The sequence below is a fragment of the Staurois parvus genome, unplaced genomic scaffold, assembly GCF_062004578.1.
Source record: "Staurois parvus isolate SC_StPar_1 unplaced genomic scaffold, SC_StPar_1.0 ptg000365l, whole genome shotgun sequence".
Taxonomy (NCBI): Eukaryota; Metazoa; Chordata; class Amphibia; order Anura; family Ranidae; genus Staurois; species Staurois parvus.
The window spans coordinates 4,951,182-5,012,129 of record NW_028318161.1 but is presented as its reverse complement, the minus strand read 5'-3'; the positions used below and the strand labels follow the sequence as shown (position 1 = coordinate 5,012,129).

Here is a 60,948-nt window from a genome sequence, read left to right as displayed (position 1 = left end):
AATTATGCCTGGTGACGCAGAATGCAGGAAAATGAGCAAAAGTGATTTGAGTACGGAATGTACCTCACGAGGAATTGACGTTGGTCGCAAATCTCGTGAAGATTTGATTTGGGACCTACAGGAGCATGATAGCCGAGCAGACCAGAACTCGGGGGAACTTGACCATGAAGGGGTTCCCAGTGGCTCAGAGACGGCCTCGCAGGATGGGCATACAGAGACTGACACTGGAGTATCACCGAATGTTATCTTCACACCACCGCTCGAGCGGGCCAGCACCGGAGTGCCTGTAACCAGCAGAGACTCTCTTCAGATGCATGAAGCTTTGAAACGCATCATGGAGACAGATCCTATGGCATACTTCCAGTTCCTTGACCGCCAGGCTGAGAAAGCGGCTGACAGAGAGGCAGCGGAACGCCAAGCAGCGGCTGACAGAGCAGCTGCGGAACACCAGGCTGAGAGAGAGGCGGTGCAGAGGGAAGCTGATTGTCAGCACGAACTGGAGATGGCGAGGCTCCAGCAGCAGCGACAGCTTCAGAACCTCGGGTCCCTAGAGCATAGGGACGCCTCTTTGACCGTGGGCACAGCAGCCAAGTTTCCAGTGATGGAAAAATAAGTGACATTGACATGTATTTACTGTCATTTGAAAAAACGTGCCGTCAGTACCATCTGCCCCAAGCACAATGGGCTCGGTACCTGACACCAGGGCTATGACGCAAGGCCCTGGATGCATTTGTTGAATTGCCAGAGGGGCAGGACGATGATTATGAATCTCTAAAAGATGCCATCGTCAGGAAGTACCAGATGACCCCAGAAGTGTACCACAAGCGGTTTAAGTCCTTGCAAAAGGGACCTGGGGACTCTTACACGTATGTGGCGAGTCGCTTATGCACCACATTCCGGCAGTGGACTAAAGGACTGAAAGCTGACTCCTACGAGTCTCTAGAGGATCTCATGATACGACATAAGCCCCTGCATATCTGCCCGGCAGACGTCAGACAGTTTGTCTTGGAGAGAGAGCCAGCATCTGCCAAAGTTGCAGCCGATCTGGCAGATACCTATGTCCACACGTGGGTGTCTGACCATCGCAAGGCTCCTCCAAATGGCTGGAAAGGAGGAAAATCACCCATAGCAACCGCTCCTATGCCGGTGAGTCAAGCTCCCCCTCACCCAACACCTGCAGTACTTGGAGCCAAGCCATTCCTGACAACCGCAGATGTTACACCTGTGGGAAATCCGGACATCTCAGGACGCAGTGTCCTGAGCAGAAGCAGATGACGTCACCTGACCAGCCGGCCAGCAACTCTTCATCAGTGCTGTTTGTCTGCAGGAAGATGCAGGTAACCACCACCAACTTGCAGCCAGTCACTGTGGGCAACCGGTCTGTAACTGGTTTCCGTGACACCGGGGCAGAAGTTACCTTAATCCGACCAGAGGTGATTGAGCAAAGGAACCTCATCCCAGGAAAGTTCTTTACCCTCATGGGAGTTGGGGGGACCCATTCACGCATACCCTGTGCAAAGGTATTCATCGATTGGGGTGCGGGAAGGGGGATGAGGCAGGTGGGGGTCTCGGATGAAATTCCCACACCTGTTTTGTTGGGTGCCGATTTGGGTACTCTTGTGTCCTATTATGCCCCTGCCGAGAATACCCTGAAGGCCCCCCTGGAACTCTCTGGACTTGCCAAGGTACTGTGTGCAAATGTTGGGGTAATGTCTGGGCAACCTGTGGATGGACAGAGGGAAGGGGCTGGGAATAGAGTGGGATTACAGGATTCTCCATTAGCTGGGGAAGGAGAGGCAATCCCCTTGCATGGGGAGGTAATGAACTCATGTGTCATTGATATTATAAACGTAACTGTTGAGAATGATGATGATATTGATAATGATGATAATGTTGATACTGTCGATGATAATGATGATGGTCATGATGATAATAATGATGCATTTTTATTGTTGGGGGTCACCCACAGTGCTGTGAAGTGGGCAGAGGTACAATTTCTGGGTGCTGAGCCAAGGGATGGTCAGGATAGGCCTTTTCCTTGCCCAGGCACAGAGGATTCTACCTTGATAATCGCCCAGCCGTTGTCCTTCCATGGTACACAACAGCCGGCTGGTACTTGTAGTCCCACGGGCAAGGCAGCACTGAAAGGTGATCAAAACTTGGACTTCAGCAGGAAGCTGGCTGTGTGGTTCCCTGCTGAGAAAGGTAAACAATGGGATAGTGAAATGAATGGTCTACCAGCAGGGGGCTTGGGGACTGAAAGAGTGTCACTTGATCTGGCCTGTCAAAGTGTGTGGGGAAAACATTTGTTGAGAAAAAACGATCCCGCTGGGTAATCAGTGTACATTGCAGGAATTTTAACAAACTTTCTTGCAGAGTCCTATGTGTTTCTGCTCTGAAGAAAACGTTGTCTGTAGAGTGATTCTGAATGGGAGTGACAATTTAATTATTAATCAACAGATGCACTTTCTGTGTTCTAATGGGGAAATGCAAGGTCTGGATCCTATTAGAAGTAATTAACCCTTTGAGAGTATCTCACCAAAAATGATATTTTTCTGCAGAGGATGACTCAAATCTGACTTGTATTTTAGTGCAGACTTCAGGATATATTAATGAGCCAATCAAACAAGTAGGAAATTACATTTCTGTGGGTGTTCTGTACATCAATGTTGTACAGAACTCCTCCAAGTTGCCATACTGCAGCGCTGCAGATTGAAAATGAAAGGTAATTTCTAATAATATTTCATTGCAATATAGCTTTTGTAGCAATTGTATATGCTGTATTATTTTGCTAAACCTACATTCCTTATGCAGCTTTGGAGGTAAAAAAAACTATGCAAAGCAGAGCTTCACCCAAAAGGGGAAGTTCAGATTTAAGTCCCCCCCCCCACCATATTTGGCATGCATTTTTTTTTTTTGGGGGGGGGGGGGGAGTGGGTACCTAGTTTTGACAGGTTTCCACTATCTATATGCATCTGAGGGGGGGGGGGGGGGTGATACCATGCTGGTTATGGCCTCTCTTATATTACTGAGGCCCATCTGAATAGTTGAGTGTACACCTGAGACACACAAGGGTGAAAGGGAGTGACGCACAGGCAGTTTATTTTTTTGTGACCCTGGAAGATTGAAGTTTTTTGCACATTTCACTTAATGTGGATTACGTTGGAACTGTTCTTTACTGAGCGAGCTCTTGTCCAGCATGGATGCTCAAATGGCTGGAGGTCCACACTAAAAAGGTTGTCCTCATCCACCCTGGACCCCAGCAAATCTGACATCATATGGTCAAGGCGCTGCCTGTGACTGCTGCCAGGAGCCAGGGCTAACTCATGCATTTTAAGGAGTGACTAAAACCTCACTGAGGCAGCCACTACTAATACTTCTTTTTCACCTTGATAATCCAAGGCACTAAAAAAGAGGATCCTGGCAAACCGGTTAGGGCACCTTTCCTTCATGGACTGAATTTTGGGGTTCTAGCACAGGCATTGCAGCACAAATGTTCCCATTCATTGCAAATTTCTAGCAGCAGAAAAACCCTAGTTCTCAGTGTCGCTGAGGACAATAGTGTCCTCAATTATCTCGCCCCACCCAAGTTATGCCAACTCATCATCCCCACTCTCCCCATTGCTCGAGTCCACTTGGCAGTAAGCTGCAGCTTCAGGAACAGCAATGGCAAATGCTTCTCCCTGCCTGTTGTTCTCTCCCTCTGTGCCCACTCTCTTCCGTAACATCACGTAAAATGAAATAATTTAGGTAAGTCTCCCATGCTAGTTTTTGGGGTAATTGCAGGATTAGCTGCAGAGAGGAAAATGAAGGGGCATCTCAGCTGCTGAAGCACTGCTCTGGGAGCATAAAACAGTTATCCACTCTACTACCTACTTCCTGTGTGCAGGTTGTGTAGGAAGGTCACTTCCAGAACGAAAAGGTAGACCACTGCTTTGTCCTGCAGATGTAGAGCCTACTTGCTGCCCATGAAGATTCTCTGCCTCAACCTTTATGCTTCCCAGACATGATAAAAACAGGGGATTGTCTAGCTTTATTAACAGATATGACAATAGGGGGGTTGAGAATGTGTTTTGATGCACTTCACAATATGGTGATTTGGTGCACTAAACTGTATTGCAGTAGTATTCAGTGATGTGATGCAAACAAAGGGCAGATTTGCCTGTCAGCAACCAATTCACACTGCTGACCCCAGAAAAAAAATGTAAAGACCCTAACAAATTACAGTGCATTCATAATTATTCAGACCCCTTCACTTTATTCACTTTTGTTATATTGCAGCGTGATACTACAGTTGTTTAAATTATTTTTATCTCATTAATCTACACTCAATAACCTATAATGACAAAGTGTACACATAATTTCAGGAAGGTTTCAGGAAATGGCAGTTTCCCAGCCAATCTCTTGGTTTTTTTTTTAAAGTCTGGAATCAACTTGTTTTCAATTCCTCTGGTCATTCTTTGGTAAAATGAAGCCAAAAGGGGTTAAAAAACAAAACATTTTGGGGGGTGTGCCCCTTTAAATGTTCATGCTTCTGAAAAAAGGCTCAGAGGGGCATTAAAAGGTGTCACAATTGGCTCAAAAGACCATAAAATAGATGCAACTATGCCTAAAATGCAAACAAAAGGGTCTGGAATCAACTCATGAAATCCCTCTGATCATACCATGTAAAATAGAACCAAAAAGGGGAAAAATAGGGGTAGAGCCCCTTTAAACAGTTGAGCCAAAGATCTAATAATAGATTTAGGTAATTGTTGAGCCAAGAATCTAAAAATAGTTTGAACAGTTGAGCCCAGGATCTAAACATGGATTAAAATGATGAGCCTGGGATTTAAAAATTTATTGATCTATTTTTAAATCCTGGGTACAATTGTTTAAACAGTTGAGCCCATGATTTATAAATAGATCGAACAGTTGAGCCCAGGATTTAAAAAGTAGATGAAACAGTTGAGCCCAGGATTTAAAAAGTAGATCAAATTGAGCCCAGGATCTAAAAATAGATTGAACAGTTTTGCACAGGATTTAAAAAGTAGATCAAATAATTGAGGCCAGGATCTAAGAATAGATTTAACAGTTGTGCACATGATTTAAAAATAGTTTAAATCCTGGGCACAACTGTGTGACCTATTTTTAGATTCTGGGCACAACTGTTCAGTTTATGTTTAGATCCTGAGCACAACTGTTCGATCTATTTTTAGATCCTGGGCACAACTGTTTGATATATTTTTAGATCCTGGGCACAACTGTTTGATCTGTTTTTAGATCCTGGGCACAACTGTTTGATCTGTTTTTAGATCCTGGGCACAACTGTTCGATCTGTTTTTAGATTCTGGGCACAACTGTTCGATCTGTTTTTAGATCCTGGGCACAACTGTGTGACCTATTTTTAGATCCTGGGCACAACTGTTCAGTTTATGTTTAGATCCTGAGCACAACTGTTCGATCTATTTTTAGATCCTGGGCACAACTGTTTGATCTATTTTTAGATCCTGGGCACAACTGTTTGATCTATTTTTAGATCCTGGGCACAACTGTTTGATCTATTTTTAGATCCTGGGCACAACTGTTTGATCTATTTTTAGATCCTGGGCACAACTGTTCGATCTATTTTTAGATCCTGGGCACAACTGTTCGATCTGTTTTTAGATTCTGGGCACAACTGTTCGATCTGTTTTTAGATTCTGGGCACAACTGTTCGATCTGTTTTTAGATCCTGGGCACAACTGTTCGGTCTATTTTTAGATCCTGGGCACAACTGTTCGGTCTATTTTTAGATCTTGGGCACAACTGTTCGGTCTATTTTTAGATCTTGGGCACAACTGTTCGGTCCATTTTTAGATCTTGGGCACAACTGTTCGGTCCATTTTTAGATCTTGGGCACAACTGCTCGGTCCATTTTTTAGATCCTGGGCACAACTGCTCGGTCTATTTTTTAGATCCTGGGCACAACTGCTCGGTCTATTTTTTAGATCCTGGGCACAACTGCTCGGTCTATTTTTTAGATCCTGGGCACAACTGCTCGGTCTATTTTTAGATCCTGGGCACAACTGTTCTATTTATTTTTAAATCCTCGGCTCAACAGTTCAACTATGGCAGCAGTGTAAAGGAGCCATGGATACATGCCTCAGACCCTCTACACAGGTCCTGTTGATCAGAAACCGGTTGCTGGCTGTCATCCTCCAGTACGCAGACCCAGAACGAGGCTTGAAGATCATGGACATGAAGCCTCCTAATCTGCATATTAGTCCACATTCTCAGTACTGAACCAAAGGACAGGGATGACAGCCAAGAACTACTGCCAGCCGTATATTTCCAGATAGACATCGCCTACAGAACCCGCTCTGACGTCTACTGATCCAGCCTGAGTCTGGGACAGGCACGTCACTACATTGCGGAGGGTGGAGGTAGCGGGGCGCTGAACACACAAGGACAGCACTTCCCGGTCGGATCGGCGCTCCGATAGTCGGGTCTGGCTGTCCACGTGCGGCGCACAGAGGGGAAACCGGAAGTGGGTGCACAGAGCAGGCGATGAGGGCTGGAAGTAGCTGTTTGCCAGCTTCTCCTGTCGTGTGTGTGGGGTGGTGATTCCCCATAGATATCTATAGGAGGGGGCTGTGTGCTGTCATCGTCGTCTGTCACACGGTATGATGTTCCTCGTAGATCGGGGTTTGTGTGTACCTGTATTACATGGGGGGGCTGTGTGATTTAATTCATGGTATACGGCTTGTTTTATGGGGAACCTTATTCCATCTACTTCACAGAAAGGAGAAAGGGCCCCATACCCTGGGTTCAGTGGGATCAAATAAGTGCCACAGAATAAAGCAGTATTAAAACCAAAAGCAAAAATGTAACTCATTGCACCTTGCCAATCATTAGAGCGCTTGTATTCTCGGCCATTTGAAGGCACAAGGTTACATCCACATGGCTGTAAACATTTTATGAGCAATTTGTTGTAGCACAAATGTTCCCGAGCAATGATCAGTAAATACTTGGATAAAACTGACTTTTTTCCCCCCAATCCGTGCATTTGGCATACAGTGAAGGAAATAAGTATTTGATCCCCTGCTGATTTTGAATGTTTGCCCACTCACAAAGAAATGATCAGTCTAAAAATGGAATGGTAGGTGTATTATAACACTGAGAGACAAAATAGCAACAAAAAATTCAAAAGAAATGCATGTCTAACAAATTATGCACTGATTTGCATGTTCATGAGGGAAATAAGTATTTGATCCCCTTCACAAAACATGACTTAGTGTTTGGTGGCAAATCCCTTGTTGGTAATCACAGAGGTCAGACGTTTCCTGTAGTTGGCCACCAGGTTTGCACACATCTCAGGAGGGATTTTAGCCCACTCCTCTTGGCAGATCCTCTCCAAGTCATTAAGGTTTGGTGGCTGACGTTTGGCAACTCGAACTTTCAGCTCCCTCCACAGATTTTCAATCGGATTAAGGTCTGGAGACTGGCTAGGCCACTCCAGGACCTTAATGTGATTCTTCTTGAGCCACTCCTTTGTTGCCTTGCCCATGTGTTTTGGGTCACTGTCATGCTGGAACACCCATCCACGACACCTGAGAGCACAAGCAGATGTGACACATTCCCGGCATGTAAGTAATGTAGCTGCTTTTTGAAAACGTTAAAGCGGGGTTCCACCTGAAAGGGGATGTTTTGCTTTAATGCTTTGACCCCACTCCCCATTAAGGATTGGCACCTATGGGAAGTGGGTACCCGACTTTGACAGGTACCCGCTCCCGCTTCGATCGCCTAGGCGATCGGAAGTTGTCCTCCCTCCCTCCCCATAGTCTTCTGGGACAGGTCCCAGAAGGCTACAGGGCCATTCACGAAGTGCAGCACTTCTCGTGCATGCGCAGTGGGCACCCGGCTCTGAAGCTGCAAGCTGTCACAGCCGGGTGACCACACTAAAGATGCCAGGGAGAGAAGACAGCCGGTCAAACCAGTGGTGGTGAGGACACCGCTGGACCGAGGGACAGGTAAGTGGCTGTATTTTAAAAGTCAGCAGCTACAGATTTTTTTTTTCAGCTGAAACTCCGCTTTAAGGTCCAATTCACACAAGTGCGTTGATCTGCATTTTACCACAGCTGTAAAATGCAGCTCAATGGAAGGATATCTGAAAAACAATCATTTCCAATGTGTCCTATTGACATCCTACGCTATGTTGATGTTTGTTGTGCTAAAATGCAACATGTAAGCATTTTAGTGCAACGGATATAAGTATATGTCAACACAGTGCACAGGATATCTTGTGAAAATGCAGTATGCTTTAACACGCGTTAAAATGCATGTCAACTGCTGTCAACGTAACACTAAAATGGATGGAAAAGTACATCCATTTTCCATACATTTTAGTGCAATTCAGTGAATTGGCCCTAAATGGACAGGTTTAGTTCTGCTTTACCGTTAAATTTACCGTTAAACCGTTAAATTCAAGGCACAATGTTAATAACAGTCACAGTTGCTTTTTCCTCACCTGCACTGTCAAGCCATCAGATGGCTGGCGTCATAACTGTTCACATGTTCAGTATCATGGTAACTGCAGACCAAACAGACGTACTATCCTTTACAGCTTTCTTTACTTCTACTTTACGGATGAATTCCAGGTAAAATTATTATTTTCCCATGCAGTGGGATTGTGCCCGGACTGCATGGGTTAAATGCTGCTTTTGTCTAGGGGCTCAGAAAGCAAAGATATACTTACGTAATCCACATATCCTCCGAGTGCAAGGCTGGTCTTTGCTGCTCCTGTCCCCACATGCTAGCGGTCTTATGAATGGGCTGTTCCTGACGTCATCACACCCATACACCAGCTCCGTACGAGAGGACAGCAGGAACAGTCCTGCATGTGGAAGGAGTGGGGTTTTCCGGAGAATCGGTTAAGTACAGCTTTTTCCTGAGCCCCTGGACAAAACGAGCACTTAACCCATGCAGTGCAGGCACAGCCCCGCTGCATGGGAAAATAACATTTTGACCAGACTTATGCTTTAAATCAACAGGTTTAACTCCACTATAAAGCAAGATACATTTGACCACTACATAGGGAATTTACTATATACTCAGTATAAATGATTGTCGTTCCTATTCTATCCTTATAACGCATAGATGCATCATCCAGTCATTCCCATATTGTATTGTTATTGCTCCTGGCTTAAATGATGATATTGTACAGATCATCCGTATCATATCATGACAACACTTGCTTTATTTTCAGATGGCAATGGCTTCTCTAGCCAGTAAGGATTCCTACCTGCAAAGTCTGGGCAGAAAGGTTTGTGCAAAAGAAGTTACAGAGCATCGCAAACGCAAAATAGGTGAGTCATTCCACCAAACATGAGTTCACATTGTCTGGGCCATTGTGAGCTCCCAACTACTGTGTCGGACATGGAACCCATTACAGTGGACAAGAGACTTTTCTTCATGTCAGTGCTGATACCTCAATGGTGGTGGAGATGGTTTAATTTTAAGGGGAATTATAGTTTATATCATGTGACGTTCAGGTAATACAGAACACTGGAACTCCCTATTTGTAATGTATATATTGTCATACAGTGGAATGTAAAGATAATGGCGGAGAAATCCTCACCTGAGCAGCCCATACATTACTCACTTCATTTATTAATTTAACCAACGAGTTGAATAGAAAAAAAAAAGACCTGATTTTTTTCCCCCGATCTATCTCTAGTGTGTGCTCCTACTGAACTTTTGTGTTCCTGTTTATCTGCACTCTTCTCTACAGCTCTTCAGAGTACAGAATTTACACATCATTTCTGAACTTTCAGAAAACAGTGGGCAGGGAGCTGCTTGGAGGGAAGGGACACACCCATCCCCTTTTTACCTCTTGGTATCAGGAAAAACATGTCAGAAGTGACTCACATGGATAGTAGAGGAGCCAGGTAGCAGATTTAGTGCTGTGGATAGAGACAAGTACACACTATAGAGGGATATGCTTTGTTTATATTTCATGTCTGAAGTTTACAACCACTTTAATATCAAACAGGACTGCTGCTAACCATTAACATACCAACATGCTTAGTCACAAAACTCAAGCAGTAATATCATACACCAGCCAAATAACCATTTCCCAACCAGTCCCCCCAGTGACAGGAGAGGATACACTCATACAAGGTTACACTCATTGGCCAGATGTTTTCTGCCAAAAGATTTGTCACCAATCCAGAGCTCAGGTGACTGAAGATCTGCCCAGCAGCTGAGGTATATCCTCCTAGCAGACAGCTTGTAACCTGAAACATAAAACAGATTCAGTAAAGCAGCCCCAGAGAGACATGGCCTTATTCACCACAGCCCTCTGTTAAGAATAGAATTCATTTAAAAACAAATTGGTTCTGGGGTGACAATCCTATGGGGCAGCTGCTTTTCTTTTTTTTTGTTTTTTTTGAGACCCTAACTGTTTGTCTTCTGACTAGTACATACAAGCACCTTTTCTGTCTTTAACGGTGCACATCTTCCCAATACACGCAGCTGTTCGGAGGGCTGCTCAACAAGCAACGTATCCCTCGGCAGAGAGCAGGACAGGCTAGACAATATAACACTGAACCCCAGCAGCGGCCACCCTAGGCCATTAATACTCTGTGCACAGTGCCCTCTTCCAAGTCCAGCTGAGCTCAGCTAGAGGAGACGAGAGCAGCCTGCAGTGGGAGAACGTCCTGCATACAAATGCAGTTTGAAGGGCCCAGAGTGGCTGCTGGGGGTCACATGATAGTAATGTCCTGTAGACAGCAGGACAAGGGGGATTAAAGCACCAGCAGTTTTTGTGGTGTGGCCAACAGCTACATGTGTAATGGGAGGATGTGCACCATTTAAAACAGGAGGCACACTAGTATGTGCTGTTTAAGAGCATATGTAATTGCATAGGGTGATTTGGGGGGAATCTTTCAAAGTTGGGGATATTAATGCTAATATGCCTCCCACAGCATATGCTGTTGATGGCACTGAGAAGCGTACTACTGGGAAGAAGAAAAAGCGGAATCGAAAGCCACAGAACCTCAGGCACGATGGCAGCATGCAGAGATTTCCTCCCAAAATGTCTAATCCTATCTTCCCAAAATCCCAGAGGCAAGGTAAGAAATTAAAAGAACTGTGCCAGGCCTCCCTCATCTCTCCCCTGTGACTGGTCTGAAACTTTTATTGAAGTGAACTTGTCATTGTGGAGTCTTTCTGGAAATGCTATCTTCCTGGCTGATCCAGATCACGCATGCTTTGAATGAGTGTCAGACGTGTCCGAATTCTATATACACTGCTCAAAAAAAATTAAAGGAACGCTTTTTAATTTGAGTATAGCATCAAGTTAGTTAAACTCCTGGGATTTTGATCTGGTCTGTTTAGTAGTTGAGGGGGTTTTTAATCAGTTTCAGCTGCTTTGGTGTTAATGAAATTAACAACAGGTGCACTAGATGGGCAACAATGAGATGACCCCCAAAACAGGAATGGTTTTACAGGTGGAGGCCACTGACATTTTTTTCCCTACTCATCTTTTATGACTGTTATTCACTAGTTTTGCATTTGGCTAGGGTCAGTGTCACTACTGAATTCAAAAAAAGGGGATTTGTGAAAAGAAATTCACAGAAAAAGCGGCTACATTATGAACAGAATGTGACACTCAGAAAAATTTCCAAAAATTATGCTTTATTACACATATATAAATATGACATATGGGCATTCGCCCTGGTTTACCATCACCTCAGTATGAGACAATACACACAGACCTAAAACCATATAAAATGACACCAAGACCGGTCTAAATGCATGTGCAACAGAAAAAATGACTACAAGAGTCTAATGTCCCTGTAGCACAGACACATAGGTGAACACTTCCCAAAAGAGGTGTATCCAAAAATTATACCATAGGCATACCATAATATTGAATATTATAAATAGAACAATACCATTATGGTGAATCCCAATCAGGGAATCCAAAAATTGTACTATGGATATAAATATCACATGTATGCAATGCAGCAAGCACAATATGCGTCAAAAAGAGAACAACAAGCCTCAGGCCTGTATGGAGGGAGACATGAATGTCAAATATGTGATGCAATACATTCCTGTGCCGGCACAAGTGGTTGGGGCCCATTCATCTGTAATATAAACAGCTGTATCCTAAAGCTCTTGAATGAACATATGCCCCATTTATTCCCAGGGTGGAAGAAAAGATGCAAAAAGCAGCACTCTGCTTGAAATGGTATCTTCACCACTATATGTGGACTACACTCCACCTTTCGTAGGAAAAACAGGACACATCCCAAAAGATCTTCTGCCTGTTGAAATGTATGTGGTATATCCTGTATCCTATACAAAGCACCATGATGTCCCCATCCTGTAGTGAGACAAATAATATGTGGGAAGTCACTGACAGAGTTTACACTCAATAAGATATATAGGTCATATAGATCACAGAGGACCATATATCTAATGTCCTGTAACAGTCCACTCACCACCTGTGCTGTGGGTATTAGGAATGAAAGAGATGTCCTTCATGGGTACTGCCATATACGGCCACAGAGGCCAAGGAACCACCGCTGACATCCGCCGATATACCGCGGGTTCCAGCCCCTTCTTGGCGCTTGTGCTGCTCACACTTGCCTCATGGCATGTGAAGATGGCTTCCTCCTTATGGGTCAGCGTGCGTTCCACCTAATGCGCATGACCGGAAGTGACGTATCTGACGTATGACGTCAACGCGTTTCGCCGATGGGCGTATCTCACTCAGCTTCGTCAGGACCAATGAAACAACTGCATTTCAATTTCCTATTTATAGTGGGTAAAGACCCACCCATTTATGCAAAAAAGCTAACCTGCAATTGTTCCTAATGGAAGAAAAAAAGGGGGCTAAATACTTAGCACAGCTGCTGGTCTTTGTTGAATATAATTAAAAAGACAGACGGCTGGAGACACCAGAGAGGGGAGAGGCTTAGCAATTTTAACAATACATATATTGATCAAAAGATCATGAATTAAATATACCAATCAATTAAAACTTTTATCACATTTTAACCAGAAGATGGCGATATAAATCAGAGAATCAACAATTCTATTCATTGAATCAGGTTTTTTAGGAGACAATATAAATTACCAGTTACCAAAAGACACCACAAGATGGCAATATAACCTGAGAGTTCTCATAAGGGTCATTACAGCAAAAATACCCCAATTCTCAGGCATCCATCCTATGGTGTGGTTATTATTCAAAGAGAGGAGGTACTAAAGGACAATTAACCAGACAATCAATCCTTCTACATTTTTTATATATACCATAAGATCATCCATACTTTTGTTAATATTCCCAATATATATAGGTTTATTTTGGGGTTATTTAATCTAAAGTCCAACCCTTTATAAAGACAAAAAAATGCCGTAAATTGCCCACCGCATGGCGATAAACAGGTATATAGTCCTATAAACCTATTTTTCCAAAAACACTTGGAGATCACATTCCACATTTAACCCCTTGGGGTACAGTGTATCAAGTTTATATATCCAATGTTTCTCCTTTTTAAGCAGTTCTCTGTCAAAATCACCTCTCCTTTGTGGGAAGTGCAGTGCATAGAAACCTTTTACTTTTGTACCGTCCAGTTTACCTCCATGATATTTGGCGTAATGTTGGGCAAGATTACTGTCAGGGTCATTTGATCTAATATCTCTAAGATGTTCACCTATTCGTACTTTGAGTTGTCTTTTAGTCTTACCAACATACATCTTTTTACAGGGACAGGTTAAGATATATAATACTCTCACTGTGGAGCAGTTTATGAGACTCTGAATCTTATAGTGAGTGTTATTTCCTGAGTCATAAAAGGAATCCGTACGATCCACATATTTGCAGATTTGACATTTTCCACATTTAAACATCCCCTTGGTACGTGATTTTAACCATGTTGTTTGTTTTAATGGTTGATAATCTGAATGGATAAGGAGGTCACCAAGATTTTTTGCTCTTCTTGCTACCATTTGGGGGCGCTCACCTACAATCTTACTCAACCTAGGGCATTGAGTTAGAATCTTCCAATGTTTTTCTAATATCAATTTTACATCTTGCCATTGGGCTCCAAATTGGGTTATCATTCTAACAGGTTGATCACTCGGTTTAGCCTTTACATCCTTTTTAGGAGATAATAAGTCCTCACGGTCAGTTTGATATGCCCGTCTCCGAGCATTTCTAATTTGGGAGTGAGAATATCCCCTTTCTCTAAATCTTCTATAGAGGTCCTGAGCCTCCATTCTAAAGTCATTGATGTTTGAGCAATTTCTCCGACATCTCAAAAACTGTCCCACTGGAATCCCTGAAATCAGTGAACGTGGATGATAGCTTCTTGCCTCTAGTAGGGTGTTGGCAGCAGTAGGTTTTCTATATGTCTTTGTAAGGAGTCTTCCATTCTCAAGTCTAATCTCCAGATCCAGAAAAGAAATACATCTTTCATCAAATATATACGTGAGTCCAATGTTGAAGGAGTTCTGATTTAACTCTCCCAAAAATAGTTTTAATTCCTCAGATGTTCCTCGCCACACAAGGAACACATCATCTATATATCTTAACCAGATCTGGACATTAGCAAGAAATCTTGGTGATCTGAAGACAACCTGCTCCTCCCAAAACCCCAAGTGGAGACATGCGTAGGCCGGAGCCCACGGTGCTCCCATACTGGTACCTCTAGTTTGTTGATAAAAGGTATTGTTAAATTGAAAAAAGTTATGTTTTAATGCAAACTCCAATAACTCACTAATAAATTCGTTCTGTCCTCCCAAAGTAGGATATGTTTTTTCAAGAAAATAGGAGACTGATCTCACACCACACTCATGTGGGATAGAGGTGTAAAGTGATTCCACATCTATTCCCACCAGAATGGAGTTATCATTAATGATCATGTTTTCAATCTTAGCCAACACATCTTTAGTATCCCTTACATAGGAGGGGAGATTAGGAACCATATCTTTAAGGAACAAGTCTATATATTTCCCTGTTTTATCTAGGGGACCATTAATGGCTGAAACAATAGGTCTACCTGGAGGATTTTCTTGATTTTTATGTATTTTAGGGATAATGTAAAAAGTAGGGTGATTAAATTCTTCAGTTCTCAGATAGTCATATTCTTTTTTAGTTAACAAACCCACTTCTTTTCCTAGTATTAAGATGGAATTTAGTTTTTTTACCACCATATGGAAAGGATTCGCAGTCCCTTTCCTATATGTGGATGAATCACTTAATAAGCGCTTCACCTCCCTGACATAGTGTCACTACTGGTAGCATGAGGCGACAACTGGACCCTACAGAGGTTGCACAGGCAGTCCAGCTCCTCCAGGACGACACATCAATATGTGTCATCGCCAGAATGTTTGATGTGTCTCCCAGCACAGTCTCAAGAGCATGGAGGAGATTCCATTAGACAGGCAGTTACTCTAGGAGAGCTGGACAGGGTCGTAGAAGGTCCTTAGCCCATCAGCAGGACCGGTATCTGCTTCTTTTGTGCAAGGAGGAACAGGATGAGCACTGCCAGAGCCCTTCAAAATGACCTCCAGCAGGCCACTTGTGTGAATGTCTCTGATCAAACAATCAGAAACAGAGTTCATGAGGGTGGCCTGAGGGCCCAACGTCCTCTAGTGGGCCCTGTGCTCACTGTCCGGCACCATAGAGCTCGATTGATATTTGCCATTGAACACCAGAATTGGCAGGTCTGCTACTGGCACCCTGTGCTTTTCAGAGATGAGAGCAGGTTCACCCTGAGCACGTGACAGACGTGAAATAGTCTGGAGAAGCCATGGAGAATGTTATGCTGCCTGTAACGTAATTCAGCATGACCGTTTTGGTGGCGGGTCAGTGATGGTCTGGGGAGGCATATCCATGGAGGGTCACACAGACCTCTACAGACTAGACAATGGCATCTTGACTGCCATTAGGTATCGGGATGAAATCCTTGGACCCATTGTCAGACCCTATGCTGGTGCTCAGACTGTCCAGGAGCTCAGTGATGCCCTGGTCCAGATCTAGGGGAAATACCCCAGGACACCATCCATAGTCTCATTAGGAGCATGCCCCGACGTTGTCAGGCATGCATACAAGCACGTGGGGGGCCATACAAACTACTGAATACCATTTTGAGTTGTTGCAATGAAATTCCAGCAAAATGGACTAGCCTGCTGCATCATTTTTTTACGTTTGATTTTCGGGGTGTCTTTGAATTCAGTCCTCTGTAGGTTGATGATTTTCATTTCCATTAACCGATGGGACATCATTACATTCCTAACACATTACCCAGTCCATATCAGTATAGATATCCAGCATGATATTTTTCCTCATTGAGATCTGATGTGTTTTCAAAGTGTTCCTTTCTTTTTTTTGAGAAGTGTATGTCTGAAAAAGTAGATGTACATTTTATTCTACTTTGTTTTAGCATAATCCCATCCCATTTAACAATGACAAGTAATAATTCTGTACATACAAACTTCAAAGAACAATTTTACACTATACAAAATATAGACTAAAACCGGCAATCTGAGAAATAATTTACATTTCTTTTAAACATTGTTCGTACAAGTACCTTAAGTCTTTTTGTTAGCTTGCTATAATCCCCTGAACATCACTTTGTTGCGTATGTCTGATAGAGAAAAGTGAAGTCTTTTACCTGGTAAGGCTGTTTAGCAGGGGTCCCTATATCACAAGACTGGCTAAATAGATTAAAATGACCTGAGTTGTGTTTGAAATAAATGTAAAACTCTTCAATTACAGGGCTCTCCCTGTCGTTTGCATTTTTTGTGGTTAAAAAAATATCTGAAGCCAAACATATATAAATATTATAGTATGGAAGGGTTAAACCTACTGCTCTCAGTGTCCCATTGCAGAGTTTTGCATTTATATCTCTCTCTCCAGCACACCAGATGTAAGGAAATCTGTCTAAAGTGAGGAAAATGTTCTATCAGACAGTTGTCACGGCAGAAAGTGTCCCCATTGATAGATTTCTCATTAATTCCTCTTTCAGTGACAACTCAAAAATGTGGATGTTCCCTTACTGGGATAGATAAATAGGGTGAGTCCCTCTAGAAGGAATTCATATACCGAGAAAAAAACTGACATACTTGATGACCCTTACCTACCCAGTCCAAAAGAAAAGGATTTGCTTCAGATACACTGTCAACTTGCCTATTCAGGTTAGGTTCAGCGGACCTTGTGAGAAGTGCTTTCACTTTGATGACAGTCACTCTATAAGAGATAATGTTATGCATTATCTGCAATCCACATTTGTTGGTTTGGAAAATATTTGCGGATTCCCTATAGTTCTGAGCTTTAGACGATTATGACCCAGTGAGGGGGAACTGCCTGGGGTGGTATTAATGTTCTGATTGGGCTTTTAAGAAGCCCTTTGTGTATTGCCATCTGAGGAATCTATCAGGCATTGAAATGACAGAACTCTGGTGTTTTAGTTGCATCTGTCATGCAATTTTTATTCATACTTGTTTTTCCTTTGTAGATACCCCTCTGAGCTCCTTTTCCACAGTGAATATATTAAAGAAACGATTACATGAGAAGATTGAGGAGTCACGTGGACAGGTGAAGGCACAGTACAGACTTCATACATATAATATTATATAAGGGTTACTATATGGAAAATGACAGGATTCATTTTAATGCTGTAGGCTTCAGTTTTTTGCTTCCTTTAGGGGTAATCACAGAATCCCAACACTCTGATATTGCAAGAGCTTACCATGGACCACACAGGTAAAATTTCCCTAGTGCAGACACTACTGAGAATCTAAAGCCGTCCCCACTCCATCCAAAGCAAAAGTTTTGGCTGTAGTTTTACTTTAAAGGATAAGTTCACCTTTGGGAACATGTTACATGTTTCACCTGTCTTTAGAGTGGAATGTGTAACATAATCACACTGCTACAGCCGCTGCCAGCTATCCTCTTTCCCTGTGATGGCAGTACAGGGAGAAGTTCCCTGTACTAGCTGTCACTTTTTGAAAACAGCACTCCATTTTCAATTAACTACTACGGAGATGTTGATCAATGTGGTAGTTCACGGAGTCACGTTGTCACTGTAAAACTGTCTGCCCATATGTGCGGCACACAGTCTGCAGGAGACCTGCATGCCACCATAAAAAAATCGTAAATGCACATTTTTTTTTTTACCTGCAAAACAATGTGCATTTATTTATTTTAAATAAACCTATCCTTTTAAGCCTTTGAGTAATTTTTACTTTTTTTTTTTTTGCACACATTTTAAAAAAAATTATTTTAGTCCTTAAGATTAGTTGAAAACCCCAATCAATATGTTTTCTCAAAAGAGAGATCCCGGAGAATAAAATATTGGTAGTTCCAATTTTTTATGTCTTCCAATATTTGTGCAACTGGTCATCAAGCTAAAGTTAATTTTAGAACGCAAAACACAATATGTTACGCAATTTTCTGCTAAAATATAAAAAGGTGTGGTTATGCCGATTTAAATAGTCGACCTAAATTTGCGCATCCCCATGAAAAAGCAACACATTTTGGTACCATAAGCTTTAAAAAGTTCTTACAGGTCATCAATTTTAGAGTTAACTCTGAATAATGGCCCCAGAATTCTTGTTCTCATACCTGCATGTGCAGTAATAGGTAACAAGTGAAGTGCAATTGACATTTTCATACTTAGATGCTCCCGATGCTTGTTTATATTTGTGTGCACGTGGGGGTGGGTGCCCGCCCGCAATTTGTTTTTATTGAGAGTGGGGGGGGGGGGATATTTATTTACTTTTTTAGGCTGTCTGTCCTTTATTTTCACCTGGTGATCCAGAGAGTAAATCTGTTTTTCAAAAGAGCAAGCTATCAAGCTGAATATATCAGTTGAAGTGATGAGACAATCCATTTTACACTTACAATTATAAGCTTTTATTTATTCATATTAAACCTTTGTCCCAAAAGGAAAACATTGTTTGCTGTAATTGCTTATAATGTATTAGCAGGAGTTTGGCTTCTATATGTTACTGTATTTAAATCTGCTACTTCTAACACTCCCCTATCCCAAGATTAACAATGCTGCTGTTTAAAGGTGCCCCCTATGCTGATTCATCCAGAGTGAGGGCACACTAATACAGGAGGTATGTTATTGACTAGATCACCAGGTGAAAATAGAAAGAAAATTGATGCAGCCACCACATCTAATGATTGGTAAGGTGCAGTATATTACATTTTTGGTTTTGAGTTTGATACCGCTTTAATTAGTTTTCTTCATTTTAGTTTTGTAGTCTTCAATCAACCTTCAATCGTCTTAAAAGAAAAAAAAAAAATAGAAGCAGTGCATCCTGATTGGTGTAACCTTGGTAATAGCCTGGGAACCAGACCTGGACCCTGCACAGTGGGGATAGCCTGTAATGTTTCTTTAGGCACTGGATCCTGCTTGGCACTGAATGCAGTGCATGTAGTTAGTCAAACGGTGTGATACAGGTCCAATGGCATGGTCCATTTATGTAGTTCCCAGACCCTGAAAACCCCTCCGGGGTATGCCCACCACGATGGGCAAAGCCTGGACCCAAATAGTAACCAGTGACCTGCATAGTTAAGACATGTTTATCCTGTTATTAGGCTGATGCTGTAGCCCTTACAGCAATTATGAGAATTCATGTCTACATAATTTGCAGTACACTTTGTTTACTGAATAGTAGTCCACTTGTGTAAAAACCAGGAAAGCTTTTGAGTTTATTCACTTAAACTTTTCCACCATTCAGAGCTTGGTGTCAGGTGGATGACTAGGTGTTAAATTACACCATAGATCGCTCTATTACTACCATTTCCATCCAAGCACTTTCTGCCGCCTGCTTGCCACAAGGACTTTGCTACAGAATCCTTGACAATCTGATTTGCTGTGTATTTATCTCCAGCCATGCTTACCCCATTTCAGCAGCCTACTCTGAGTACCCCGCAAGGGAATCCCCTTATTGATGGCAAGGAAACTGCAGCAAAAAGAAAACACTCGCTCTGCCCAAGGTTTGCAATACAATCAAACTGCTCAGAGTGACAATGCTTGCACCAGAGCAGAACCCCATTTTAATACTCTCTGCGCCAGACTCTAGTTCTGTCTCTGGCATGCAACAATCGGCTCCTTCATCCCCAATTTCCCTAGCTGAGTTGGAAGTGAATCTGTCTGCTCTAGAAGAGGAAGAAAAAGAGGAGGCTGCAGAGGACATTTAGTTATTTCTAGAGGACGATGTGGAAGGTTTCTCACCTCAAGGATCTTATATATCTGATACCCTGGCTACACTCAAAATGCTTGCCGGTATAGACATGCTTGCTTCTGTTGTGCATAATAGCTTTGGCCTAGTTACACTTGCATATACTTGGTCTTCCCATCCCAAGACATTTCACTGTTCTTGAGCAAACAGATTGGTCTTTTCTATTTCAATTTGAGAACTAGTGAAATGATTTTCACTCTTTCGAAAATCATTGTAGAGTGGAAAAATAATTTACTAAAAAGTAGCCTGTTCCGAAAGTAGACCCTGTCATTTTCAGTCTTAAACATATGGCTGTGCCCATAGAAGATATTCCATCATTTAAAGATTCTACAGACAGAAAATTTGTCAAAACACAATTCAATCAGCACAACCCCTATCACCACCTTTAAATAACAAAATACATGCTTTGCTGCTTATTCAGATACTGTGTAAGTGATTTCACAACACCTCTTTCAGATAGTACAGCAAATATAGTGTAGGTCACCAATAATATACTTATAAAATCTCTGGTGACTGTTACAACATACCACTGTGCTGTATGTGACACATACAATTTTGTCAATCCTCTTCTTGTGCCAAAAGTGCCTCCGCTAAACAGGTGAAAAACTTGCTCACCTCACTTTTAAGACCTCATAAGTGAGTCAAAATATGCTCGTCACTCCATAATGCAAACAGCCGTGTGTAGCTGAAGGATCTTTCTCCACTACTCCTCTCGACATAAAGCAGATCTGCCTTCCCCTGCTTTCACATGTTGTACATTATGAAAACCAAAAACAGAAAAGCAGAACCATAGTGCTCTCTATTTATAAAAAAACTTTATTTGCACCCAGACTAAAAAACACTCACAAGATAAGAAAAACATTCAAGCTGAAAATTATCACTGTCTCGGCTCACCACTGCTATATCCTGGATTATTGCCTAAATGATGTCATGGACTCGGCTTCTCCCATCTATACACATAATGCCTCATTATTGGGCTTCCTCAGTAGGCCCTACTGAGTTTGGTTTGTTTTCAAGCATGTTTACTACTTGTAAAAATATGTAAATACTTAAAGTGATCTATATACAGCTGTCACATGACCCAGCTCTTTCCCAGTCTGTCTGTAGGGAACCAGTAGCAGGAGGAGCTTCTAGTCCTCTGCTGTTGGTCACATGTTAAAAAAAAAAATGCTTATGGGATACAGAATAAAAATACCTGTTTTCAAATTCATATACCAACATATATTTAAAATCTGTTTATTTTTTACAATAACATGGTGTGGATGGATTTCTGACAGTCACAGGCTGCGTCGCTCCCCTCCAGCCTGTGTCTTAGAATAACAGGGAGCTGAAGCCTTCATCAGTTTACATCTAATATCCCATCCCCATTGTATATAGCTGGTTAGTGGGAATGGATGAGGAGGGAGGGAGTCGGTTGTCATTTTCCACTGTGTATACACCCACATGTGTGACTTTATAGTCAGATGGGCTTCTCAAATGTGATAAGGAGGAAATGCTCAGCATAGAAACTCACTGAAACCTGAGCATGTGCAGTTGCTGCCAACACTGCTGTGCAAAATCCCCAACTGCATTGGGGACATGGACAGAAAGAGGAGATAGAGAACAGTAGGATCAACCAGGATTTTTGCAAAATACAGAAAACAAATCCCTCTGAATTAGTATGAACAGCATGTAATAAAGCATTTGATGGTTTTGTTTTTTTCTTATGATGTGGGTTTAGTGACATTTTATAGCGGTATTAAATACAAAAACAATATGTTGAAGGATCAACAACAAACAGTGAGCGCTTTAGAGAGGGAAGCAGCTAGCACAAAATTGGTGACAAGCCATAAAATAAAGTAAATGAGTGCAGTGCTTAAATAAGGTAAATATGTGATGTAAATGAATATATATTGATTGAATTTGTGAATTTATCAGTGGAAAAACTTACTGAAATCTAAAATTACCACTGTAAAGTGAATAAAACCATTAGTGATTAAAAACAAAGTACTCAGTCCGAAAAGAATGCCCAAAAATAAAAAATGAACACTTCATATACAGTTAGGTCCATATATATTTGGACACAGGCACAATTTTAGTTTTTTCAGGTATTTACCAAAACATATTCAAGCTATAGTTCTATAATGGATATGGGCCGAAAGTGCACACTCTCAGGTTTAATTTGAGGGTATGTACATCCAAATTGGAGGAAGGGTTTAGGAATTGCAGCTCTTAAGAGTAGCCATTCCCGCCTGTTCAAGGGACCAAAAGTAATTGGAAAATTGAATCAAAAGCTGTTTCATGGCCAGGTGTGGGCTACTCCTTTGTTATTTCTTCATCAAATAAGCAAGTAAAAGGTCTGGAGTTGATTCTAAGTGTGGTATTTGCATTTGGAATCTATTGCTATGAACCTACATCATGCATTCAAAGGAGCTGTCCATGCAAGTGAAACAGGCCGTTGTAAGGCTTCAAAAACAAAACAAATATATCAGAGAGATAGTGGCAACATTAGGAGTGGCCAAATCAACGGTTTGGTACACTCTGAGGAAAGAAGAACGCACTGGTGAGCTCAGCAACATAAAAAGGCATGGACATCCATGGAAGACAACAGTGGTGGATGATTGCAGGATCCTCTGTATAGTAAAAAAAAAAAACCCACTCACAACATCCAGACAAGTGAAGGGCACTTTTCAAGAGGTGGGCGTATCATTATCAAAGTCTACAACCAAGAGATGACTTCACGAGAGCAAATACAGAGGGTTCACCACAAGGTGCAAACCATTTATAAGCCTGGAGAATAGAAAAGCCAGATTAAACTTTGCCAAAAAACATCTAAAAAAAGCCAGACCAGTTCTGGAAAAGCATTCTTTGGATGAATGAAACTAAGATTAATCTATACCAGAATGACTGGAATTAAAAAGCGTGGAGAAGGCTTGGAACAGCTCATGATCCAAAGCACACAACGTCATCTGTAAAACATGGTGGAGGCAGTGTGATGGTATGGGCATATTGGCTTCAAGTGGCACTGGGTCATTGGTATTTATTGATGTGACAGAAGCAGATGGATGAATTCTGCTTAGAGAGATACGATCAGCCCAGATTCAGCCAAATGCAGCAAAGTTGATTGGACGGCGCTTCACAGTACAGATGGACAATGATCCAAAACACACTGCAAAAGCAACCAAGGAGCTTTTGAAGGAAAAGAAGTGGAATATTCTGCAATGGCCGAGTCAATCACCTGATCTCAACCCAAATGAGCATGCATTTCACTTGCTGAAGGCAAAACTAAAGGCAGAAAGACCCACAAACAAAGAACTGAAGACCGCTGCAGTTAGAGCCTGGCAAAGCATCAGAAAGGAGGTAACCCAGTCTTTGGTAATGTCCATGGGTTCCAGACTTCAGGAAGTCATTGCCAGTAAAGGATTCTCCGCAAAATATTAAAACAAACATTTTAATTATGATTATATTCATTTTTCCAATTACATTTGAGCCCCTGAAAATGCAGGAACTGTGTATAAAAAATGGTTAAAGTTCCTGAAATTTGTACTTGATATTTATGTTCAACCCCTTGAATTAAAGCTGAAAGTCTGCACTTCAAATTAATTTGGATTGTTAAATTTTTATTTATTATGGTGGCATACAGAGCCAAAAGTATGAAAATTGTGCCTGTGTCTAAATATACATGGACCTAACTATATAAGAATTCATCTGTGCAGATGGTCAAATGGTGAAATCTCCTTGCATAAATCCACCACCACTATGCACTCACTAGAAGACAATATAATTGTGTCCAATGTGTGCTGCAACCCTCCACAGAATGCTCATTTTCCAGGTAATGCCACAGACTGCCAATGATCCTATGAAAAGTAGCTCACCACACAGAGCCCAAAATTAATTTCATAGTGTAGTAAATTTATTAAGAGCCAAATGCAATTAAACGTGGAAAAACAAACTGCCAGTATTCAGACTTACTAAGATGAAGCCTTACGTGACGTCAGCACGTACAGCTCCTCCCTGCACATTTTGTGCACCAGCACGTCTTCAGGGGATGTGTATATCGCTGTTGTCGTGTGTAGCCTCCTTAAATAGCCTGCAAGCGTCGCGGGAACTAGCGCATTCCATGTTGTCGTGGATCAAAAAGCTTGCGCCATAAAACAATAGTTCAAAACAAAAGACATTACCAAAATAACGGACTGAAAAAAACAGTTATAGAACAGTTATGTTTATTCTTTAGGTTTTTGAAGCTAATCAAGATTGATTAACCACTATCAGAAGACGCCAAAGGAGAAACATTATATATTAAAAAATTCATGCCAAATAACAAGCAGTCCATTTAAAGAAAAAACCCACTCAGTCCTATACTGATGTTCAATTAATATAACAAACATCACAAATTTATTCTAACAAACCAAGCCATAAAGGATAAATCAAAACAAAAATATACATATTAACCACTTGCCCTTCAGAGGATTTATCCCCCTTCCAGACCAGGCCATTTTTTGCAATACGGCGCTGCGTTACTTTAACTGACAATTGCGCGGTCATGCAACGCTGCACCCAAACTGCATTTTTTACTTTTTGTGCTATAAATAAAAAAATACCCACAATTTCGAGAAACAATATATTTGACTTTTTGCTATTAAACGTGTCCAATAAATTTTTTAAAAAAAAATCAAATTTAGGCCACAAATGTATTCTGCTACATGTCTTTGCTGAAAAAGACATTCCAATACGTGTAAATTAATTGGTTTACCTGAAACTTATAGCGTTTACAAAGGGCGATATACATACTGGAATTAAGAAAAAAAAAATATATTTTTTTTACTAGTAATGGCGGTGATCAGCAACTTATAGCGTAACTGCGACGGGCATTCTGACACTGGGAGGAACTGACTTGGTGTCCCTGACATCCCCAGTGACACCAATACAGTGATCAGATGCATTTATTACAGGGAAAAAAACCTTTTAATTCAGCAAACAACGTTATCTCTTTAGGCGGATTGACTACATTGGGGGTCAAATTGTCTCAAGGTGGGTGCCCTACGGAAAACTCTTTCCGGTTTCTTGGGTAATAAGCTGGCAAAAATTGGATCCCCTTTTAAAATCCCCCATTGTTTCCTAATGATGTTCTTAACCTGTGTATGTTGGATGGAAAAATTAGTTCTAAAAAGGGGCAAAACCATAGGATCATGTGACCTGTCTGACTGTAAGGTTATCAGACTCTCTATCCATAGTGGCTACTTGTTGGATTAAATTATAAAGAGTACTTAAATCATATCCTTTTTTTACAAACCTACTTTTCAGAATCTCTGTGCATAATAATCTCCTAAATCATATCAATTCCACTTCATCCTCATGAATTGGCTTTTGGGTATATTATCGAGCCACAGGAGGTGATGGCAGCGGTCAATGGAAATATAACTGTTCTTATCTGTTGGTTTAAAAAAGATTTGGTGATGATTTTAGTGCCATCATTAACCAATGTTATGGTCTAAAAAATTAATTTCTTGAAGGCTATAGGTGTGTGACAATTTAATAAGATTATTTTTCAAAGTCACAAAGAAATTGAGAGACTCCTCACTCCCCTGCCACAGGAGCAAGACGTCATCAATGTACCGCCGGTAGAAAATAAGTTCCAGCCAATCTCTAGAATAGATGATGTCCTCTACCCATCTAGCCATAAACAAATTCACCAAACTGGGAGAAATTTTTTCTCCCGTGGCAACACCCCTGGTTTGTAGATAGAACCTCTTGTTGAACTAGAAATAGTTATAGGTCTTGGTAAAGTCGAGTAGTTCTAAGATAAATAACACTTGCACCTCAGGGATATCGGTTTCATTTAAGTAATATTCCACAGCCTCCATACCATCACTATGCCCAATATTGCTACGTATGGAGGCGACATCTACCATTACCAAAAAGGTAAAGGAATTCACTGCGATGTTACTCACATCTCTTAAAACCTGTTTGGTATCCCTCAAAAAAGTGGGTGCACCAAAAACCAACGGTTGAAGAATAAAATCTATGTACTCCGGTACCGTGAAGAAAAGAGAGCCAATACTGCTTATAATTGGTCTTCCAGGGGGATGTGACTGATTCTTATGAATCTTGGGGAGACAATACATGATAGGCAACCGGGCTGCTGAAAACAAAAATCTTTCTTCTTATTTAACCGCTTCTCAACCGTGCTAAAGACGAAAGACGGCTACAGCACGGTTATCCAGTTCTGGGAGGGCGTCCTTGGACGTCCTCCCAGAACGCGCCCCCAGCGGCGTGCACCCAGTACTGTCGGTGATCGCTGTGTCCTACGGACATAGCTGATCACGTAATTAGGTAAAAGGCCAATCACAGCGGCCTTTTACCATGTGATCAGCTATGTCCAATGTCAACAGATCACAGTGTATATACAGTTGCCGGTTATCGCTGCACTTTCCTCACGCTGTCATAACCGGCAAATGTGACAGGGGAAATCTCCACTAATAATCAGTGCCCGTCGGTGCCATCAGTCAATACTGCCCATCATTGCTGCATATCAGTGCTGCTTATCAGTGCAGCCTCATCAACACACATCAGTGTAGGGGAAAAATTACCTGTTTGCAAAATTTTATAATCGAAACAAAAAGGAAACTTTTCAAATTTTTTGCTCTTTTTTAATTTACAGTGCAAAAAAAAATCCCAGTGGAGATTAAATACCACCAAAAGAAGTGTGGGGGGGGGGAGATGGTGATGTCCCTTCCCGCTGCTCATAAAAAACAATTCAGCAACTGATTGGCCACTAGGAATGCTTTTACATGAAAGCCGACCTCCAGCTGAAGAAAACGATACCAGGATGATGCCTGTAGCTGCAGGCATCATCCAGGTATAACTACTCAAAGTCCAGAGATGTACCATTATATAGAACATGGGCATATGATGAATTGGGTCTATGGACTAATATGACCGTAATTCATTCTTTTTTGTAATGCCCATTTTGAGGGTTAGGCCCAAAAGAGTTTTACATTCAGAAACCGTGATAGGTTTCCAAGTGAATTGCTTGGCAAGAGCTGAATTTGGGTGGGCAGCAATGTGTTGTTGCATATAAATTGCCTTGGCCCACAATCAATTGAAACAAATCTTCCATGAAAAACAGCAGAGGGGCTAAACGCTAGTGCTTTCAGCGAAATGGGGCCAATTCTGCTAAGTCTCTGGTTTTTGGCGACACTATACAATGGAGGCACTAGTATAGTTCTGTACGTGATCAATATCTTGATCCGTACAAACACTATACTAGTAATGGTGGTGATCAGCAACCTAGAGCGTGATAGTGTGCAGGCAATCTAACGCTAGCTGACCCTGGCTGGGTGGGACGCTTACTGACCCTGACACTATTTGATATAGCTAGTGGCAGGAATACAGTGAAAAATTCTATACACGGACGCTGTACTAATGGCACTGCCTGGGTGATGGGGTGATCAAAGGGATAATAGAGGCGATCAAAGGGTTAAATGTGCTAATCTAATGTGTGTGTAAAATGTAGTGCTTTTACTCGGTGCCGTGTTCACTCTTCTCTCCCTGGACTGACTGGTAGGGGGTGCAGGTGTGTGCACATTCCAAATAGGAAGTGACTGTCAGGAATGGACTTGCCAATAACGGTGGGACTCACCTGCCTTGTGGGCTGCAGTACCAGGGCTGGCCAGCGGGTGCTCTCAGCAATCAGAGACTCACCCCTGCAGTCAGCCAAAACACCTGAAGCTGACTGCAGGGGTTGTATTTAAGGAATGGCCAGACTCACAGTCAGGGCCTTGGTGTGTGTTTTTCCATGGGCCCCTGTATCTTGTAACCTGCATTCCTGTTTCTGCCTGACTTGTTGCCGACCCTGCCTGATTCTGACCTCTGCTGACTTCTCCTGTTTGATCCCTGGCTTGTGACCCTGACCATTCTCTCCGCCTGCTCCTCCTGTACCTACGTGCCCGATAGTTATCGACCCGGCCTGCCTGACTACGTTGTGCTCTATATGTGTATGTACCTGTGTATCTATATCAGTTTAGGTTTGGGTTTGTTTCACCTTGTTGTATGTATTTGTGTTAGCTTGGGGTTTGGTGCACTGCGTTAATATTTGTATTGTTAGTCTCAAATTATATTATTTACTATATCTGAAGCCTAAGTTTCCCTGTGTCAGTCCACACACTTCTGGTCACACCCGCATCCCTGACAGTGACACAAGATTACATCACTTTGCTAAGAGCTGCTGCTTGCCTGCAAAATGAGGGTAAGCGGTTGGCAAGTAGTTAAGAAAAAAAAAATTCTCAATATGGTATAACTTTATTATTTTTAATACTTTTACTACTAACATTGTACTACTGTGGGGGGGGGAGGGTGATCAGGGTATTTTTTTCTTTTTTCACTTTGCTTTTCAGGAGAAATAAAGATAATTTCTCCTCCAATGCAAAGCTTGCTGTCATGAACCTAACTCATTCGTGAACTGTCATGAATGAGTTAAGTTTTGACAGCTCAGGATAGTGAACTGTGATTGGCTGGAGCTGGTCACATGGTACAGGGTGCTGTGATTGGCCCCATGTATCATGTGACAGCTTAGGGCCAATCGCAGCTCACTAGGAAGAGGAGAAAAGCTGTTATGAATGAAATTGATTCATAACAGCTTTGCTTACATTGTGATTGCATAGCGATCCCGTTCACCGAGATCTTGATTCCGCTGGACACAGCAGTCGCGAGGGGGGAGCACTGTGCGCCCGCAGCACCCCCCTGTGTTACTACAGCAAGAGCAACGTACGGGTACATCGCTTTGCCTATAGCTGCCGCCCTGCCGGACAATAATATTTAACAAGCTTTGCACATCAGTCTCTTGGCTATAACTGTGGAAACTGTAGAAACAGCACATGGGTGCTTCTATAACAGCCCTTAGTGAGTTTTCATATATTCAAGTTGCTTAGTCTCTCTTGTTCTTGCTATACAGAACCCTTCTACTCACTGATAACGACCATTAATAATCTAACTTTATTTTTTGCAGTTTTCCAACAAATCTCTTTCAACAGAAGAAATTGAGAAAAGACGCCAGAGGAGGAAACATGAGAGAGAGAGGAAGAAAAGAAAAAAGAAGGAGCTGAAACTTAAAGCCTTGCAGGAGACACAAGAGGGTGAGGCTATTGAAGTGGAGCAGACTGTAGAAGAAGATATTGAAGAGACGCATCTGGTCCCGCTAGTTTTCAACAAGGTGGAAGTCCATGATGAACCTCTCAATAAAATATTGCAGAAAAAGGAGAAGAAAGAAAGGGTGAAGGGGCATATAACGCCCATGACAGGCAAAAACTACAAACAGCTGCTGAATCGCCTAGAGGCGCGAAAGAGTAAGCTGGAAGAACTAAGGGCAAAAGACCAAGAGAAAGCCAAGGAATTTGAATCTAAAATTAAATGGACTAATGTGTTGTATAAAGCTGAAGGACTGAAGATCAAAGATGATGAAGGGATGTTAAAAACTGCTCTGAAGCGTAAGGAGAAGCAGCGGGAGCAGAGAAAAAAGCAGTGGGACAAGCGAATGGTGCAGACTACGGAGAGAATGCAACAGCGGCAGGAAAAGAGGAAACGCAACATCAAAAAGAAGAAAATGGCCAAAATAGAGAAAAAGAAGAGCAGAGCACGAAAGAAAGGGCGCATCATGCCCGAGGACTTGGCCAAAGCTAATATCAAGTGATTTTGTATTACAAGGGTTTTATGATGTCTTGTGTGTAAATAGTCCATACTATGTGATAAAGCACCGAGTTCAGAATGTTGGATTTTTTTTAAAGATGACTCTATGGTAAGCCCTGCTTTGGAAATAAATACAATTATAGAAGCTTTTTGTGTGTAGACTAGCTGCCTGTACTTGTGCCTTTAGCTAGGGATGCACCGAAATTTCAGCCACTGAAATATCAGAATTTTGCTGATAGGAAAAATTCAGCCTATACAGGAGACTGTTTACTGCAGATGGGTGGGGGGGGGGGACGGCTGAGAGAGGCAGGAGAGAAGTGTATACAGTGACTGGCTGTCACTATATGTCAGTGCCGGTTTTTAACCACTAGCCTACAGGGCACTTATACCCCCTTCCTGCCCAGGCCAATTGCCAGCTTTCAGTGCTGTCACACTTTGAATGACAATTGCGCGGTCATGCAACACTGTACCCATATGAAATTGTTATAATTTTTTTTGTGACAGAGCTTTATTTTGGTGGTATATAATCACCTCTGGGTTTTTTATTTATTCTTAAACAAACCAAAAACCACTGAAAATTTTGAAAAAAATGTTTTTTCTTAGTTTTTGTTATAAAATTTTGTAAATAAGTGATTTTTCTCCTTCTCTTATGTGCGCTAATGAGACTGCAGTGATGGGCACTGATAGGTGGCACTGATGAGGAGACACTGGTAGGTGGCACTGATGAGCATTGACAGGCATCACTGATGGGCACTGAAAGGCAGCACTGACGGGCACTGATAGGCAGCACTGATGCACACTGATTGGCAGCACTGATGGGTGACACTGTAAGGCAGCTCAGATGGGCACTGATATGTGGCATTGATGTGCACTGGTAGGCACTGATGGACACAGGCAGGTGGCATGGATGAGCACTGAGAGCTGGCATTGATGGACACTGACAGGTGGCACTGCTGGGGCTACACAGATCATCAGGGCACACTGATCATCAGTGCTCTGATGATCTGTGTACATGTCCCCTCCGAGGAATGACGATTACCGGCTCTCCTCTCCTCACAAGCTGTCAACGTGACAGCTCGTGAGGAGAGAAATACCCATAACCGGCATTTCCCTGTTTACATGTGATCAGCTGTGATTGGACACAGCTGATCACATGACCGAGCCGACGTCTTCGGCTTTTTCCGTGGATCGGTGATCTGCTGTGTCCGAGGGACACAGCGTACCGCCGATCGCTGTGCGCTCCCGGAGCCGCACATGCATGGTGAGAATGGGAGGACGTCATGGCGTCCTTCCAGAACGAGAGAACCACCTTGTGCCAGTCATTGGACAATATGGCGGGCGCGAGGTGGTTAAATGTAATTACTGGCTTTTCTTTTCACTATAGCTCACAGAATTAGCTGTCTCTTTCCCCCCAGCTAAAAGGAACAAATTTTCCTTTTAGTTTCTTTCCCGAGATAAAAGAAACAAGGTTTCCTTTAGCTCCGGGGAAAGTGAGAGCTAATTCTGTAAGCTATAGTGAAGGAAAAAAAAAGCCGGCAATTGCATTTAAAAACCGACACCAACATATAGTGACAGCCAGTGAGGGAGCCTCTTTGTATACACTGCTCCTCTCCTGCCCCCTCCTTGCACACATTGCCCCCCACCCCCTCCCCACTACAAAGAGGACCTGTCAGTCATATGCTGTCACATAGGGGACTATTGCCTTTCTCTGGATCAACTGTGGGTATAGGATTATAACTTTTTTTTTTTTTTGTTTAATGGTTGAACTGGATGGACTTTTGTCTTTTTTCAGCCAAACTATGTAACTATGATGTGGGATACTACCCATGCTGGAGTTTGTGGCTTACAAAGCGGTATGGGAAGAATTTCACAATTCCACTAAGAGAAGTTACAATATTAAATAACATATTGTATGTTACTCAACACACATTACCTATTCTTATAATACAGGATTTATATAGCGCCAACAGTTTGGTCGGCGCTTTACAATATAAAGGGAGACAATACAGTTCAATACAAGAGGGAAAGGAGGGCCCTGTTCCTTGGAGCTCACAATCTAGGAGGGACCTATGTTTATGAATGCCCTTGCGGGTATCAATATGTGGATGGAACAACCAGGAGACTACAGCAGAGGGTGTGGGGGCGCATATTAACATAAAAAAAAGGATTTAAACAGCATAGTGTTTCAAGCCATTTTCAGGCTAGCTCATAATAAGCCCATGATTAGGATATTAGTCTGTTAACATTTTGCGGTTTTTGTGGTATTTCTGGGTTGTGATATGGCTCTAATTTAGATTTGGATCTTTTTTAATAGATACCATATAGCCCAAAGGTTTAAATGTGGAGCTGGACCTAAATTGCTTTTTTGGCACTTAGTTAAAGTGATAGTAAACCGCAGAAAAAAAAAAGTATCCCTGCAAGTTAAGCTCATGTTTTACGATGCATACTAGAACATTATGAAAGACTTTCCTGAAAACGAAGCCCTCCAGCGGTACGCTGTGACTGCTGACAGGGCTTCCATCTTCATGGGCTGCATCCATGTGAATGGCCAAGCCGTGATAACTCGCGCATGCAGGCAGGAGTCACGGCCGCGGCACAGGTCTCGAAGAAGATAGCATGCCATCCATTGAGAGTGCAGTGCGCATATGCTGATGACATCACCAGTACTGGTAAATTAAATATCCTCTAAACGGTGCATGTACTATACCTTAGCCTCTGTCCTTGTAGTACTACATCCCTGAGAAGATAAACAAAAAAGGGAAACACCAAATAACTGGGACTTTTTGGATGCTATTTATCATATAAAAATAAATATTAAAGAGAACAATAAATAAACTTTATTTGAATTGTAATACACTTTGCATATTTTTCATTAAGATACAGTTTGTTTTTCAATATCTATTTCTGTCTGAAGATCAGCACCTGAAAAGTCCCAGTTCCTTGGTTTTTCCGTTTTCCTTTTAATTGATGGAACTGATGTCAAGGGCTATGAAATACTTATTTTATATGGTCAAGTCATTTTGTCTTGTTTATGGGGTATACATGTTTTTATACACGGGGTTTGTTTTATTGCTTTATTTTGTTTATATGTGTTTTTCTACTGGGCCTGTCAGTTCTAGAGGCCATTGCAATATAATACATGTGTTGTTTTTTGGATGCACTTTATTGCTGGAGTTTTTATGATGATATCTAGTGGTCTAATATTGTAAGGCAGCTTATATTCTTGCTTGACCATTATAAATGTAGTAGATGTGCTGTTCTTTGTCTACTAAATTACTGTGAATGTCATACTAATTGTGATGACATCTAGTGATTAGACGTGTTAACTGCCAATGGCATTTATGCCTTTTAATGCCTCATTTTGAGAATGCTAAGGCCACTTTCAAAGGGGCCAAATCAGGTTTTTTCTCAGCAGGGGATCTGTCCGCTCATTTCTTGCTGAGCACGGAGCAGAGTGAGTGGATGACAGGTCCATGTCCACGGACATAGCCCGCTCTGCTCTATGGGCAGGCAGATGTAAACAGACCGGCTGTAGTTTACACCTGACTGCCCTCCGATCCAGCCAGACAAAGGAAAACATTTTCTCTTCTGTTTGTTTTTGCCGGATCAGATCAAATTAGAGGTAGGCGGGTGGGTGTAAACGGACACAAGTCAGAGCCAAGCTTGCATGGCACTGTATAGCAGCGCATTGCACCTCTGTACAGTGCCATGAAGGAAGTGTACACTTCAAATAAAGTTTGTAAGAATACATTAAAAAAAAAAAAAAAACAGCTGTCCCCTGCTGCAGTGGTTTATCTCTCCAGCAGCTGTGCGTTGTGTGTGAATTCAGCCTTTATGTCTGAGATGATGTAGTTTGTTTACCACAATTCCTTGTGAAGATTACATGTCATTTTTTTTCTGTCCCACTTAGTTCTTAGGGCTCATTGACACTAGTGGCTGCCCCCTGAAAAGCATTGCGCAGTGAAACACTTTTAATGCTTGTCCGCCCCCCTATAACAGAAATACTGCTGCAGGGCTCCGCAAAATCATGTATATTGGCGGCTTCAGCTTTCGATCACCAGGTCCCGACAAGTGATTCTCCCACGATCGCTGTGTATCACTGATGAGGAAGAGGTCTGTATGTACACAATACAGATCTCTCCCTTGTCAGCTCCAGCACACTGCTTAGTATTGTATTGAGCAATACAAAGCAATGTGCTTACACTGTAACAGTAAAACAGCACGCAATGAACCCATTGATTGCCCCAAATGTTAACCCCTTCCTGCCCAGTGTCACTGGGGATGTCAGTGACAGTTTGTCTCCCCCCCCCCCTCCAGTGTCAGAATGCCCACTGCAGTTCCGCTATTAGTCGCTGATCACTGCCATTACTAGTATTAAAAAAAAAAATTCCAGTATATATATCACCATTTGTAGACACCAACTTTCATGTAAACCAATTCATTTACACGTATTGGGATTTTTTTTTTTTTTTAAATAGTAGAATACAGTTGCAAGAAAAAGTATGTGAACCCCTTGGGATTACATGGAGTTTTGCATGAATTGGGCATAAAATGTGCTCTGAACGTCATCTAAGTCTCAACAATAGAAGAACACAGTCTGCTGAACATAATACTACACAAACATTAGATGTTGCCATGGTTTAATTGCACATAACATGTAAACATTCACAGTGCAGGGAGGAAAAAGTATGTGAGGCCCTAGCTTAATGACTTCTCCCAGAGCTAATTGGAGCCAGGAGTGAGCCAACCTTGACTCCAATCAGTGTGATGATATTGGATGTGTTGCTGACAGCTGTCCTGCCCTTACAAAACACACACCTGTTTTGGGTTTACTGGTTTCAAGAAGCACTGTCTGATGTGAACCATGCCTCGCAGAAAAGAGCTCTCAGAAGACCCACGAGCAAGAATTGTTGACTTGCATGAAGCTGGAAAGGGTTACAAAAGTATCTCCAAAAGCCTTGTTGTTCATGTGTCCACGGTAAGACAGACTGTCTACAAATGGAGAAAGTTTAGCACTGTTGCTACTCTCCCTAGGCGTGGTCGTCCTGTAAAAATGACTGCAAGAGCACAGCGCAGAATGCTGCATGAGGTAAAGAAGAATCCCAGAGTGTCAGCTAAAGACCTACAGAAATCTCTGGCACATGCTAACATTTTTGTTGACACATCTACAATAAGGAAAACATTAAACAAGAATGGAGTACATGGGAGGACACCACGGAGGAAGCCATTGCTGTCCAAAAAGAATATTGCAGCATATTTGAAGTTTGCAAAAGGGCACCTGGATGTTCCACAGCACTACTGGCAAAATATACTGTGGACAGATGAAACCAAGATTGAGTTGTTTGGGAAGAACACACAACACTATGTGTGGAGAAAAAAAGGCACAGCACACCAACATCAAATCCTCATCCCCACTGTTAAACATGGCGGAGGGAGCATCATGGTTTGGGGCTGCTTTGCTGCCTCAGGGCCTGGACGGATTGTTGTCATTGATGGGAAAATGAATTCCAGAATTTATCAAGACATTTTGCAGGAAAACGTACGACCATCTGTCCACCAACTGAAGCTCCGCAGAGGATGGGTGATGCAACAGGACAATGGCCAAAAAGCTTACAAGTAATTCAACAAAACAATGGCTGCAACAGCACAAAATACGCCTTCTGGAGTGGCCCAGTCAGAGTCCTGACCTCAACCCGATTGAAATGCTGTGGCATGACCTTAAGAGAGCAATTCACACCAGACATCCCAAGAATATTGCTACACTGAAACAGTTTTGTGAAGAGGAGTGGTCCAAAATGACTCCAGATCGTTGTGCAGGTCTGATCTGCAACTACAGGAAACGTTTGGTTGAGGTTATTGCTGCCAAAGGAGGGTCATCCAGTTATTAAGTCCAAAGGTTCACATACTTTTTCCTCCCTGCACTGTGAATGTTTACATGTTATGTGCAATTAAACCATGGTAACATCTAATGTTCGTGTAGTATTATGTTCAGCAGACTGTGTTCTTCTATTGTTGTGACTTAGATGACGTTCAGAGCACATTTTATGCCCAATTCATGCAAAACTCCACGTAATCCCAAGGGGTTCACATACTTTTTCTTGCAACTGTACATTTTGGCCTAAATTTATGCCAAAATTTGAGATCTTACATTTTTTTACTGGATATGTTTTATAGCAAATTGACGGTATTTTTGTTGATTAAAGCGCAAAAAATAAAAACCACAGAGGCGATCAACTACCACCAAAAGTAACCTATTTGTGGGAAAAAGAGGACATAAATCTCATTTGGTTGCAGTGTTGCATGACCGCGCAATTGTCAGTTAAAGTAACACAGCTCAGTATCGCAAAAAATGGCCTGGTCAGGAAGGGGAGTAAATCCACTGAGTGGCAAGGGGTTAAAGAGGTGGTTGACTGGCAATATATTACTGCCTCATTACCTGCTTCAACCCTGTCACTGTGTTGCAACTGTGTGCAGAGCATGTGAAGTGTAGCGCAAAGCATTGTGCTGCAGTGTTAACGTCCCGCAGCATCCGGGCCAATGTTCACACTGGTGGCAAGGTTGCCGAGAGCTGGAATGCAGAATTATAGCACTACCTGTACAAACGTTACCAGCAATGTTGGGTAGAGTGATCTCCTGCCCAGCAATGACAATTTTGGTCCAAAGCAACATCAGGAAATAATACAAACATAAGACTTGAAGTGGTATTAAACCGAAAAGCAAACATTTATTATATTGCAGCTTACCAATTCGCAGATGTGATGGCTGTATTAGTTTTCCTTTTTAGGCTTTCTTTCCTTTGTTTTTACCTGGTGATCTGGCTAGTAAGTCTGTTGTCTTTCAACAGTACAAGCTGCTCTGCATATGTAGTATTTCGATGGTTGAGGTAAACCATTGATGGGGTGCCTACAATAATCAGCTTTTATATATGACAAACCTTTATCCCAAAAGGAAAAAAAAACTACTTGTAACTGCTAAAAAAAGTTTTAGCTGGAGTTGGCTGCAATTTGTTAGTGTTCGTAATCTAAATCTGCTTGTAGTCCTTGTAGTACCAAATCCCTGAGAAGATAAACAAAAAAGGGAAAAACCAAAGAAATGGGACTTTTTGGAGGCTATTTATCATTTAAAAATAAATATTAAATAAAGAACAATAAATAAACTTTATTTGAATTGTAATACACTTTGCATATTTTTCATTAAGATACAGTTTCTTGTTTGTTTTTCAATATCAATTTCTGTCTGAAGATCAGCACCTGAAAAGTCCCAGTTCCTTGGTTTTTCCATTTTCTTTTTAATTGATGGAACTGATGTCAAGGGGTATGGAATACTTATTTTATATGGTCAAGTCATTTTGTCTTGTTTATGGGGTATACATGTTTTTATACACAGGGTTTGTTTTATTGGTTTATTTTGTTTATATGTATTTTTCTACTGGGCCTGTCCGTTCTAGAGGCCATTGCAATATAATAAATGTGTTGTTTTTTGGATACACTTTATTGCTGGAGTTTTTATGATGATATCTAGTTGTCTAATATTGTAAGGCAGCTTATATTCTTGCTTTACCATTATAAATATAGTAGATGTGCTGTTCTTTGTCTACTAAATTACTGTGAATGTCATACTAATTGTGATGACATCTAGTGATCAGACGTGTTAAGGCATTAAAAGGCATAAATGCCATTGGCAATTATTTTGAGAACACTAAGGCCACTTTCAAAGGGGCCAAATCAGGTTTTTTCTCAGCAGGGGATCTGTTCGCTCATTTCTTACTGAGCAGATTGAGTGGATGACAGGTCCATGTACACGGACATAGCCCGCTCTGCTCTATGGGCAGGCAGATGTAAACAGACCGACTGTAGTTTACACCTGACTGCCCTCCGATCCAGCCAGACGAAGGAAAACATTTTCTCTTCTGTTTGTTTTTGCCTGATCAGATCAAATTAGAGGTAGGCGGGTGGGTGTAAACAGACACAAGTCAGAGCCAAACTTGCATGGCACTGTATAGCAGCGCATTGCACCTGTGTACAGTGCCATGAACGAAGTGTAAACTTCAAATAAAGTTTGTAAGAATACATTAAAAAAAAAGCTGTCCCCTGCTGCAGTGGTTTATCTCTCCAGCAGCTGTGCGTTGTGTGTGAATTCAGCCTTTTTGTCTGAGATGATGTAGTTTGTTTACCACAATTCCTTGTGAAGATTACATGTCTTTTTTTTTCTGTCCCACTTAGTTCTTAGGGCTCATTGACACTAGTGGCTGCCCCCTGAAAAGCATTGTGCAGTGAAACACTTTTAATGCTTGCCCGCCCCCCTATAACTACTATAAATACTGCTGCAGTGCTGTGCAAAATCATGTATATTGGCGGCTTCAGCTTTCGATCACCAGGTCCTGGCAAGAATCCTGTCCTGAGGACCACCAGACGGTCGTTAACAGAACCATATGGCCGTCCTGACCTTTCCACCTCTCCAGCCCCGACTACGATTTCATAGGGAAAAGGGGGTCTGGCCTCTGATGTCATAAAGGGAAAGTAGGCAGGGCCTCTGATGACATGAGGATTTTTTTCTTATTCTCCTTAGCATAGAAGAGCAAAAAAATCCCCCCAAAATTGGTAAATATACAACAGTAAAAAAAATGATTTCAGAGCATATTGGCCCCGTAAAGGATGGTCTGGTAAAGATGGTTACAAATGTCAAGGAGAATGCAGCTGTACTAAATTTATTCTCAGTTTTTACAAAGGAAAAAGGAGGGGTATAGCAATCAAGACTGTATCAATAGTAACACATCACAGAATGTACCCTTGTGGCTAACAGAGGCCAGTGTCTTAAAATGAATTGAAAAGCTTAACGCAAATAAATCACCAGGACCAAATGGCTTACACCTGAGAATCCTCAAAGAACTCAGTCAGGTTTAGCCAGACCGTTATTCCTAATTTTTAGGGACAGATTACTGATGGGAATGGTGCCAGCTGATTGATGAAAAACCAGCGTGGTACCTATATTTTAAAAAAAGGGCAGATGTATATTCCTGGAAACTACACACCATTCAAATTGAGGTCTGCTGGCATGGACCATAGGGTATGTGCCTGCATAAAAAACTGGTTACAGGGGTGTGTCCAAAGGGTGTAGATAGTGTGTACTCAGCCTAGTCTGGAGCCGTAAGTGGGGTACCCAAAGGCTCTGTCCTGGGACCAATTCTGCTTATTGTATTCGTTACTGACATAAAGGTTGGTATAAATAGCTCAATCACAGTGTTTGCTGGGCAGGGCAAGAACTTCAGAGCAGGATATCGGAACTTTACAAGAAGAACTCAAAAGGGGTGCAGATACTTTTTGTGTTTAGTTAGAGGCTTGTTAGAAGCCTGGGTGTGACTCAGCAAGGTTACTTAAGGTTAGGGATGGAGGGCTCTTCCTCTGTTCTAAAAACTTGGAGATGTTTCTGGAAGCCAGTGGGCAGAAGTGAGGAGGGGCTTGTAGCAAACTTGCTCATCAGAGCTGGACGTGGAGTTCCCCTTTTTTTTTTTTTTTCTTTTATTAGAAGTATTCCTCAGTCTTTCATTCCCTACCCTCTCCCTTCCTGAGAGGCAAACGTTATAGCCTGACACATGGTGTGGGTCAACCGCAGGTTAAGGCATCCCTAGTTTGGTGCCGAGCAGTCTGCGATAGTGTAACTTTCCTCACCTAAGTCGGAAGCACTGACCCGAGAAACTTGTGTAGGCTCACCCATCATAAAACAGATAAGGCAGCTTCTCTCCGGACTTGAAAGAAGTTGTACTTCACAAAACAGTCAAAGATGACAGAGTGAAATGAACATTCCTCAAGTCAGGCTTTTCCCCTATGTTTCATGTCATGGATTATGACAGATGTTGATTCTAATTCAGAGTTCTCCCGACTGGCCCCTCCCAAACGTAATGGTCAGTATTCAGAGCCGCCCTCCTCCCTTGAGAGGGATTTTAAAAACACAGGCTGACAAGCCTAAGGGGAGCTGCACACATCTCCTGAGCTTAACATTGTAACAGAGGAGATCAAAGACCCTTCCTGCTCAGCAACTTGGATCTGCTTACAAACCAAGGCATATTGGCAAGTAACTTAACCCTTTAACTTCCTGCCTATTATCTCTTTGCTGTACCTTTATATGCATATATGTGTGTGTGTGTGTGTATATATATATATATATATATATATATATATATATATATATATATATATATATATATATATATATAGTTACATTTTCTTTGTTAATATTTTATTGTACCTGTTTGACTCTTTTAGTAATAAATCCTTCTTTCTGAAAGTGTTAAACTGTTTCTAAGCGCTTACTTGCAATTCACAAATTCCTGCCTTTGAAGAGACGCTACTGTGTTTGTTTAATCCTCTGTCCAATCGGCCTGCGGTGACCGTATTGGACAGGCGACTTTTCATTCATTATAGTGTATATTTGATAACGGGAGTTTCCCAGTCTCCGACAAAAGTGGTGGTGGGAGTAGAGGGTTAGTTGCATAATTAACCCGACCCAGTAACAAGCGCATTCAGGTTGCAGGCACCGATTGTAGCCCATTAGCTGAACAATCGCTGTGCAGGGGGCAGCTGGGTGGGGCCTTGTTACGCGCGTCACACCGCGGTTTTAGATCGGCCGGTCCTTTGGTCACGAGTTGGTGAGAAGGTGTGGGGTCTGACGCCGCGGGCAACACGTATTACTGTTAGTCGCGGTCGTGCGACTTCCATCATGACAGGGCTGATCTGCATATTTATGGTAATTTAAGCAATCCCAGGCAGAAAGCCTGGAAGTGTGGGAGATCAGTCCATAAATAAGAGCCTGGCCAGCAGGGGAATTGGGTGAAATGGACTGAGGAAGGTGCTGCTGATGAGGATCCTGGAAGGGGGGGGGTCTATCTACAGGCTAGGAGCTGGAAAAAAGGATGCTTCACCGTTCTACAGTCTACAGGGAAGGATAGCCTGTCAACAGCGGAAGAAACCAGCCCAGTGTAAGGCCTGAAAGCAGTTTCACCTGTAAAGCTGCAGGAACAGGACAGTGCGAGTACCTCTACACTCTCTGGGCCTACAAGGGAGAGGGCAGTAAGGTGCCGTACCAAACTAGTTTTCTCTGGAACAGTATACTTACGTGTGTTGGAATCCCTTTTGCCCTGGGATACTTTTCAAGACAGCCAGGTGTATGAGGAGATTTTAATCTGGGGTCTGAAGAAGTTCATTTAAAAAAGGGACTGAATGCTACTAGTAAGGACTGTGTGCTGATCTGTTAGGATACAAGATCCACTCCAGAGGGGAGTAGAAAGTCCAGGATCGAATTCTTGCTTCTTCTACATAGGTTTGTCCTCCAAGTTGTTTCAGTTCCATCTCACATCCAATATACCCCTAGACTCCATCCAAGTTGTTTAACCCTGAATAAAACAACACAAACAAGTTTATGGACTTATCACTGACTGGATGCAAGTGGAAAATACATGTTGCCTGGCTCTGCAGGAAGTAAAGGGGAACCCAAAACCAGCTGCTCTTAAGAGGGTAGTGCTACATGCATTAAAAAGGATATTCACTCGAGATAAAACAATAATCCTATCACTTTATAAAAATTTGGTTTGGCCACATCTGGAGTATGCTGTCCAGTTCGGGTCGCCAGTCCTCAGGAAGGATGTGCTGGAACTGGAGTGTGTCCAGAGAACGGCTACAAAGCTAATAAGGAAACTGGAGGACCTGAGCTCTGAGGAACAACTACGAACATTCAACTTATGCTCCTTGGAGAGGAGACGCTTGAGTGGAGATATGATAGCGAAATACACATACCACAATGGCGATTCTAGCATTGGGAATAAAGTATTCAGTCTCAGGAAGCTTAAGAAAACACAGGGCCACTCGGTGAAATTAGAGAAGTGGTTTAACCATAAACTGCTTAGGGGTTTATTTATTGTCAGAGTGGTAATATTGTGCAACTCCCTTCCACAATCAGTGGTGTTAGTGGGCAGCATCTATAATTACAAAGTTTTCAGGTCAGGGCCTCAGATTTCATAGGGGAAAGGAGGTGTGGCCTCTGATGTCATAGGCGAAAAGTGCAGGGCCTCTGATGTCATAATAGGAATGGTGGTGGGACCTCTGCTGTCTTAGGGGAAAGGGGATGTGGCTTCTGATGTCATAGGTGAAATGGGGGCAGGGTCTCTGATGTAATAGAGAAAAAGGGTTAGGGCCTCTGTTATCATTAGGGAAAGGGGGCGGGCCTCAAATGGCATGTTGGGGAAAGCAGGCAGGGCCTCTGATGTCATAGTGTAAAGGCATGAGGACTTTGATGTTTTAGAGTAAATGGGACAGGCTCTTCTCTGATGTCACAGCGTAAAGGGTACATGGCTTCTGATGTCATAGCGTAAAGAAGCATAGTCCCTCTGATGTTATAGCGGCAAAGAGGGTGAGGTCTCTGATGTCATAGTGGCAAAGAAGGCGAGGCCATTAAAGACATGGGTCCTGAGGTTACAGCAGCAAAGGGGCATAGCCTCTGAGGGCACAGCAGCAAAGGGAGCAGGAACTTCCACAGTCAGTGGCATCAGCAGAAAGTATCTATAGTTTCAAAGTTTTCAGGTCTCTTTACTACAAAGCACGGGTCACCTACTTTTACATTTACACACACCGTTACATGTTTGGCGCTAGTATGGACGTGTTCCCTTATGTACTACATCAGCTATTTCTTCAACATGAGGAGAGATCCAGGAGACATCTGCTGAGAGCCTGTGCCAGCCGCTCCCTCTTCTCAGAGGGGCTGTGAGATCATGTGATTGCAGAGTTCTCACACTCAAGGAGGCAGAGGACAAAGGCTGCATCCACCCAGGTAAGTATGATTTGCCAAAAAAACAAAAGAAAAACAACAAAGCCATACTTCTCTTTTAAAGAGGAACTTCACCCAAGAGGAGACGTCTTGCCTTTCAGCCCCCCATTCTAAAACTTCTGGACACAATTTTTTTTTTTTGGGGGGGGGGGGGCGGGTACCTAGAGGAACCCCCTTTGCCAGCAGCTCTCTGGGATATGTCACAGGTCCCAAAAATCTGCAGGACCAGTCACAAAGTGCAGTAGCAAGCTGGCTGTGAAGACCCTAGGACTCACTCCCGGCTTCCATTGGTAAACATGCCAATGCAGGGGGCTTGAAGACCGGTGAAAAACCAACTCGGGTGATGATGGCGCTGGATCCCTGGACAGGCAAGTGTTCTTATATTACAAGTCAGCAGAGCCAGTATTTATAGCTGCCGACTGAAAGGTTGTCCATAGCCCCTGGCTATCAGTCTTTATCAGGCTGTTGAAGGTACGACACGTCGGGGAGATTGACTTCATCTCAGAAGAGAAAGACATACACATACACACAGTGATAGTTGAAATCAATCTCTCAAGTTTATTAGTGGGAAGAAAATTAATATAACAGAAAAAAGAAAGGTGGGGGGCACAGAGTATCAAAAAGCTGAGTTGTCAGTAATTGATTGGCTGAATACAAAAAGACAACATTGACGTCAATTCTGAAAAGTGATGAGAAGTGGAGTTTCACTTTCCCAGGAATAAAAGTTTCTAAATTGTTTTAAAACACTTATCTACTACATACAATAGAATCTCGCTAGATACTTGTCAAGGCTATGAACATGACTTTCTCAGGCCTTGAAATCAGTTACAAGTATCCAACAATTATTTTCCCATGGGACAGAAGTATTTGACTTTTAATTATATCATAACAGAAACAGGTGCTGTTAGTATAAAGAAATAATTGGATACTATGTCCATCTCTACCAAGGCTAAGCTAGAAGAAGAATATTGGGAGTACAGTTCTGTAACACATAACTGACACAGCATATTTTCATTAACTCATTCTGGGTATAATATAAAACAATTAATCCACATGTTAGTACAAAATATAAAATGGAGTGGAGGGGAAAACAAAATGACAGACCTAAAAGACATACATTTCCCTTCAATCCCCTCTTAAAATCATTATTTACATATATGATTTTAATTCCCCTTATACAACATAGTTCTTTTTCTGCTTCTTTTTGTATTTGGCTAGATAACTGCGGTACTCTTTAGATTTTGGGTTCAGTGGGGCAGTTTGTTCTTGGATTTCTTCTGCATACATAGTCATACCTATACCTTTGTTCATAAGCTTCTTTATGCATGGGAGAATGCAGCAAACCACAAAACCTATGGTAACTAACATAATTAGGATAATATGAGCAAGCTGCACTAGTGTCTGTTTCCAGCTAATGAACCACCCAAAATACTAATCCCAAAAATTGTCTAAGCTGGAGTTCTTCTTAAACTCTATAGACAAGTTTTCAAATTTCTTTATGACTAATGTGACTTTGCCATTTGGGCCTGTGTTGTCTAAAATGTAAATGCAACAAATGTCTACCATGTCTATGTATTTTGCATGTACCACTCTTCTCAGCTAGAATCATATCTAGGGCTATCCTATTCTGGAGTGTCATCTGTAAAGTGGCTTCTAATTGTTCAGCAGTTCCCTTTAGGGCATCCCTAGTATAATTAACAAATCTTTGTTGATTGTAATAAATATAATTTATCCATCAATGTTCTTGTTTACGGTTACAATGAAAAATATAGACTCAAATCCAGCTGCTGCTTGGTTTTTGACCTTGAACTTGTCTGGAACCCCTCTTGGTACCCCTATGGCATCTATATATACATGGCTAACATCATGTGCAGTATGATACATATTATACAACCAGAGTAAGTGGGAGTTATGGGAACATTGTGCACTTTGGCAGTAATCAATATTGAAGGTAGCAACCTCAGTATTTGATGAATTATACCACAATATGGTGTGGCTTGAGTCCTGTATTATCACCACTTCACCATGGCTAGATGCCAACAAAATCAGTATGATCAGGAGAAAGTGGCAGAACCATGGACCAAAATTGGGGAAGCTGTTCTTCAGGGTCAGGGTTTTCTACCCCCGTTAATACCCCCTTTCCTTGATTGTCCTGTTCGAGGTCAGGGCTTTCTGCCCCCGTTAGTACCTCCTTTCCTGTTTCCTTGGGTCTGGGCCTTTCTCGACCAGCTTCGCTCTGGAAGCATGGATCCAGGTAGGGCTATGTTCAGTGAGAACTGCTGTTCTGGTTACTGCTACGACCGTAGTTTCTGGTCCATAAGCGAAATCCTGCTGTTTCTTGTTTCTCGTCAGCTGTTTCACCACAATACCATCTCCGGCCTGGAACGGGTGGGTATTTTCCTGTAAAAAAAACATTTCCCTTCACCGACGTTTAATTTTAAGAGGGGACTTTAAAGATGCTCTTTAAGCTGTACGGCATGTGAATGAGGTCTACCTGCCCTATGTCACTATACTACACAAATCTACCTGCCCTGTGTCCCTATACTACACAAATCTACCTGCCGTGTGTCACTATACCACGCAAATCTACCTGCCCTGTGTCCCTATACACGCAAATCTACCTGCCCTGTGTCCCTATACCACGCAAATTTACCTTCCCTGTGTCACTATACCACGCAAATCTACCTGCCCTGTGTCCCTATACCACGCAAATCTACCTGCCCTGTGTCCCTATACACGCAAATCTACCTGCCCTGTGTCACTATACCACGCAAATTACCTTCCCTGTGTCACTATACCATGCAAATCTACCTGCCCTGTGTCCCTATACCACGCAAATCTACCTGCCCTGTGTCCCTATACACGCAAATCTACCTGCCCTGTGTCACTATACCACGCAAATTTACCTTCCCTGTGTCACTATACCATGCAAATCTACCTGCCCTGTGTCCCTATACCACGCAAATCTACCTGCCCTGTGTCCCTATACCACGCAAATCTACCTGCCCTGTGTCCCTATACCACGCAAATCTACCTGTCGTGTGTCACTATACCGCACAAATCTACCTGCCCTGTGTCACTATACCACACAAATCTACCTGCCCTGTGTCCCTATACACGCAAATCTACCTGCCCTGTGTCCCTATACCGCGCAAATCTACCTGCCCTGTGTCACTATACCGCGCAAATCTACCTGTCCTGTGTCACTATACCGCGGAAATCTACCTGTCCTGTGTCCCTATTCTGCACAAATCTACCTGTCGTGTGTCACTATACCGCACAAATCTACCTGTCCTGTGTCACTATACCACACAAATCTACCTGTCCTGTGTCCCTATACCGCACAAATCTACTTGTCGTGTGTCACTATACCACACAAATCTACCTGTCGTGTGTCACTATACCACACAAATCTACCTGCCCTGTGTCACTATACCGCACAAATCTACCTTCCCTGTGTCCCTATACCACACAAATCTACCTGCTCTGTGTCCCTATACCACACAAATCTACCTGCCCTGTGTCCCTATACCACACAAATCTACCTGCCCTGTGTCCCTATACTACACAAATCTACCTGTCGTGTGTCACTAAGCCCCACACATTTACTCGTCCTGTGTCGCCACACACACCTACTTGTCCAATGGGTCAGCATCACATACACCTACTTGTCCAATGGGTCAGCATCACATACACCTACTTGTCCAATGGGTCAGCATCACATACACCTACTTGTCCAATGGGTCAGCATCACATACACCTACTTGTCCAATGGGTCAGCATCACATACACCTACCCACCCTGTATCACTCCACACATCTAAACATCCTGAATCACTACACCTCACACACCTACCTGTCCTGTATCACTACACCTCACATACCTACCTGTCCTATGTCTTGGCATCATATACATTTACCCACCTTGTATCACCACACTGCACCCGTCTACCTGTTCTGTATCACAACACCACACATACCTACCTGTCCTGTGTCTCTACACCTCACGCACCTACCTGTCCGATGTCTTCACGCTTCACATACTTACCTGTCCTGCATCACTACACAGCAGACACCTACAGTACCTGTCCTGCGTCTGTACACCACACACACCTACCTGTCCTGCGTCTACACCGCACACACCTACCTGTCCTGCGTCTACACCGCACACACCTACCTGTCCTGCGTCTCTACACCGCACACACCTACCTGTCCTGCGTCTCTACTCTGCACACATGTCTGTCTTGTATACCTGTGAAGGGTCTCATCTTTCCAGGCCATGATAGAACTAGGTGTCAGTACCATTCAGCTGCACTTGTGTAATATTGAGGATGGTTTTATGAATGTCAGAAACGTACTTTGGTGCTTATAGCCACATAGGTAGGTCTGTAGCTGTAATCCACCTTAATGCAATCATCATACAGTATATTGTGTCAAGGTAGAGTTTATCCAAAACATGATTGGAGATGTCAATGTATGAGAAGCCTACGTTTTGAAATTACATACCTAAGTCCATGGCGACATGAAGTCTGAGATGGGTCTAAATCATTTGAATTACATGGTTGAAGGTGCGACCTGTTCCTGGTCATCACACTGCACGCTCAGAATGCTGAAAAATGGGATTGAATTTCATCTTAATAAGCAGAACTTCTGCTAGTCAAAGCAAAGTAATTTCCCCAGCAGAGCCTGCACCTCTAATAATAATAATAGTGCTCTTCCACCTGCTGCTTCCATTCCCAGTAGTCGCTTTAATCTACCTGGAGGAGGAGGAGCCACCACACCTGTCTTTTTATTCAGCCCAACAGCTGATCCCTTCACTCCACTGTTTGTAGAAGTCAATGGATCTTTATTTCAGCATTCTTTAATCAGTGACCCCCAGTGGATTCCATTCACAGACTTCATGTACCAGAGACCCTAGTGGATTGCAGATAGCACTTCATGAAATGACAGTGGAAATCTGTAAGTATGTCTGATCCTTCTGGTCAAAGGCTGGAAATCCCAAACCTTCGACAATGAGATTTTACTGTACCTTTATATATGGGTAGTGAGAGGCAGCATAACACCATGTATAAAAAGCTGGACAGGAAAGCAATTTCAATGTACTTATAGTTTAAACCAACTTTTTGCTTTACATAATTTTATCTACATTAATTTGATCATTTTAGACTTTCAGAGAAACTCCACTTGATGAGCCGCACAGTGTCAGATTTTATTGCCACTGCTGTACTGCAGATGATTATTTAACATTACTACTCCGGCACTGAAATCATTCATTGCTTTATTAGACAAGAACTGACAGGCTTGACTGAAGTGACTTTGCATGTCCAAACACTATTTGACAGTTTGACTTTAAAGGTCTTTTCAATGCAAAAGATAAAACTAAATGAATGGGTATAATTTACTAAAGCACAAGGTATTTTTTTTAGGTTTCATAAAAAGCTGGTGGACTGTTTAACTTCAATCTCCTATATATTTGTCTAGATCTACTTAGTCAAAGCAGACTTTGCATACCACATGTTTTCCTAAGAGTGCTCTGGGTGTTCCTGATGATGCTGATGATGGATGCAAGGAGGAAAGGAGAGAAGGGTTGGCTGGAGATATGGTTAAACAGAGGAATGAAGAGTAAGAAATAAATTTAATAAGGGATGGAAGGAAGATTGGACCCTGCATATGTTTTGTACACAAGTTGTAATTCTCAGCATCAGATTATTCTGTATGTATAGACACTGCACAATGGCACATTTCTTGTTTTGTATGCTGGGTGGTGTAATTTTCGGCATCTGCTTTTCTTTTTTTTTGTCTGGATGTGTCAAAGTACCATTACTCTAGTTCTGAATACTGGGTGTAATTCTGTTTTTATTCTGTATGTGTGGATACTGTATAGTGCCAGCTGCCTTGTCCTTTCTACTGTGTTCATTTTCAGTATCTGTTCTTTTACTACATGTGTTGATGCTGCACAATACCCCTTCTCCTGCCCTGTGTTCTGGGTGGAATTCCTGGTTCTCATCCAATTCTGTATGTACAGTACCACTTCTCTTGTTCTGTACTCTCACTGTAACTCTCAAACTCTGTTTAAATTCTGCATGTACAGAATATGATCTGCACTGTAGCACATTTCTTCCTTGCATGCTGACTATAGGGTCTCATGCGCATGGGCGCTTGACGTCTAGAGGCATTTTTGCTGCCAGAAGTTGTCAAAATATAACGCCACTAACCTTGCATTTTTTCACTTGCTTTTTATGTGTGTATGACTTTTAGAAGTGTTTGGGCATAAACTCATTCTATTGGGTAGAATATTCATATATTCTAGCCACTAGAAAAAATGATTGTTTATGCATGCTTGTATATTAAATAAAAAAAAAAAACACAAAACCATTTCTCCGGGTACTGGGTCTGAAAGCTGTGCATAAATGCGCTTAAATACCTGCAAGTCCATGTGCACATGAGCTAACATGCAGATGCGTTTTAGAGGTGTGAAAAAAAAAACCCCAAAAGACACCCCTGAAAGTGGCATTTTTCTGTGTCCATATGCAGACTTTATTATCCGTATGTTCTCCTGTATAGTTCTTAATATTGGTTTGTTTTCTGTTTGAATGCTGAAATAGACAGGTTTTTGTTACTACATCATAACAGATTGTTACTAAACCATTAAAAGGCTTTGGCAGAAATAGAAGAATTTTACATTACTAATGATCAGGGATAGGAATGCACAACTTTCTGTGATTTCCGTGATGTCCTTTCTGGGCAGAATACAATAAGTGAGGCCCCATTCACACCTGTGTGTAGTGGGAACACGCATTCCCACTTACTTTTTTTTGTGCGTTTTTCATGGGTTAATGTGCGACATGCCTAGAGCAAACCATTCACTTAAATAGGCTGCCCCACATGACAAATGACCCAACGTATTCAGAATCTTTTCAGTTGTGGAGAATCGGGCATCTTTTCAGTGTGTGTTTTGGCATGATTGTATCGCTTTTTGTTGTGCATGGCAAACCACTCGTCTGCTACCTGTGCTTGGGGTGCCATTAACAATAAATGGCAACACAAGCATGACCCGCCATTGCAGTGCGTTTACGAAATGTGCAGCCAAATGCACAATTTTGAGTTTTGTAGCGTGTTAAGGAAACGCATAGGTGTGAATGCAGCCTTACTGTTTATCTTAAAACAACAACAAACACTAGCAATTCGCAATGCGTTTGCATAACGCTGATGTGCTCTGTGCTAGTTGTGAAACAAAACTTTTGTTCTTATTCTCCCATTTATGGATACAGCACAGTGCCACTTGTCCTTGTCCCATATTTTGGGTATGATTCTCAGTGATGTAACATTCTTTGGCTTCCACTGTGTGATGAGACACCTAGCTAATAACTTATAGAGTTTCAAATAGGGCAAATTGTTGGAGTCCGCTTAGCTGGTGCCTTTGTGACGATGTTGCCAATTTATTTGCGGTCTTATGAGCAGGGGCGGACTGACAACTCATGGGGCCCCCGGGCAATAGGCGATCTTGGAGCCCCTTTGTCCTCGCCCACACTCAAACCACACCTAAAAAAGCCTATGAAAGATACCAGGGGCATCTCATGGGGCCCCCTACTGACCCCAGGTCCTCGGGCAGTGCCCGAGAGCCCTTATGGTCAGTCCGCCCCTGCTCATGAGGTAGAGTACTAAAGGTTATGATCGCATATAGTTTCCGGGAAACCGTCGTCTGATAAGCATAAGCGAGGTTGACATGGTCAACTAACTGAAAGAAACCAAAGGACATTGTGACCTGGAATAAAGTGCTGTAAAAGTGACTGCAGAGCTCAATCTCAGTCTTTCAAAGCCCATGTCCATGCAGAGGGAACTCCATATACAAAACATTCACGGGCGAGCTGCAGTTGTCAAACCACTAGAGACAAATATTAATGCTCAGATAAGGAGAGAGTGGTGCAATACCCATAAATCGTGGACTATCGGTCAATGGAAGACTGTAATATGGTTCGATGAATCCAGCTACACACTGTTCCCAACCACCCACCCAAACACTGTCCCAAGCTTACAACCAGGACTGCATTGTGCCAACGGTAAAGCATGGTGGCAGTGCAATCATGGTGTGGGCAGCCATATCTTGGTATTCTGCAGGCTCTTTTATCACCTTTTGAAAGGTAGAGTCACTGCCAGTGACTGTCCCAAATTTTGGCTGACCATGTGCAACAGTGCCATTTACCAAGATGATAATGCTCCGATTCATACAGTTGGTGTTGCCAAATTGTGGTATGATGAGCATTCCGATGAGGTCTCACAGGGCATCACAGTCTTCAGACCCAATATCATAGAGCTATTATGGTAAATTTTGGAGCACAAGGTTCAGGCTTGTTTTCCGCCTTCATCATCTCTGCCAGAACTAGGTCGATTTTTGCATGAAGAGTGGTATCAGAGTCCATTATCCACCATCCAAAACTTTTATATTTGTCATTTCCCTGGAGAATTCAGGCCAGTTTGGATGCTAAAGGCGGTCCAACACCATAGTGAGTAACAATTTTGTTCTTTTACCTGGTGTTTCCATAATTATGTCTAGTGTGTGTGTCTTTAGCACAGTGCCACTAGTCCTGTATACTGGGTGTAATGCACAGTGTCTGTTCTTAATCTCCCATATATGGATGCAGCACGGTGCCACTTGTCCATGTGCCTGTATACTGGGCTCAGTATATGTTCTTAATCTCCCATGTATGGATATAGCTTAGCATCAGTTGTCCTGTATAATGGGTGTAATATTCAGTATCTATTCTTATTATATATACATACCACATGTATATGCTGTTCTTATTATATACTGTTTACATACCTCCTAACTTTTGAACTGCAGAATGAGGGACACTTAAGGGAGGGAATGACCTGTGTAGCATGCTGCAGCAAAAAGTGGTAATTTAAAAAAATATATATTTTTTTTATTACTTTTTTTTTTTCTTTTTTTTTTAATTACACTATGACCAAAGTAGTATAGTGTTACCATAGTACTATTGTACTACTTTGGGGAAGTATTCAGTATTATTGTTTTATAGCAAAGAATGTCTTTGCTATAAGCAAGCATTTAACCGAATGAAATCGATTCATTCAGGTTTTTTGTTGTGAAGAGCTGTGATTGGCCATGGCTAATCACATGACACAGGCTGTGATTGGCCCAGCCTGTGCATGTGATCACTGTGACCATACACAGCTAGACACACTTGTATACAATGGATGAGATGAAAGGTCACATGGTACTGGCAATGGGGCCGGTACACAGATCTGTCATCGGCCGTGTCCGAGGTAAACAGCCAGTGACAGATCTGGCCACAGCACGGCCCTGCAGGCACGCGTAAAGCATGATCAGGGAAGGATGTCATTTTACTATAGGCCAGGCGGGAAGTAGTTAAAATGTTGAAGTGACAGACAAACCATTTGTGTATAAATATAAAAAATTATAAATGCCTTCTTATTCCCCTTTTTTATAAGTTATCATATACCCTCTGTTCTCAGCTTCATAAGGAGCTGAGGGAGGAGAAACAGCAGTACACTGATCTTCCTAGTGAATGGCTGTGTGTGGGTGTGTGTGTGTGGGGGGGGGGGGGGGTGTCAGCAGAAGTCTGATTACACTGTTCAACAAATTTTTATTTTTTGCCAGTTTTGGAAACAAAAGGATCCATTTCTTAATGAATTTCACATTCTGAGTTCAAATATAACAATGAAATTTGTCAATTGGCTCTAGTTTTTCTGTAAACGTAAAGTTTTCTACTATACGCGTAATGACTACATAATGCACAATAATTATATAGATAGATGTCTTTCCACAAATATAAAGCAAGTGATATTGACTACATAACAAAGCCTAAATGGCATAATATATTGCATAGGATTACCAAGAAAAATTATAGCCATAAGCTAAGTTGAATCATTTTAATACTTAGGATTCTCACTAGTTTTGTCTTCAGTTTGTGTCGGTTTTGCTTCTCTTGGCTTTTCTCTTGTATTCGAGGAAAGGGCTATCTCTTACAAATGCACGTGACTACATGCTTCAGGTTCTTCCTCACTTGACTCAACCACGAAGGATTCTGGTGCTTTAGGAATTGGTAGCCCCTCTCCATGAGGAACTGGACGTATTGCCGATGGAATATTTGGATAGTGCACAGATAACTTTTTCTTCTTATTTAGCCCTTTTACAATTGGAGGCACCATACAAAAGTAACAATTACTAACATGATCTGTTGGCTCTCTCCAAATCATTGGCACAGCGAAAGGCATAGATGACTTTTTTCCATTCAACCATTGCTCCAGTGCCGTCCCACAAGAATTGCAGCATATATGTGGTGCCCAGCTCTTGTCCTGGTCTCCTATCTTGCAGCCAAAATACAAGTTGTAGGCTTTCTTAATCATTCCTGTTATCCTCCTTTTTTGTGAGATAAAAGTTATTTCACCGCAGATATAGCAGAAATTCTCTGCTTTATTCACACAAGTTCGAGGCATTACTGAGTAGCCTATATAAGCATAAAACGAAATGTAAAGACGCTGTCGAACTACAATCAGCTACAGATACTGCAGCTTTTATGCAGTGAAGTGATGCAATTAAAGGCTAATATTGCATCATCTCAGTATACATGCAATTTTCTATTGGTCACCAGTATCAATTGCGCAATATGCAGCTGAAGTTGCATCATAATTTTGAATGGCTTACGTCATTAGATGGGTGAATATATCATAGAAACTAGAACCAATCAACATTTTTTAGGGTCATTTTCGTTTTCAGCACCCCAAAATTATGTAAGATTAGCTAATTTTATGCCCAAAACTTTTTACCTGTTGAACAGTGTTATTGGAGGAGAGGCAGGCTGTGTTCCAGAACTGACCGTGCTGAACTCTCCTGCCTAGTGCAGTCAGTTTTTAATAGGAAAGCAGAAGGACTGGTGGGAACACCAGGGATTCACGCAAAGTAAGAACTACAAAGAGAAATGGATACTTTTTCATACAAGTACATGGTACATCAGGCACATATCAGGAATACTAAATGTTTTGTTTTCGTAGTCTTTACTCTCCATGTATGTATATAGCACAGTGGCTCGTCCATACTGGGTGTAAAGTCTCAGTATCTGTTCTTAGCCTCTATGCAAAGACCCTGTATAGTAGCAAGATCCCGCCCCCCCCCCCCTTTTTTTCCCCTTAGTAACCAAGTGGGAATTTTTCTTAACGATCAATAATGATATTGAAATTCCCCAAATTTCTTGTAGAGATGTAAGAAGTCTAGCTACAAATGTGTAATCACAAATAACAAAGAGAGTGCCTCAACTTGAATGCTAATCCTAAACAGCCATGTTGTCTGACTATAATACATCTAATGTAAATGGTATGTTTTGGGAGCTCTGGGAGTTCCATATTGGTTAGACCTTTGGGCTGATTTCCTCTCCTTCCTCCAGATGAGAAGAGATGCGGGAAGAAGAAATATTGTCTTCTGCTTTATCCGTGTGTCTTTCTGCTCTGCTCCTTCCTCTGGTGAGATTTGGGTAGGGGGGTTATTTTATCATATCATCCCCAATTTGCACAATAGTTGAATAAATAGTTGTATGTACATATGTTGTTGAAGTAGACAACATGTATGTTTCTATGCCCTGTTAAGTTAAGCTATTCAGAAAAAAAAAAAAAAATATATATATATATATATACAAAAAAACACATAAAAAAAAAATAAGGCAGATTCGATGGACCACTCGGTCTTGTTCTGCTGTCCCCTTTCTATGTTTCTAATAATTTCTGTGTTGCCTGTAAAGTATATAGTGTTCCCTATATGAGGTATATCATTGGACACTAAATTATATATTGAATAACTCAAGCGCTAGCTATGGTGAAAAAAACAAACAAAAAAAAAAATACAATATATTGCTGTAGCCGCTAGTGCACACAACCCATGCCTCAGTGGGACAAATATAAAATCAAAAAATTAAATAAAAAAATGCTGCGCTACATAAACCAATGGTACAAACCATTACCAAAAAACAAAGTGCAAAAATAAATTAATAATTATTTAGAAGAAAAATAGTGGTAGAAAAAATGTTAATATTGAAATAGAAATATAGATGTATGAATGGAAAAAAAAAATATATATATATAAAACCACAAAAAAAAAATATATTACAGACACCATCCGCATCCCCTTGATAAAGTCACGTGACTAGTGATGAAACGCATCAGGGAGGAATGTGCGGATGACGTCACGACATTGCCATTCATTGGAATAGCGGCCTGTAGTACTCTACAAACGGCTCTTGAAACGGCATTACAGCAGGCAATAGCTTTCATTAAGTGGGCCGTGCTTTGCCTTGCAAATTATTATGGATGGTGTCTGTTTTGAGCATGTACAGGACTCTGCTGCTGAGATGATACTGCCATCTGGTGTTTAATCAGTACATTACTGGATCTTCATCATACCTGGTGCAAAATACACCTCCGGACAGTGAGTGTATTTCATATGTTTTAATTGATGAATAAAAGTTTATAAGGATAAAGCACTATGTCGAGTTCTTTTTAATGAGGAATACGGCTGATACAAAGACGCTCATCAGGAGGGAGCTTTATTTGGAGTCTTCATTCAGCAAGCTGATCTTCTGAGTCCATATGGAACCAAAAGTGCAGTTAGACTGTAACATTGTATAATGTGAGGTCACACTGCATGAGGTGAGCAGATATATGGTGGAGGATGTCTTTGCATGGTAATTGATGACAGATGCACATATTTTCGTTATTCAAAGGAGGGTTCACTGAATGAACACTTTATTGATTGAACTTGATTTTTGATTGACTTTCATTTGATTCATACTAAAAATATTTAAAATGTTTATATATTTGAATTTTTTTGTGGTTAAAAAAAATAATAATAAAAAAATATATATACTGTGTGTATGTGTGTGTATATATATATATATATATATATATATATATATATACACACACATCTATATTTCTATTTAAATATAATATTTTTTCTACTACTATTTTTCTTCTAATAATTATTGCTTTATTTTTGCACTTTGTTTTTTGGTAATGGTTTGTACCATTGGTTTATGTAGCACAGCATTTTTTCATTTCATTTTTTGATTGTATATCCTTGGACACTATTCTATAGACCTTACTACTCAGTCCTTGTACAGGACAGTGTATTTGCACTGTCTCCATATGGTGCAATCTCAGCAAATAGTCTCAAATATCCCAGCACATGGTCCCTAGAGCTGTTCTACTGCAGAACAACAAAGAAAACGAGTAAAAGGTCTGTATGGGATATTCTAACCTCTAGTCATTTGTGATGTTTGTTTTTGTATAATCTCTCTTTGAGTGAATGTTTACATAAGAAAATAAAACCTAATACAGAAAAGAAGGAAGAGAGTGGAGTCAATGATTCCAATATGCATTAACATTCATCATGTGTGTACATTTGCATAAAAAAAAATGTCTCTGCTTGCATGAGACCATTAGTTGTTAAAGGGACAACAGGACTAGTCTCACAACATTTCATATGACTGAGTATAGTGATAGAAAGAATCAACATCCTTTTTAGAGAGGAATTATGGAAGAAGAATTCAATTGAAAAGGTAATAGGAACATGTACAGGGAGAGCCCCTTGGTTCATGGGAGTGTAGAGTGCTAATATTACTGTAATCAATGGATGGTGCATAATCATACCATACCTGATGTTTGTTGTTTTTTTTTTTTTTTTTTGAGTCTGAAGTATGACATGATTATGGTTGTGGAATGGTGGAAATTTTGAGGTGCACATAAGGGACGTTGTGATTTCATAAAACACATGAGAGTCTTCTGCGCTTACCAGTAAAAGGAAATTGATGTAACCAAAAGAGTCGCACTTATAAAACAATTAATCCACACCAGTACTTGTGTCAGCTGCGAATGAAAACTCCCATATATTAGACATGTGCAGTTCTTTTAGTTCCAAATCGAATTTCAGACACATTTTTTTCACTATTCGGAGATTCGGAAGTATCAGAATACTGAATTACAAAAATAACGAATTTAAACGAATCTGAAATAATGAAATTAAATTCAGCCAAAATTCGATTAGAAAACAAATTCAAGCAAACATTCGAAAACTTTCACAATTTAAAGCGGAGCTCCACCCAAAAGGGGAAGTTCCGCTTGTAGGACAGGTACCTGCTCCCACTTCCTCTGCGATCGCCTAGGCTATTGGAAGTGGAAGTTGTCCCCCCCCCCCAGAGGAAACCCACGCAGGCACAGGGAGAGCATGCAAACTCCAGGCAGATGGTGCTGTGGTTGGGATTCAAACCAACGACCCTAGTACTGTTAACCATTAATAAGTACTAATTAGGAGTATCTGTTTTCAGAGGTGATTGCAGCTGCTGTTGTGTAACTATATCCAATTCATTTATTTCAGCTTCACATTTACCTATGTTTTTCAGGTACACTCTAAACCACAATCAATGGAACACTAGTGCATCATTCTTCTGCCATTTGCAGTGAGTAATTTTGTAAGAGTGTTGCAGAAAATCTGTTTGTTGTTATTGTTTCCCATTATATTGGCGTTTCAAGTCAGCAATTCATGAAATTTCCTATAACGTCTGTGGTAATGCTGGGTTCTGATCTTCTAGCTGCAACTCTAAGTTTGTGATGTACATTCATAGACCGCCTCAAGTATGAAGACTGCAGCCCTTTATTGAGGCCCAGAGCATGACCGTACATTACAGACAATAAATAAACCTTAGCAAACATAAAGATTGATAGGTGAAAAAACAAACTACAGTATATGACTGCAGCTGCATATCTTGTGGCTTTGTAAGCTTTTTGGTGTAATACTCGCTTCTCCCACACAGGTGCAGTAACATCAGTTTTACCAACACTTCCCGGGATAACCTTCTGAAGAGCGTCACATTGCAGAGGTATGTCTTCTGTGTGCTGGAGACTAATGGATACTAACCTTTAATAATGCTAGCTACAGACATGGCTGTTTTGCTGGGTTCAGTCAGCTTGTCTGTTTTTTAAGTCACCAAATATTGAAAATATTGGGGTGGACAAGAATTGAAAATACCTTTCTGAGTAGCTTTGTGAGGCTTCAGTTGAATCCTATCTATGGCTATGGTTATGTCTGCATGGTAAAAAGCAGGCCCATCCAGTATGGTAAAAAAAATTGATTGGCATACTCTTAGCATTGTTGGGGGGACTCTTCTGAGTCTTGCCTCTGCTGTTGGGTAGGTGGGGATTTACATTGGGAATTCCTGGTGTAGGGGGCCCTTCTAAATGGTGTGCTTCTGGTGTGGAGAATGGGACATTTTTGAGGGGTGCACTACTGGCATTGGGAAGGGGGCCCATCTGAGTGGTGCATTCCTTGTGTGGGAAGAGGAAGTAGATGGGTCTGTTTTGACTGATATGCTCCTGGTATGAGAAGGGGGGTAGGGGTCGGAGTGGCATGCTTCTTCCTTCCAGGGGTCCAGACTAGGTGCCTTCTCTATGAGCAGTGAACTCATCAAAAGTATTCCTGAACTTTATCCCTTTCTCTTGCAGAATGCTGTATGAGAAGCCAAATGCTATGAGGCCTCTGTAAGTATTTTTATTAGTAATCAGTAGTTTTGGTCTGCATATACAGTTTCCGAATCCCAAATGTGCAGACTCCATATCGAAGTTGGACAGCATCACATCTTGTAGATGTTTAACCTTCTTTTTTTTTTTTTTTTCTTTCTTTTTTCCTGGTACACAAACGGCACTTATTTACACTGGAACACTTGTGTTAATGCATGTTGCCTTACAACACTTTGGCTGGACCAGGTCCAGCTGAATATCGGAATATAATGTTCATGTGTATTGCCAGTACGATATTTTACAAATCATCTGGTGTGAACAAGCCCACTGCTTTAATATAAATCTGGCAACGCTACACCCCCAAAAATTTTAAAAATTATTAAACCTAAAAATTCTCAGCAGCTACCTTTTTTTTTTTTTTTTTTTTTTTTTTAATATGTGTAAAAAAAATCAAATAAGGCAGCACAAAATAAATAAAACTATCATTGTGACAATATAAAAAAAAAAATAAAACCCATGTGAAACAATCCAAAAAAAAGTGACATAGGAATAAATTAGTCAATGAAATATAGGGGTGTATTTACAAAAATTGGAGCAGTCAGAATCTGGTGCAGCTGTACTTGGTAGCCAATTGGCTTCTAACTTCAGCTTGTTCAATTAAGCTTTGCCAATAAAACCTGGAAGATGATTGATTTCTCTGCAGAGTTGCACCAGATTTTGCACTCTCTAGTTTTAGTAAATAACCCCTCATAGTGGCCATTTTTACCATCCATAAAATAAACATTAACCTAAATAGAATGAACAGTTCAAATAATGTGCTTCTAATTAATAACAGTTCTATATTCCACATGGTTCTCCACTCAAAAATAAAGTTCACTAGTGCTCCAGAAAGCAATATGAGAAGAGTCCTCAGCACACCCCCTGGACAGCATGAACTCACCAGAATTGAGGAATAATGCGCTCAAATAGGTTAAAATCTTCCACTCCTCTGGACTCCCTATACTCCACTCATAGGATAAAGGGGAGCACACAAACAAACTAATCAAATAAAAATTAGCAAATGTATTAAAATGCTTTAAAACCTATGTGGACAATGTATTTACATTTATTGGTGTCCCTGGACTGTCAGCACAAACAATCATTGCGCAGTTGTGTAAAGGAATCACAACCGCTCCACCTGTCATTTGAGCCAGCCTCCTGAGGAAACCGATTGGGCAGAATGCATTGAGGCGGATCTGAATGGTCTTGACATCACTTTAGGTATCTCACATTTTGTGTGCATATGGTAGAATGCAGGCCGACTCAAATGACCGGTGGGCAGGCTGCGATTCCTTTACATAAATCACAGCCAAAGCTTTGGCAATAAAACCTGGAAGCTAATTGGTTTCTATGCAGAGTCTCACTCTCCAGCTTTAGTAAATAAAACCCTGTGTTTCATTGACTTTATTTTATTCCTACGTCACTTTTTTGGATTGGTTCACGTGGTTTTCTATTTCTATTTATTTATATGGTCACTTTATTTATATTGTCACAATAATAGATTTATGTGTTTAGTGCTTCCTTTTTTTAGATTTTTTTTTTTTTTTGCAGCCCAATGCTTTGCTGGACTGTTATGTTATATTCACAGATGTAGTTGTAATTGCAGACTGTACCAGGATTTAATGTGAAAATGACCAGCAGAACCAGCTATGTGATGGTAATACAATAACCAGCAACTGAAGACTGTTGCGGTACTGCAATATCATTAAACCTGTACTAAAGTATGGTGTATATCACAATACAATTTTTTAGTGAAACATGTTTCTAGGGCATTCTGATTTAACTGCAGGTTGATGGAGGCATAATGTGCGGGGAAAAAAATGTTTATACATGACTGATGTTGCACTCAATGTAGAGCTGCACAAGGAAGTGTCTTCGCTCTACTGGCCTCAACTTGCAACGAGTGTAAGGATGCCTTCTCATTTATTCACTGCAGCTATCATGTGATCTGTCATGTCATTTCCTGAGCTCCCCATAAGGAACTTGATAGGGTGCCAAGCTGAGAGCTGATAACCGACGATGTTTCTGCACTGTTGCACCAGCTGTTTCCTCAAGATGACAGGGTAGGGGTGGTGATATGTTCACATGACACTTCACCAAATAAAGTGAGTAGGCATAGATGCTTGCGTGCCAGGATGAGCAGTTCGATATACTGTATAAAGTAGACAACATTGTGCCTTCAATACCACATTTTTATTTTAGCTTTTGAAAAAGAACCCAAAAATATATAAAACTGCTGAAGTTGTACAAACCTATATCTTGTTCAACATTATCCATAACACAGATTTGGTAAAACCTGTAGGACACCTTATGGGCAATGTAGTGTTGAGATATTGGTCTCCATTTTCCACTCTGTTCCAGGAGGATGGATGTCCTGACAATGACGCCTTGGTTCGCTCCAATTGTTTGGAATGGCGCCTTTAACTCAGACATACTGAATGCACAGTTCCATCAGAGAGAGATCCACGTTGGCCTTACTGTATTTGCTATTAAGAAGTAAGTTCAAAGTCAGTCAGTCCTGTGTCATAATATGGAATTATCTCATCCTCAAAGGAAATAATAATGGTAGCATTGAGAAGAGGTTTGCATAAGCTTCTAAAAATGTCTTTGTGCACACCCCCTCCACACTAAATAGAACAGACTGCCAGAATAT

At 41.5% G+C, this 60,948-nt stretch overlaps 2 protein-coding genes, 1 long non-coding RNA gene and 1 pseudogene across 6 annotated transcripts in view; 3 read left to right on the top strand and 1 right to left on the bottom strand.

Annotated features, from left to right (window-relative positions):
• The first annotated feature begins 457 nt into the window (after positions 1-457).
• Positions 458-6,264, top strand: LOC149456291 (uncharacterized; annotated as a pseudogene).
• Positions 6,265-6,483: 219 nt separating this feature from the next.
• Positions 6,484-30,043, top strand: SURF6 (surfeit 6). 2 transcript variants are annotated; one of them, XM_089685218.1, is made up of 5 exons: positions 6,484-6,642; positions 9,227-9,326; positions 10,947-11,093; positions 17,496-17,575; positions 29,222-30,043. In XM_089685218.1, exons 2-5 carry the CDS (start codon positions 9,227-9,229, stop codon positions 29,900-29,902), a joined length of 1,008 nt encoding a protein of 335 aa, XP_089541344.1. In that variant the 5' UTR covers positions 6,484-6,642; the 3' UTR covers positions 29,903-30,043. The 2 variants fall into 2 exon arrangements, with proteins under 2 accessions (XP_089541344.1, XP_089541343.1); XM_089685217.1 differs by lacking the exon at positions 6,484-6,642 and adding an exon at positions 7,479-7,607.
• Positions 30,044-43,249: 13,206 nt separating this feature from the next.
• On the bottom strand, positions 43,250-47,407 carry LOC149456289 (uncharacterized). Its single transcript, XR_016313912.1, has 2 exons — positions 47,220-47,407; positions 43,250-45,114 (listed from the first exon to the last, which is right to left on the bottom strand). It is a non-coding gene; the product is annotated as an uncharacterized LOC149456289 (long non-coding RNA).
• A 115-nt stretch (positions 47,408-47,522) lies between these two features.
• The window catches only part of LOC149456288 (histo-blood group ABO system transferase 1-like), a 19,146-nt gene continuing 5,720 nt past the window's right edge, over positions 47,523-60,948 (top strand). The window contains exons 1-7 of one of the 3 annotated variants that reach the window (XM_089685214.1): positions 47,539-47,672; positions 48,195-48,335; positions 54,137-54,212; positions 57,143-57,199; positions 57,554-57,619; positions 58,242-58,277; positions 60,657-60,791. In XM_089685214.1, the coding sequence (XP_089541340.1) occupies positions 47,657-47,672; positions 48,195-48,335; positions 54,137-54,212; positions 57,143-57,199; positions 57,554-57,619; positions 58,242-58,277; positions 60,657-60,791 (527 nt within the window). In that variant the 5' untranslated portion in view covers positions 47,539-47,656. Of the gene's footprint in view, positions 47,673-48,194; positions 48,336-54,136; positions 54,213-55,217; positions 55,392-57,142; positions 57,200-57,553; positions 57,620-58,241; positions 58,278-60,656; positions 60,792-60,948 lie in introns of those variants that run through there. The other 2 variants (XM_089685215.1, XM_089685216.1) reach the window with 2 other exon arrangements.

Coding starts and splice junctions, on each gene's coding strand:
- SURF6 (XM_089685217.1), top strand. CDS start 7,527: ATGTGTTTTGGGTCACTGTCATGCTGGAACACCCATCCACGACACCTG. Junction 7,608..9,226: donor ATGTGACACATTCCCGGCAT/GTAAGTAATGTA, acceptor CTTTATTTTCAG/ATGGCAATGGCTTCTCTAGC. Junction 9,327..10,946: donor GCATCGCAAACGCAAAATAG/GTGAGTCATTCC, acceptor TGCCTCCCACAG/CATATGCTGTTGATGGCACT.